The sequence below is a fragment of the Pecten maximus genome, chromosome 5 (genome assembly GCF_902652985.1).
Source record: "Pecten maximus chromosome 5, xPecMax1.1, whole genome shotgun sequence".
Classification (NCBI taxonomy): domain Eukaryota; kingdom Metazoa; phylum Mollusca; class Bivalvia; order Pectinida; family Pectinidae; genus Pecten; species Pecten maximus.
The window spans coordinates 30,683,598-30,755,686 of NC_047019.1; the positions used below are offsets into that span (position 1 = coordinate 30,683,598).

General features: G+C 37.5%; 1 protein-coding gene across 6 annotated transcripts; it reads right to left on the bottom strand.

Annotated features, from left to right (window-relative positions):
- Positions 1–31,056: 31,056 nt before the first annotated feature.
- On the bottom strand, positions 31,057–56,185 carry LOC117327773. 6 transcript variants are annotated; one of them, XR_004532725.1, is made up of 20 exons: positions 55,877–55,925; positions 54,282–54,600; positions 52,161–52,351; positions 50,744–50,886; positions 50,312–50,506; positions 47,668–47,889; positions 47,438–47,553; positions 46,726–46,854; positions 46,028–46,287; positions 44,787–44,991; positions 44,021–44,527; positions 42,975–43,155; positions 41,115–41,200; positions 39,518–39,753; positions 38,779–39,002; positions 38,235–38,331; positions 35,979–36,140; positions 34,086–34,156; positions 33,365–33,558; positions 31,057–33,159 (listed from the first exon to the last, which is right to left on the bottom strand). XR_004532725.1 is itself a non-coding variant. In XM_033884941.1 (20 exons), exons 2-20 carry the CDS (start codon positions 54,506–54,508, stop codon positions 33,443–33,445), a joined length of 3,327 nt encoding a protein of 1,108 aa, XP_033740832.1. In that variant the 5' UTR covers positions 54,509–54,600; positions 55,877–55,925; the 3' UTR covers positions 31,057–33,442. The 6 variants fall into 6 exon arrangements, 3 of the variants coding, with proteins under 3 accessions (XP_033740832.1, XP_033740831.1, XP_033740830.1); XR_004532724.1 differs by having other exon boundaries at positions 31,057–33,200; positions 33,283–33,558; XR_004532723.1 differs by having other exon boundaries at positions 33,242–33,558.
- Between the last annotated feature and the right edge of the window lie 15,904 nt (positions 56,186–72,089).

A 72,089-nucleotide genomic window follows, 5' to 3' on the forward strand; every position in this document is an offset into this window, starting at 1 on the left:
AAGGGGGTTAGGGGTGTGGTAGTGGGGACAATAACAACATCTAATGGTAAGGGGGTTAGGGGTGTGGTAGTGGGGACAATAACAACATCTAATGGTAAGGGGGTTAGGGTGTGGTAGTGGGGACAATAACAACATCTAATGGTAAGGGGGTTAGGGGTGTGGTAGTGGGGACAATAACAACATCTAATGGTAAGGGGGTTAGGGTGTGGTAGTGGGGACAATAACAACATCTAATGGTAAGGGGGTTAGGGGTGTGGTAGTGGGGACAATAACAACATCTAATGGTAAGGGGGTTAGGGGTGTGGTAGTGGGGACAATAACAACATCTAATGGTAAGGGGTTAGGGGTGTGGTAGTGGGGACAATAACAACATCTAATGGTAAGGGGGTTAGGGGTGTGGTAGTGGGGACAATAACAACATCTAATGGTAAGGGGGTTAGGGGTGTGGTAGTGGGGACAATAACAACATCTAATGGTAAGGGGTTAGGGGTGTGGTAGTGGGGACAATAACAACATCTAATGGTAAGGGGGTTAGGGGTGTGGTAGTGGGGACAATAACAACATCTAATGGTAAGGGGGTTAGGGGTGTGGTAGTGGGGACAATAACAACATCTAATGGTAAGGGGGTTAGGGGTGTGGTAGTGGGGACAATAACAACATCTAATGGTAAGGGGGTTAGGGGTGTGGTAGTGGGGACAATAACAACATCTAATGGTAAGGGGGTTAGGGGTGTGGTAGTGGGGACAATAACAACATCTAATGGTAACAGGGGTTAGGGGTGTGGTAGTGGGGACAATAACAACATCTAATGGTAAGGGGGTTAGGGGTGTGGTAGTGGGGACAATAACAACATCTAATGGTAAGGGGGTTAGGGGTGTGGTAGTGGGGACAATAACAACATCTAATGGTAAGGGGGTTAGGGGTGTGGTAGTGGGGACAATAACAACATCTAATGGTACAGGGGGTTAGGGGTGTGGTAGTGGGGACAATAACAACATCTAATGGTAAGGGGGTTAGGGGTGTGGTAGTGGGGACAATAACAACATCTAATGGTAAGGGGGTTAGGGGTGTGGTAGTGGGGACAATAACAACATCTAATGGTAAGGGGTTAGGGGTGTGGTAGTGGGGACAATAACAACATCTAATGGTAACGGGGTTAGGGGTGTGGTAGTGGGGACAATAACAACATCTAATGGTAAGGGGGGTTAGGGGTGTGGTAGTGGGGACAATAACAACATCTAATGGTAACAGGGTTAGGGGTGTGGTAGTGGGGACAATAACAACATCTAATGGTAACAGGGGTTAGGGGTGTGGTAGTGGGGACAATAACAACATCTAATGGTAAGGGGGTTAGGGGTGTGGTAGTGGGGACAATAACAACATCTAATGGTAAGGGGGTTAGGGGTGTGGTAGTGGGGGACAATAACAACATCTAATGGTAAGGGGGTTAGGGGTGTGGTAGTGGGGACAATAACAACATCTAATGGTAAGGGGGTTAGGGGTGTGGTAGTGGGGACAATAACAACATCTAATGGTAAGGGGGTTAGGGGTGTGGTAGTGGGGACAATAACAACATCTAATGGTAAGGGGGTTAGGGGTGTGGTAGTGGGGACAATAACAACATATAATGGTAAGGGGGTTAGGGGTGTGGTAGTGGGGACAATAACAACATCTAATGGTAAGGGGGTTAGGGGTGTGGTAGTGGGGACAATAACAACATCTAATGGTAAGGGGTTAGGGGTGTGGTAGTGGGGACAATAACATCTAATGGTAAGGGGGTTAGGGGTGTGGTAGTGGGGACAATAACAACATATAATGGTAAGGGGGTTAGGGGTGTGGTAGTGGGGACAATAACAACATCTAATGGTAACAGGGTTAGGGGTGTGGTAGTGGGGACAATTACAACATCTAATGGTAAGGGGGTTAGGGGTGTGGTAGTGGGGATAATAACAACATCTAATGGTAAGGGGGTTAGGGGTGTGGTAGTGGGGACAATAACAACATCTAATGGTAACAGGGTTAGGGGTGTGGTAGTGATGACAATAACAACATGTAATGGTAACAGGGTTAGGGTGTGGTAGTGGGGACAATAACAACATCTAATGGTAAGGGGGTTAGGGGTGTGGTAGTGGGGACAATAACAACATCTAATGGTAACAGGGTTAGGGGTGTGGTAGTGGGGACAATAACAACATCTAATGGTAAGGGGGTTAGGGGTGTGGTAGTGGGGACAATAACAACATCTAATGGTAACAGGGTTAGGGGTGTGGTAGTGGGGACAATAACAACATCTAATGGTAACAGGGTTGGGGTGTGGTAGTGGGGACAATAACAACATCTAATGGTAAGGGGGTTAGGGGTGTCGTAGTGGGGACAATAACAACATCTAATGGTTAGGGGGTTAGGGGTGTGGTAGTGGGGACAATAACAACATCTAATGGTAACAGGGTTAGGGGTGTGGTAGTGGGGACAATAACAACATCTAATGGTTAGGGGGTTAGGGGTGTGGTAGTGGGGATAATAACAACATCTAATGGTAACAGGGTTAGGGGTGTGGTAGTGGGGACAATAACAACATCTAATGGTAACAGGGTTAGGGGTGTGGTAGTGGGGACAATAACAACATCTAATGGTAACAGGGTTAGGGGTGTGGTAGTGGGGACAATAACAACATCTAATGGTAACAGGGTTAGGGGTGTGGTAGTGGGGACAATAACAACATCTAATGGTAACAGGGTTAGGGGTGTGGTAGTGGGGACAATAACAACATCTAATGGTAACAGGGTTAGGGGTGTGGTAGTGGGGACAATAACAACATCTAATGGTAAGGGGGTTAGGGGTGTGGTAGTGGGGACAATAACAACATCTAATGGTAACAGGGTTAGGGGTGTGGTAGTGGGGACAATAACAACATCTAATGGTAACAGGCCTAGGGTTAGGGGTGTGGTAGTGGGGACAATAACAACATCTAATGGTAAGTGGGTTAGGGGTGTGGTAGTGGGGACAATAACAACATCTAATGGTAACAGGGTTAGGGTGTGGTAGTGGGGACAATAATGACTAAATGTTAGTCCATTCACGTCAGATTTTTAAGTACACGATAAAACAACAGAAATCTGTTCAATCTGAACAGCTTGCTACTTCCAGGTTTAAATTTCCTAAAACATATTAACACTGACAATACAATTTTTTTCTACTCACTTAATTATCCTTGACAACATCCATTTACAGAGCTCTCTTTTGGGTTTCGTTTTCTTCAATGTCATCCCAAGGTTAACGAAGAGGATCATCCTCGCTCCCAAGTGTGCTCATCAATGGCCACGTTTTTGTTTATTGCGGTCCAAACGGTTTGACTGGTTAGTGTTTGTTTGTGAAATAATTGCCAACCTAATGATTATATAATGATTTGGGCGAGCCATGGCAAAGACTTTCAAGACCTACATTAGTATTTGCATGTCCGTCAAAATATATGCCTGAACGATTATATTTCCAACAGACGAATCGGTTTGTTCGCGTTAACGAATTGCAGTACCACAGCCAAGGAGAGTGCATTTAACCCGAAACAAGTCACACTCCAACCAGGGTTTTAATGGGTCAGCGGGAACTTTTTATGCAATAAGCTGTCCTGAAGTCCCGTGCTTTACGACCAGTCGAGATTTATTGACAAAAATGAAATACATTTCCAACAGCAATAACATATCAGAACCCAACTTTAAAATGTTTGAGATTTCTGACAAATAGAATTCTGTTCTTACTAGATCTATAAAGGGTTATAAAAAAAGATGAGCTATATCAATAAGATCTAGTCCGTGCTTGGTATAATGGATTTCAGAACCTTTCTTGGATAAAATTACTTTTCAGTTTTTATCATCTTCCATCATTAGATGACACACGTTTTATCCGCCGATTTCGTTTTGCGTTGATTTGAAAGTTACGTTACAACCATGTACAAATGTAGCTTTTGTGGTTGTATTTTTTGCAGTTTTTTAATATTATCGTAAAACTTTTCTTTCTTATGAGCCAAGAACGAACAACATTAATAGAAATCGTATGGCTTTGGTGTGACTACCGACATGTATATATATAGTCCATCTAGTTCGTGACCGGGTTCCGGTCTGGTCTCTCGTGATGATCACTGACCACGGGTCCCGGTCTGGTCTCTCGTGATGACCACTGACCACGGGTCCCGGTCTGGTCTCTCGTGATGATCACTGACCACGGGTCCCGGTCTGGTCTCTCGTGATGATCACTGACCACGGGTCCCGGTCTGGTCTCTCGTGATGATCACTGACCACGGGTCCCGTTCTGGTCTCTCGTGATCACTGACCACGGGTCCCGGTCTGGTCTCTCGTGATCACTGACCACTGCTCCCGGTCTGGTCTCTCGTGATCACTGACCACGGGACCCGGTCTGGTCTCTCCTGGTCACTGACCACGGGTCCCGGTCTGGTCTCTCGTGATGATCACTGACCACGGGTCCCGGTCTGGTCTCTCGTGATGATCACTGACCACGGGTCCGGTCTGGTCTCTCGTGATGAACACTGACCACGGGTCCCGGTCTGGTCTCTGGTGATCACTGTCCATGGGTCCCGGTCTGGTCTCTCGTGATGAACACTGACCACGGGTCCCAGTCTGGTCTCTCGTGATGAACACTGACCACGGGTTCCGGTCTGGTCTCTCGTGATCACTGACCACGGGTCGCTGTCTGGTCTCTCGTGATCACTGACCACGGGTCCGGTCTGGTCTCTCGTGATGATCACTGATCACAGGTCCGGTCTGGTCTCTCGTGATCACTGACCACGTGTCCGGTCTGGTCTCTCGTGATGAAAACTGACCACTTCAATTTGGAGCGAATCTTCAGCCAACGATTGGGAACTTGCGCGAAATCATTCAAAAACTTTTCTCAATTTACTCTCTCTTGTCTTCTGAATCTTCTATTCACATTCGTCGCCAGCTATTTGACAACTGTCTGTTGATCTGGACATCTTATAATAGTATGGGGTATAATTTTAGTATTTAGCTACAAGTAATTTAAATTATTGATATCATTAATTTATTTATTGATATCATTAATTAATTTATTGATATTATTAATTCATTTATTGATATCATAATTCGATTTATCAATACCAATCAGTAAGAGTATTTATTGATATACATGTAATTCGAATTAATGATGATATTAATTCATCAATTTTGGGGGAAATGATTGTTCCCTCTCAGAATGATGAGATCTTATTGTTTTGAGAACAATGGTGATTTGGACGAAGGTATACACATGTTGTTGTTTGGTGTTAGAGAATCTGTACAGAAATCTCTTGGTTTCAGTCCTTCTGAACTTGTGTTCCGAACACATTTTTTCGTGGTCCTATGAAAATCCTTAGGGATAAAATTTTAGATGATGAATCGAAAGTGAATCGTTAAGAGGATGTGTCTAGCCTTAAGCAAAGGTTGACAAGGGCATGTGCAATCGCAATAGAAAATTTGCAACCACTCAAACAAAAGTTTGATCCAGATGACAAAGTTTTGGCTTTATTGCAAATACCTGGTCAGCCCTTGCAAGCCAGATACTTTGGACCTTATGTGGTTAAGATGATTTAAACTATGTTTTATAAACCCCAAGGAGGCGAAAGAAAACTCAAATGTGTCATATCAATATGCTTAAAAGGTATGTAGATAGAGATAGAGAAGAGGGCAACACTCATCAACTTGTTACTACTTTGGCCTCTGTATCATGTGAAGGTGCAACCAATATTCGTCAAGTAGAGTTAAATGGTGGTGTACAGGATGTAGGTGTAAATTGTGGCATTAAGCCAGACAGTCCTACCGATCCTGTTCGGGCTTCAGAAAAGTGAACTCTGTCAGTAAAACAGACTCATATCTAATTCCGAGGACTGACTCTTGTTTTGTCAAAGTCGGCAAAGCCAAGTACATGTATGTCAGTAATCTGATCTATTGAAAGGGCATTGGCAGGTTCTCCTCACAGAAAGAGCAAAGGAAGTGTGGGCATTCGTCACACCACAAGGCCTGTACCAGTATAAAGTTCTGTCGTTTAGTATGAATAAGGCTGCGGCAACTTTCTCTTTGTCTTCTGAAAAGCGTGATATCAGATCTGGACGTCTGTGATGGATACCATTGGTGATGTCATAATCTACCACGACACACGGGAAGAACATCTACGCAGGATTCCTTCGAAAGACTCACCATCATGAAACTGTCTGTAAATTTCCTTAAATGTGAGTTTCGTAATGTAACTGTAGAATTCTTCCTTAGGTCATGTTGTAGGATAGGGCCGGGTAAAACCTGTCGAGGCCAAAGTAGTAGCAATCTTAGATTTTCCAACTCCTGAAATGAGAAAGAGCTGATGAGATTTCTTTGTATGTGGGGATATCATCTAATATTCTGTCAGAATTTTTCTGTTATAGCAGCTCCACTTGTTGAAGAAAAACGTAAAATTCATCTGGTCAGACGATCGTAAGTCTGCATTTGAAAAACTGAAAGCCATACTATCAAGCTATAGGTAGGCAGTTCAAACTTTTTGTTGATGCCAGCGATGTTGGTGTTGGTGTTGTTTTGATGCAAGAAGATCAAGAAGATGGTGGGCAAATTGACCACCCAATTTGTTATTTCTTGACAAAATTTGACAAAAACCAAAGAAATTATCCCATCATTTAGAAGGAATGTTTGGCATTGGTTTTGGCTCTGAATCAGTTTAATGTCTATATCTATATTACTATCATGCCTCTGGTAGCCTATACAGACCACAATCCTTTGACATTCAACGGAAAAATGAAGAACAAACATCAGAGAATTCTAAGGTGGAGTTTGGCTTTACAAGAGTACGTTTTTGACATTCAGCACATCAAAGATAAAGTTATTATTTTGGCTGATGCTTTATCCAGAATTTAGATGTAATTTGATAGTAAAAGAAAGTTTCCTTTTCAAGAAAACTTTCTTTTCTTTTAAGAGGGGTGCGTTATATATACTATTGATTAAAGGGAGACAAACTTACAGCAAATACCGTATAGCGGGAAATTTTAGAGGTCATAAAATTTTGCGATTTGGTCATGAAAAGTGACAGTTAAATTTTGGCGGGTTGAAATTTAGCGATTTCCCCTAAATCTAAGGTTTTAATTTGTCGTTGAGAATATATGTTACCTACCAGTATATATAGATAATAATGTCATGTCCATACATCCAATCCATGTTGATTAAATGTGCTGTGTATTATCGATCGTCTGTCTCGAAACTGGAAACTATTACCAACAATATTTAAGACGAACACATACATGTAGATTTGTCAAATTAGTGTTTATATGAGTATGTGTACAAGCGAGTATAACTCTTGCAACCTTATATGAACAATGTAAATAGACTTTTCTGGAATGTTCTGGAAGAGAAACGTGTCATAATATTTTGTTTACAAGTATTTATGGACAAGTGGTTGTTTACAAGAAGTGTGTTAGAGAATTCTAGGAAAGAGATGCTTTGCAAAATATGCTTGAAAGATTTGGCAATATAGTATAAATACCACGAGAGACAAATTGTTATTCAGAACTGGTTTACAATTGTCAAGGAGAGCGTTATGAATTTTGTTGGATTATTAATTGCCAGGAACTTTGAACTGTAGGATTTATAAACATTCTTAATTCTGGAGAAACGGAAAGGAAAGGTTCATTCAAGGACATCTGTTATCAGATAAGTAATTAACACTATTTTAATTGTAATTGTGAATTATCTCTATAACTTGCTTAGTTTTGTAAATGTCATTAAATTGTGTTTTGAGCTTAGTTGCTGGGTTTCATATTTCTGTTATAATCATATAACACTGGCAAAAAGACCAGTCATTGATGGTCACTCCGTGGTCTGATCCTGACTGACGTATTGTCAGACCAGTCATTGATGGTCACTCCGTGGTCTGATCCTGTCTGACGTATTGTCAGACCAGTCATTGATGGTCACTCCGTGGTCTGATCCTGACTGACGTATTGTCAGACCAGGCAATGATGGTCACTCCGTGGTCTGATCCTGTCTGACGTAATGTCAAACGGTCATTGATGGTCACTCCGTGGTCTGATCCTGTCTGACGTATTATCAGACCGGTCATTGATGGTCACTCCGTGGTCTGATCCTGACTGACGTATTGTCAGACCAGTCATTGATGGTCACTCCGTGGTCTGATTCTGCCTGACGTATTGTCAGACCAGTCATTGATGGTCACTCCGTGGTCTGATCCTGACTGACGTATTGTCAGACCAGTCATTGATGGTCACTCCGTGGTCTGGTCCTGACTGACGTATAGTCAGACCAGTCAATGATGGTCACTCCGTGGTCTGATCCTGACTGACGTATTGTCAGACCAGTCAATGATGGTCACTCCGTGGTCTGGTCCTGACTGACGTATAGTCAGACCAGTCATTGATGGTCACTCCGTGGTCTGATCCTGACTGACGTATTGTCAGACCAGTCATTGATGGTCACTCCGTGGTCTGATCCTGACTGACGTATTGTCAGACCAGTCATTGATGGTCACTCCGTGGTCACTCCATGGTCTGATCAGTATTAAATATTGGTTGAAATTAATTAAATCTGATATTTGTGTTCAATTGATGATGAAATGTGTCTGGCCTTTCTGAGGTATGGTTTACACGTTGTAGGTAATGAAATGTTGTTTATATTGTTTTAGCCAGCGTCTGATAGATAATTTCATTCAAGCAAGAAATCAAGTTGTTGAAATGTCGTCGAAATGCTTTATATAAACTTGTCCAGCACTGTACGTAACAGGACAAAGCTTTGTAGTTTAGGGGAGTACTTAAACTTACAACACGTTCTAGATCTCAGCTTTAGCTTAATGTGTTTTCACTCATATCAGTTTGTAGGTTTACCGATATTATAGCCATCTATCTCCCGACTACACCATTGTATACTCCACTCATTTATCAATTTATTCTTAAGTTGAGTATTTATTCGATATTGCCGCTCAGAAATGTTGTCATAACATCTGTAACCTTATTCCAGTAGTTATTTTTAACATGGTTTAGATCTACTGTAGATGTAATTATTTATATGCTGTCCATCTTCCGTTAATTTGTATTATATAATGATATTAAGGATTGTTACTGGTGTGATGTAGTCTTTAGTATGAGTTGTAAGGCTAAAAGTTGATTAAACATTGACACAACTGTAAAATGTTCTCCAACACCGCAGCGCTCCCAGCACAGTAGTCGTTTCACAGATTGTAAAAAGTTGTCGCAGAGAAATCTTACTCAAGAGGTTTCTAAAGTCACTACAAAAATGTATCCCTACAAGTTTGTAAACAAAAGAAAAGCTTAAAACAAGTCAATACCTCTTAATTCCTTCTCCTTGTCTAAACCATTTTATCGTAACTGTGGGTGAACGAGTGCTGTTTTGAAACAGAGTAGGGCAATTAGCACTGATGACAAGTTAGCAAATCAAGACGAATGTCATTCAAAACCTGTTTCAAAAACACGCAAGGGTAGAATTAATTTCACAAGATACTGTGGTAGGTTTTTATAATGATGCAAAGATTTCAAACTGAGTCGGATGTACCTTACAGTTATACGTCAGACACTATGTTGATGTCTAAGAAGAACACGGATAGCGATGACGTGTTTTGTACAGAAATAATAGTCCGCTCAGAATGAAATGTCGTCTTGAACGTTGAGACGAAAATAGGTAAACTGTTTACTTAAGTATGTACACAGACTGGGCCGGTCACCAAGGTCATCACCGAGGTCATACACACTGTACATTAGACCTGTACATTAATTAGCCCGTTTCAGGAGAGATAGCCGTAGTTTACATTATACACATATTGTTCTATGGCATTACATGCATTTATCTCTTTATCTCGGGAAATCCGTGGTGAAAGTAAACAACAACCATTTTCAAGAATTTGTAAACCTAAAGAACAATTATTGTTATTGTATTTATTATATTTTTTTTATAGTTTTTGAAAAGAAATACGTCATGAATTATATATCTATATCAGAAAGATAAAGACATGAATTTTATTTGTACCCCACTTAAAATCAATACACCTTCCCCTTTATATCTCATTACTGGATACTCGTGTTAACACAGGACCAGGACCTCTGTACTGATTATACAATAGTATCACTACCAGTATATCAAACGGAGGGGACATCTCTGGCCAATCACTCCCAGTATTACAAACGGAGGAGACATCTCTGGCCAATCACTCCCAGTGTTCCATACGGTGGGGACCACTCTGGCCAATCACTCCAAGTGTTCCATACGGTGGGGAATACCCTGGCCAATCACTCCAAGTGTTCCATACGAAGGGGACCACTCTGGCCAATCACTCCCAGTGTTCCATACGGAGGGGACCACTCTGACCAATCACTCCCAGTGTTCCATACGGAGGGGACCACTCTGGCCAATCACTCCCAGTATTTCAAACGGAGGGGACATCTCTGGCCAATCACTCCCAGTATTTCAAACGGAGGGGACATCTCTGGCCAATCACTCCCAATATTTCAAACGGAGGGGACATCTCTGGCCAATCACTCCCAGTATTTCAAACGGAGGGGACATCTCTGGCCAATCACTCCCAATATTTCAAACGGAGGGGACAGCTCTGGCCAATCACTCCCAGTATTCAAACGGAGGGAATCATCTCTAGCCAATCACTCCCAGTGTTCCATACGGCGGGGACCACTCTGGCCAATCACTCCCAGTGTTCCATACGGCGGGGACCACTCTGGCCAATCACTCCCAGTGTTCCATACGGTGGGGACCACTCTGGCCAATCACTCCCAGTGTTCCATACGGCGGGGACCACTCTGGCCAATCACTCCCAGTGTTCCATACGGTGGGGACCACTCTGGCCAATCACTCCCAGTGTTCCATACGGAGGGGACATCTCTGGTGGCCAATCACTCCCAGTGTTCCATACGGAGGGGACATCTCTGGCCAATCACTCCCAGTGTTCCATAAGGAGGGGACCACTCTGGCCAATCACTCCCAGTGTTCCATACGGTGGGGACATCTCTGGTGGCCAATCACTCCCAGTGTTCCATACGGAGGGGACCACTCTGGCCAATCACTCCCAGTGTTCCATACGGTGGGGACATCTCTGGTGGCCAATCACTCCCAGTGTTCCATACGGAGGGGACCACTCTGACCAATCACTCCCAGTGTTCCATACGGAGGGGACCACTCTGGCCAATCACTCCCAGTATTTCAAACGGAGGGGACATCTCTGGCCAATCACTCCCAGTATTTCAAACGGAGGGGACATCTCTGGCCAATCACTCCCAATATTTCAAACGGAGGGGACATCTCTGGCCAATCACTCCCAGTATTTCAAACGGAGGGGACATCTCTGGCCAATCACTCCCAATATTTCAAACGGAGGGGACAGCTCTGGCCAATCACTCCCAGTATTCAAACGGAGGGAACATCTCTAGCCAATCACTCCCAGTGTTCCATACGGCGGGGACCACTCTGGCCAATCACTCCCAGTGTTCCATACGGCGGGGACCACTCTGGCCAATCACTCCCAGTGTTCCATACGGTGGGGACCACTCTGGCCAATCACTCCCAGTGTTCCATACGGCGGGGACCACTCTGGCCAATCACTCCCAGTGTTCCATACGGTGGGGACCACTCTGGCCAATCACTCCCAGTGTTCCATACGGAGGGGACATCTCTGGTGGCCAATCACTCCCAGTGTTCCATACGGAGGGGACCACTCTGGCCAATCACTCCCAGTGTTCCATACGGTGGGGACATCTCTGGTGGCCAATCACTCCCAGCGTTCCATACGGTGGGGACCACTCTGGCCAATCACTCCCAGTATTCAAACGGAGGGGACATCTCTGGCCAATCACTCCCAGTGTTCCATACGGTGGGGACCACTCTGGCCAATCACTCCAAGTGTTCCATACGGAGCGGACCACTCTGGTGGCCAATCACTCCCAGTGTTCCATACGGAGGGGACCACTCTGGCCAATCACTCCCAGTGTTCCATACGGAGGGGACATCTCTGGCCAATCACTCCCAGTGTTCCATACGGTGGGGACCACTCTGGCCAATCACTCCCAGTGTTCCATACGGTGGGGACCACTCTGGCCAATCACTCCCAGTGTTCCATACGGTGGGGACCACTCTGGCCAATCACTCCCAGTGTTCCATACGGTGGGGACCACTCTGGCTAATCACTCCCAGTGTTCCATACGGTGGGGACCACTCTGGCTAATCACTCCCAGTGTTCCATACGGAGGGGACATCTCATGCTAATCACTCCCAGTATTCCATACGGAGGGGACATCTCTGGTGGCCAATTATTCCCAGTGTTCCATACGGAGGGGACCACTCTGGCCAATCACTCCCAGTGTTCCATACAGAGGTAAATCATCATGCACTCTGAGAGAGATTGACCTGAACTGGCGCCAACACGAGACAGGTGTACAAACTGGCGCCAACACGAGACGGGTGTACAAACTGGCGCCAACACGAGACAGGTGTACAAACTGGCGCCAACACGAGACAGGTGTACAAGCTAGCGCCAACATAAGACAAGCTGGCGCCAACATAAGACAGGTGTACAAACTGGCGCCAACACGAGACATGTGTACAAACTGGCGCTAACATAAGACAAGCTGGTGCCAACACGAGACATGTGTACAAACTGGCGCCAACATAAGACAAGCTGGTGCCAACACGAGACATGTGTTCAAACTGGCGGCAACACGATACAGGTGTACAAACTGGTTTATTGTATGTTTGAATTGCTTCACCATTACTAATGGAAGATCTTCATTTGATATTGTTAATTCCGAAAATATGTCGCACAGAAACAAAACAGAAAATCAAGATATTTCCGGCGGTTTTGACCTGAAATCTTTTGTATCTCGGCGATAATAGTGGGGAAAACACTGTACGAAGACAAGGTACCCATGTCTCGATAACAAACACAGTAACGGTACTACAACCCTACAAAGGACTGTCAATATGGTACCCATGGGTTACTACAACCCTACAAAGGACTGTCAATATGGTACCCATGGGTTACTACAACCCTACAAAGGACTGTCAATATGGTACCCATAGGTTACTACAACCCTACGAATGACTGTCAATATGGTACCCATACGTTACTACAACCCTACAAAGGACTGTCAATATGGTACCCATGGGTTACTACAACCCTACAAAGGACTGTCAATATGGTACCCATGGGTTACTACAACCCTACAAAGGACTGTCAATATGGTACCCATGGGTTACTACAACCCTACAAAGGACTGTCAATATGGTACACATACGTTACTACAACCCTACAAAGGACTGTCAATATGATACCCATGGGTTACTACAACCCTACAAAGGACTGTCAATATGGTACACATACGTTACTACAACCCTACAATGGACTGTCAATATGGTACCCATGGTTACTACAACCCTACACAGGACCGTCAATGTGGTACCCATGGGTTACTACAACCCTACAAAGGACTGTCAATATGGTTCCCATAGGTTACTACAACCCTATAAAGGACTGTCAATATGGTTCCCATAGGTTACTACAACCCTATAAAGGACTGTCAATGTGGTATCCATAGGTTACTACAACCCTACAAATGACTGTCAATATGGTACCCATAGGTTACTAGAACCCTACAAAGGACTGTCAATATCGTACCCATAGGTTACTACAACCCTACAAAGGACTGTCAATATGGCACGGATACGCTTGCTATAATAGTCTTTATCATAAGTCAGAACTGAATGTCCTAATGCAAGTTACAGACAATTATGTCGATGCTGAAAGCACGCAGATTGGACCACACGGTTTAGTATGGCCTTGCGTTGTAAATCCCTTGTCCATAAAACTGGTCCTAATTTGAGAGTGAAAACGGTGTTTATAGCCACGTACCGATTACATGACAACAACACTACTGGTTATAGACAGTTTATTTCCCAGCGGATTACAAACACAGACTGTTTGAAAAAATATAGTTTTACTGTAAATCCTGTAATTGGATCTCAGCCTAATCCATGCTTTTACAGATCTGTGGATATTGCCATGTTATTGACGACGGAGAAATAAGGTTTATCAACCACGGCAGGAGGGTGGTAGTAGACTGTTAGTCGGCCAATTTTATTTTTTTTAGTTCTTGGCAGCAACGAGGGGTTGGGTTGATCTTCTGGGCTCGGATATCATCAAAATGACAGTGATATTATAGTCGTCCTTGCAGTCTATCCCCCCACCCCCATCCCCACCCCCACCCCCACCCCCGGTTTTCATATTGTAAGTAAACACGGTGTTGTCTCCACGTCTTAGTTCACATACATTTTTATGTAGGTGTCAGAGGTCATGTGATGCAGTGCTTTCTGTCCGTGTCGGTTTTCCTTGGTCTTCCATCGTATGTCGTCCGTTACTAACGTAAACATTCTTTGTGGGATACCCACTCTTATATAATAATAGTAATATATTACTCCACTTCTTAGAAATTACTCCAAGTTCGGTTTGAGCGCACCGACCAAATCTCTTCTTGAAAACGGCTGAAAACGACTGTAACGAACCCCCATCCCCCAAGAAAAAAACAACAACAACAAACAAACAAGCAAACAAATAAATAACAAAGCAATCGTATCAGATGTCCCACATATCGTGTATAGAAACCTAACGTTCTAATTGGCCGAACTTTCCAAAATGTCACAGAGGTCTGTGAATGGCTGAGGAGGATTCAATCCAAACTCATTATCAATTTGTATTGTTCGTTATGTAGTTGGGACACCAGTATAATCTTTGTGAACTACGTCATACCCCTGTGAACTACGTCAACATGGGGTATGTCCAAGGTCTTCTCCAGAACGACAGCAGCTAGTCCACTGTTAGGTTCCAACCAAATTTTACAATGACTGCTCTTGAGGATATTCATCTCCGTGATGTAAAGAAAATGTTGTATTAAACTTTTTTTCTCGTATACATTTTAGGAATGGGAGTTAATGCCATAGTAGAAAATACAAGAATAATCTTATGTCCGTGTGCAAGGATACAACATAATTTGTGATTTAAGCGAATGTTGCTGTCTTGGCCTTTTACAGGACAAATCAATATAATATCTTATATACGTTCTATATGAAAAGTTCCGCCATTAAACTTTTTAAATTTACATGCATTATTATTTTTTTATTTAGCAGATCAAAAGAAAACAAGTTAATTTTTCTTCAACAGCCGTAGAAATGCCAAACTTTTTAAATTTACATGTATTATTATTTTTTTTATTTAGCAGATCAAAAGAAAACAAGTTAATTTTTCTTCAACAGCCGTAGAAATGGGAGGTCCGCGTGCTTTTTTAAAAATGATTTCTTGTTAATTTTGTTGTTTTTACCCCAATATCATTTTTTATCAGCTTGGAGTCCTAACTTAAATGTCCTTAAGTTAAACCAGTAAAACAAATGTATATTTTCCCACATTGTTGTATATCATTTTCCTTTTACTGAACGTTACAAACTTGTACAACAGAAACTTGCTATGATAAAAGATGACAACACACTGATGATTTTAGCGATCAATCAGTCAAAAAAGGCTTTTCATGAAGGGCAAGAAATACACATTTTCAAAATGGCCGCTGAATTGGTATTTTATTAAAATTCTCGTAAAAAAGTTATATAAACAACAGATGTCTAGATTTTGACATCTTTTTTTCAGATTCGTGTTTGCTAATAATATTTGTCATATTTCATTAAACATTACAAAAAACAAACAAACAAACAAAAACAAACTTTTACACAAGATCAGAACGAGGCTTGAACGTGATTGAGAAGAGTGGATGCTTAACTCCGATTGGTTGAGACGGCATTCAATCCTGGTCAATAACAAGAGCAGTAAGTGACTCCAAACTCGGTATGCACTTTAAGTAGAAACCCTATGAGTGAGAAGGCATTTTGCCCGTAATTCAAAGTTTCAACACTAACAATTAGCCTTTACAGACAGGATACACTTACCAAAACGAAGTTAACGTTTTGTACATACATATTTTAAGAGAATTTATCGAAATCCTAGATGACAATACGTTATTCATTGTTGGGTTGAACTAATGAAATCAGGTATGGATTACCTGTACAGACAAATTTCTGACAGGTAATTTGATGGTGATGATTTGCGAGTTCACTATTTTATTTGCTACTTCTCATTTTCCCTTTCTTAATAAACCGCTGACTTTATCCATTTTTATATTCATGTTATGACGGCAGTGCCTTAATGAATTTCATACAGTACATCGTCAACAGACTTATCAGTAAACTTAACATGGAGAATTTGGCCGGACTATAAAGGGGGATCTTTTTGGTTTTTTAACAGAAGTAGTATTTATTATATAAATATCATATGCACGTTGAAGAAGAAGTGACGGGTGACGGTAATAGCAATGAATTATCGAAATCCAAGATAACAATACGTTAATCATTATGGAATTTGAGAAAGATAATTTCTGAAAATATGAGAAAAAATCCAGGATGGCCGCCTGTCGTCCATTTCGTTTTTTCTTGAACAAGCATAACATCGTGTACCGACCGGTCTCCGCTGATTGCGCTCAGAACACGGTGTAAATTACGCACGGGAAACGATATTTTTGGTAGAACATGGAGGCTGCAATAGCAGATACGGTAATTATGTGTTTATTGTCAAGACCACGTACTAATATCCAAATTGCAAAGTTGTTCCTGGAACAATAGAATGTTTCCCCAATATGCAGAATTAAAAAAACACTTCTGATTACATAACAGATTTCAGCGTATTTCCCTCACAGCACAGATCATCATCATCATCATCATCATCATCATCATCATCATTCTTTATTCCTCAAAATTTGAGAGTACAAAAGGAAGAAAAGAAAAAGAAGTTAAATTGAAATGGAACATAATTACATTGAATTATAACGTTAACTACACATCGTGATTAAGAATCACATCTGATCTGTTCCATTTGACTCATTCTGAGTAACATATCTTATCTCACATCACTTAGGCGCGGAAGTAAATTTCAGCTGATTTCTTTATTAGGTACGCACAGTCGTTGGTAAACTCTTCAGTTAAAATATCACTGTCAAATTCAAAGTCTGAGATTTTCCCTTTGAATATTGTCTGAAGCAGGAGCTCTTCTGACAGATTAGAGATTATCAGATAAGGCTGTACTCCATAATAATCAACCACTTTTGTTAAAAATGTATCCCTTAGCGTAAAGGTATTGGTACAGTCTGTAACAAAATGTCTTATAGTGTCATAAAACGGTTTTCTACACAGCTTACATATAGCATATTTTTCCACAGGAACACACGTGAGCATTTTGCATATATATAACACTGTTCTTTTGACGATAACAGATATTTAAGCATGTCATCAGTTTGCTATAAGTACAATGGACAGACCGAAATCGAATGAAATAATTGTCTCTGTTCAATCTCTCGGACAATAGTCGATCCTCATATATAGCAATAGCTCCGTTTACAAACAGTTTCCATTGAATCTTTATAAAAAATCCGCGTTTCGAATATAACACTGAATAAAGTCTAATAATCCATACTTTATTAAGATTGACAAGATGTCTGGGATAAATCCCATTTGATTTGTTTCTTGGCCATCTATATATTTGAAAAGTCTACGGATGAATATTCCTTTCGGAACACTGCCAGGTGTGCATTTAACAATACGGCGTAAACAGTACAATTTCCGCTTTTCAATTTCACATTGAATCCTGCGTATTCCAACCATACTTTCGCACATGTCGGATCGAGTAGATGGTCTCAGGTTTAGAATAAATTTAACTGCATAATGCTGAAATGTTTCTAGCTTCTTGGTTATCCCTAAAACCGATCACAGGTGTTTCTGTCATACACCTACCTACCTTAACACAATAAAGATCTGGAAATGGATGCTGTTCATAAAATCACATAACAAAGCGATTAAGTCATTGTTTTTCATTGAATATGCCTGCTATGACTTTCGTTTCGTAATTACACCGGTAGTGCTGACCTCCATTGCACATTGGTCCGATGAATACAAGTGAAAAATCTCTTTTAAAAAACCCCAACAAAACTCAAGGCATGTGAAACTCCAAATGAGTGTAATTCTAAATCACCTTGTCATATTAACATATCTTATACTGCGATAAGTATGAATGGGTCCAAAATCTAAACGAAACAACTTTTCATTTATCTACACATCCATACTTTTCCAACCTCAGACAGATAATTGTTTAACCAGGTCCACATCAGGCCTATAGAAAATTTCATGAGGGCTATATTGTAGAAATAACACAATAAGGAAACCATACCTTGATCCCTCGCCGGGTATCAGTATTCGATAAGTTCATCTTGAAACAGGCCTGGTTGTTAATCTGCTTATAAAACAGGGACAAGAGGGTCCACAGACTCCCGCACATCTATCAAAAAGTGTTAAACGAAGCGTAGCCGATTCGACTACATCATACCAGTTTTGAACCGAGGAAAGTAGGCTTACAATTTGCTTAAAGTATATGTTCAGTTTATAAAAATGTTGTACATATTCAATGATGTCTAATATACATCCCTGGTTACATTATTTTTTCAGTCTGATCCATGGTGTGTTCTATTTGGATGTAAAATGCAATAAAGTTGAATTGAATTGAATTCATTTTTGCCATCTCGTCACACAGTTTTCGAACTTGGAGTCAAAAAAAACATCATAGGGACGAAACACCCTAAAATAATCGGAGTCTATTACAATCTCGGACACTACACAAGACAGTACTACTACGCTTCACATTGGCCTTTAGTCTGATGAAGGTGACAGTGTAGTCATCGAAACGTAACACTCTTAAATATCATATTGGTTGTGTTATATAATTTCTATTATATATGAATTACCAACCAGAAGAAAATGTTCCAGAATACATGATATATTGTGCTTCCCAGAAGAGTATCTTGATTCGACTATTTTTGCAAAAGTGTTTGCCGTTTGTTGTGTTGTCCTGAAAAAAATTACATTCGACTATTTTTGCAAAATGCATTGCCTTTTTCGACTGAATCTTGCAATGCATTAAACCCTTTTAAAATTGGTTGAAGATTTCAGTTTTCTCAAGCTGTTAGAAAGTTGAACATTGACTTTGGAGTAAAAGGTGATATCTATATCATGCTATACCTTGTCACATTTAAGGTCATATCTTACTTTCATGCAATATAGTAGCAAAGAGAAATAGCAAAAGACAAATAAAGAATAGTAGATACATTTGTAGCAAAGGACAAGTATAGAATAGTAAATAGCAAAGGGAAATAACAAAGGACAAACAACCGACAAATGGGAGGTAGCAGAGGGCAGATCGAAAGTAGCAACACCCAAAAATAGAAGACAAGTAAATATTGACAAATATCAAATATGTAAAATAATGAAAATGGTAAGTAACAAATCAAAGTACGACACTGAAAATAGCAAATGGCAACTGGTAAGTGGTATATAAAGTTATGTATCAATTTATAAAGTAACATCATGACACATGTGACAGCTATGACGTGCCATATATATACATAGGTAATGTATTTTTTGCAGTAGAATTTCTGAAGACAATCATAACGTTAATTTGGAACATTTCGTCATGTCGATGGTGACACTACTGATTGTCAGCTGGACATGTTGTCGATGAAGACACCATTGATTGTCAGCTGGACGTGCTGTCGATAAAGACACCACTGATTGTCAGCTGGACGTGTTGTCGATGGAGACACCACTGATTGTCAGTTAGACGTGTTGTCGATAGAGACACCACTGATAGTCAGCTGGACGTGTTGTCGATGGAGACACCACTGATTGTCAGCTGGACGTGTCGTCGATGGAGACACCACTGATTATCAGCTGGACGTGTTGTCGATGGAGACACCACTGATTGTCAGCTGGACGTGTTGTCTCCATCGACAGCACTGATTGTCAGCTGGACGTGTTGTCTCCATCGACAGCACTGATTGTCAGCTGGACGTGTTGTCGATGGAGACACCACTGATTGTCAGCTGGACGTGTTGTCGATGGAGACACCACTGATTGTCAGCTTGACGTGTCGTCGATGGAGACACCACTGATTGTCAGCTGGACGTGTTGTCGATGGAGACACCACTGATTGTCAGCTGGACGTGTTGTCGATGGTGACACCACTGATTGTCAGCTGGACGTGTCGTCGATGGAGACACCACTGATTGTCAGCTGGACGTGTTGTCGATGGAGACACCACTGATTGTCAGCTGGACGTGTTGTCGATAGAGACACCACTGATTGTCAGCTGGACGTGTTGTCGATGGAGACACCACTGATTGTCAGCTAGACGTGTTGTCGATGGAGACACCACTGATTGTCAGCTGGACGTGTTGTCGATGGAGACACCACTGATTGTCAGCTGGACGTGTTGTCGATGGAGACACCACTGATTGTCAGCTGGACGTGTTGTCGATGGAGACACCACTGATTGTCAGCTGGACGTGTTGTCGATGGTGACACCACTGATTGTCAGCTGGACGTGTTGTCGATGGTGACACCACTGATTGTCAGCTGGACGTGTTGTCGATGGTGACACCACTGATTGTCAGCTGGACGTGTTGTCGATGGTGACACCACTGATTGTCAGCTGGACGTGTTGTCGATGGTGACACCACTGATTGTCAGCTGGACGTGTTGTCGATGGTGACATCACTGATTGTCAGCTGGACGTGTTGTCGATGGAGACACCACGTATTGTCAGCTGGACGTGTACGCCCAGACACTAGAACGTGTCATGTACTATTTGTATTACCAAGTATGATGATTTATTAAATTCCCCCTGTATGATTTAGGGCTGTATGGGTTGTATAAAACTATTATCAGTGTCAGACCGGTCCAGTTTCTATCCATAGTATCCGTCGTATTTCACGCTTTCTATGGCAGGCTTGTCGAGCCGGTAATGCACGCACACGGTCAACATGTAGTTTACGGGCTGTAGGGGTTCCCGTAACGACTCGTCCACATGCAACAGACCAGTGTTTCACGACATTGTTCTATAACTATCCACATAGGGGAGCAGTTCTGGGCCTCCTAAACAATCACGAACCAAGACACCTTAATGCTCACGATGAACTCATAAATGGTCTGAACATTCTAATGATAGAACTAATACAGATTTCTGCCACGGGCTTATGACATCTCTGCTTGTTGAAAACTACATGTTCTCACAGCGGGTAAAATGCAAAATGGGGCATGGACTCTTAGTTTTATCGTCTCAAAATGACAGTGCCAACATCCGCAATTAAATTTCCAATTACTTGTAGATTTGAAATATGATAAAGCAATGCTCAAAATTTAATTCCCTACTTTCCAAATGTATTTTATAACAAACATAAACAATTGGATGATACCCTCGACAACACAACATTAACATTCCGAAGAAAATACAGATGTAGTTTACATTGTAAATACACATTGGAAGTCAAAACATTTGCAACACGACACCACACGTAATGATCTGTATCATAACACGACACGTAATGATAACATAACACGTAATGATAACATAACACGTAATGATTTGTATCATAACACAACACGTAATGATCTGTATCATAACATAACACGTAATGATAACATAACACGTAATGATCTGTATAACACAACACGTAATGATAACATAACACGTAATGATCTGTATCATAACACAACACGTAATGATCTGTATAACACAACACGTAATGATCTGTATAACACAACACGTAATGATCTGTATCATAACACAACACGTAATGATCTGTATAACATAACACGTAATGATCTGTATAACATAACACGTAATGATTTGTATAACACAACACGTAATGATAACATAACACGTAATGATCTGTATCATAACACAACACGTAATGATCTGTATCATAACACAAAACGTAATGATCTGTATCATAGTACAACACGTAATGATCTGTATCATAACACAAAACGTAATGATCTGTATCATAGTACAACACGTAATGATCTGTATAACACCACACGTAATGATCTGTATAACACAACACGTAATGATCTGTATCATAACACAACACGTAATTATCTGTATAACACAACACGTAATGATCTGTATAACACAACACGTAATGATCTGTATCATAACATAACACGTAATGATTTGTATCATAACACAACACGTAATGATCTGTATAACACAACACGTAATGATCTGTATCATAACACAACACGTAATGATCTGTATAACACAACACGTAATGATCTGTATAACACAACACGTAATGATCTGTATAACACAACACGTAATGATCTGTATAACACAACACGTAATGATCTGTATAACACAACACGTAAAGATTTGTATCATAACATAACACGTAATGATTTGTATCATAACACAACACGTAATGATCTGTATAACACAACACGTAATGATCTGTATCATAACACAACACGTAATGATCTGTATAACACAAACACGTAATAATCTGTATAACACAACACGTAATGATCTGTATAACACAACACGTAATGATCTGTATAAACAACACGAATAATCTGTATAACACAAACACGTAATGATCTGTATCACACAACAAGTAATGATCTGTATAACCACAACACGTAATGATCTGTATAACACAACACGTAATGATCTGTATAACAAAACACGTAATGATTTGTATCATAAACATAACAGTACTGATTTGTATAACACAACACGTAATGATCTGTATAACACAACACGTAATGATCTGTATCATAACACAACACGTAATGATCTGTATAACACAACACGTAATGATCTGTATAACACAACACGTAATGATCTGTATAACACAACACGTAATGATCTGTATAACACAACACGTAATGATCTGTATAACACCACACGTAATGATCTGTATCATAACACAACACGTAATGATCTGTATAACACAACACGTAATGATCTGTATCATAACACAACACGTAATGATCTGTATAACACAACACGTAATGATCTGTATAACACAACACGTAATGATCTGTATAACACAACACGTAATGATCTGTATAACACAACACGTAATGATCTGTATAACACAAACACGTAATGATCTGTATAACACAACACGTAATGATCTGTATCATAACACAACACGTAATGATCTGTATAACACAACACGTAATGATCTGTATAACACAACACGTAATGATCTGTATCATAACACAACACGTAATGATCTGTATCATAACACAACACGTAATGATCTGTATCATAACACAACACGTAATGATCTGTATAACACAACACGTAATGATCTGTATAACACAACACGTAATGATCTGTATCATAACACAACACGTAATGATCGTGTATAACACAAACACGTAATGATCTGTATAACACAACACGTAAATTTGATCCTGTATATAACACAAACACGTCAATGATCTGTATAAACACCAACACGTAATGATCTGTATAAACACACACAGTAATGATCTGATAACACCACAACGTAATAAAAATGATCTGTATCATAACACAACACGTAATGTATCTGTATCATACACAACCACGTAATGATCTGTATCATAACACACACGTAATGATCTGTATAACCACAAACACGTAATGCTCTTTTGTTAAATCCCATAACACAACACGTAATGATCTGTATAACACAAAACGTAATGATCTGTATCATAACACAACACGTAATGATTGTATCATAACACATACACGTAATGATCTGTATCATAACACAAACACGTAATGATCTGTATAACCATAAACAATGTAAATGAGTCTGTATCAACACAACACGTAATGATCGGTATCATACACAACACGTAATGATCTGTATAACACAACACGTAATGATCTGTATCATAACATAACACGTAATGATCTGTATAACACAACACGTAATGATCTGTATCATAGTACAACACGTAATGATCTGTATCATAGTTACGTTGTTTTGCCTGCATATACATGTAAGTATCTTTAACAAGATCATTGCCTGTAAAAAGATCTGATCTAAGGTCGGACTAAAGACAATACATTAGTTAATAATGAGGGCATGTGGATCTACCTCGACTTTATTGTATTACTAAACTTCACATAAATCCTAATTAGCATTGCTTTATTGTAGACTCGTTGGTTTATTAAACGTCCTGACTAGATTACCATTCTTCGTGCTATATTTAGTCCAGGTTACAGCCCTATATGCTGATATTACGGGGGATTAATGACATGCAGGTTCTGAAGAATTCCAATAGAATTAGACCAAATTTGAACCTCTGCCCCCAAAAGTCTTTTCTGATTGATTTGATCGATCCATGTCCTAATCGTGCCTTTTCTCCACGCCTTGCTTGTCATGGGTAATCTCTCTGATGCCTTCTTTTCAGCAAGGAACATTGGGGAATCCAAAACCGACAATTCAGCATGTTACCCCTTTACAGAGTCATGGGTGTTCTTTTATGGTCATTTTTAAAGGAACAACATCGAGGAAACCAAAATTGTTCTGATGCCGAAACCCCCCCCCCCCCCCCCCCCGATTCAAATTTTAATGTTTTCTTGTGATGATAGCTTTCTTTTCTAAGAAAGGTGAACAACAAAAGTAGTACGTACTATACTGGAGTGTGAAACTACTATTTTATTATACAATTTCTGGTTGACAAAATTTTGGTTTGTGAGTTTGGTGGCAAGACTATAAGCATATCCATGGGAACAAACTGTTCCCCACTCCTGGCTGACTTGTTTTTTGTTTTCATAAGAGGCTGATTATATTGAAGAGCTAATCAGAACAGGTAACAAGAGGCACATGGGCCTTAACGGTCACCTGAGTTTTGATATATTTTAGTATATTTGACCCATGGGACCTTGAATTAAGGTCAAGGTCATCCGTTTGATCAAACTTGATAGCCCTTCATCACAGTATGCTACACACCAAATATCAGGTCTCTGGGCCTCTTGGTTATCAAGAAGTTGTTTAAAATTTTTAGTATATTTGACCCCTGTGACCTTGAATGTGAATGAAGGTCAGGGTTATCCATTTGAACAATCTTGATAGCCCTTTACCCCAGAATTCTACAAACACAATATCAGGTCTCTGGGTCTCTTAGTTATCAAGATGTTGTTTAAAATGTTGGCCTATTCAACCCCTGTGACCTTGAACGATGGTCAAGATCATCCATTTGAGCATAATTGTAACTCTTCATCCCAGCATGCTACAGACATAATATTTGGTCTGCAGGCCTTTTGGTTACCAAGAAGTCATTTAAAGATTTTTGCATATTTGACCACTGTGACCTTGAATGAAGGTCAAGGTCATTTATTTAAACAAACTTGGTAGCCCTTCATACCAGCATGCTACAGACCTACCTGGTAATATTGGGTCTAAGGGCCATTTGGTTATCAAGAAGTCTTTTAAAGATTTTAGCATATTTGACCCCTGTGACCTTGAATGAAGGTCATGGTCATCTATTTGAAGAAAATTGGTAGCTCTTCATCCAAGCATGCTCAAGACTTAATATTGGGTCTCTGGGCATTTTGATTATCAAGAAGTTGTTGAAAGATTTTAGCATATTTGACACCTGTGACCTTGAATGAAGGTCAAGGTCATTCATTTATACAAACTAGGTAGCCCTTTATCCCAGTAACTACAGGTCCAATATCAGTACCCTGGGCTCTCCGGTTATTCGAGAAGTTGTTTGAATGAAATGTTTACACATGGCGGAGGACAGACGGAAAGTGATTGAGCAAAGCTCAGGTGACCTAAAAACATATACAAATTCACGTCTTTTCCTTAAATTACAAGGACGTTATTGACCATGTCTATCGGATATGTGTATATGTAAGGATCTTGAAACCAAGGACACTACACACATCTGCACATCTCTGGCTTTCCCCAATCTTGACAATGTTTCCAACAGGTAACCACTGAGCTGTATGATAAGCATGATTTCAATATTCCCATTGTGCATTTAAACTTAGCACAAGTGCTATAATATATACATTTGGTTTGTTAATTTTGAAAATCTGGGTCACACTGAATGTTTGTGACCTTTTGTTTACTTTGAAAATCTGGGTCGCACTGAATGAATGTTACCATTTGTTTACTTTGATAATCTGGGTCACACTGAATGCTTGTGACCTTTTGTTTACTTTGATAATCAGGGTTATACCGAATGTATGCGATCTTTTGTTTACTTGATATTCTGGGTTATACTGAATGTATGTGACCTTTTGTTTACTTGATAATCGGGGTTATACTGAATGTATGTGACCTTTTGTTTACTTGATAATCGGGGTTATACCGAATGTATGCGATACTGAATGTTTGACCTTTTGTTTATTTGATAATCTGGGTTATACCGAATGTATGTGACCTTTTGTTTACTTGATAATCTGGGTTATACTGAATGTATGCGATCTTTTGTTTACTTGATAATCTGGGTTATACTGAATGTATGCGATCTTTTGTTTACTTTGATAATCTGGGTTATACTGAGTGTTTGTGACCTTTTGTTTACTTGATAATCTGGGTTATACTGAAATGTATGCGATCTTTTCCTAACTTTGCAAAGCTCCTGTCCGTTTCTTTCGTTTGAACAGCGAGGGTCATTTTGAGACGGAATCTCCTGTTGCATGCCATCCAGAGCAATTCAGGACTCAACCACAACAGTAATGACTGGTCTATTTCTCAGCCAGCTGAGAAACAAACTGCCAAAGGTAGGGAAGATCGAACGGTGAACATGTGATCTTCACCTAGGAAGGGAACATCAAAACGATTTACCTGTGATCTTCACCCAGGTAGGGAACATCAAACGATGTACCTGTGATCTTCACCTAGGTAGGGAATACGAAGGATTTACCTGTGATCTTCACCTAGGTAGGGAACATCTAACGATGTACCTGTGATCTTCACCCAGGTAGGGAATACGAAGGATTTACCTGTGATCTTCACCTAGGTAGGGAACATTGAACGATGTACCTGTGTTCTTCACCTCAGGTTGCATATGCCAATGCTCTAACCGACTGAGCTATGGGTATCCAGCCCCTAGACTCTAACCGACTGAGCTATGGGTATCTAGCCCCTAGACTCTAACCGACTGAGCTACGGGTATCCAGCCCCTGGACTCTAACCGACTGAGCTACGGGTATCCAGCCCCTGGACTCCTGTTAGAAATCAACACCAAACAAATTTGTTAAGAATGACTAACCAGTTTATTATTATTTCTGTTATGTAAAATGCTTTAAACAAAACACTTTGCAAAAAATGCAATCATTTGACACAAGTTTTATCACAGCAGATCTATCAAAACATGGCTGACCACTAAACTACAATGTAGTTTATAGATAAACATGGCTGACCTCTAAACTACAATGTAGTATGTATAAAACATGGCTGACCTCTAAACTACAATGTAGTATGTATAAAACATGGCTGACCTTTACACTACAATGTAGTATATAAAACATGGCTGACCTTTACACTACAATGTAGTATGTATAAAACATGGCTGACCTTTACACTACAATGTAGTATGTATAAAACATTCAACCGGACGGATTACTGACATAATAAATGAGAAGTGGAATGCCTAAAACAAGAATTTTGTGCATCAAAAACAAGGCATGGTCTCAGAGCAAAATTTCCTGTTAGCTTTGTAGTATAGGTGTACTGGGAGAGAAATAGAAAACAACAATCAAGCAAGGGAAACAATTCTTTTGAAATGTACATATGAAATGTAAAACTTGCCCTTCTTCAAAAATAGTCATAACAAACTTAAACTCAAAATCAAAAATGGTCATCTGGATTCTGTAAAGCTTTTGTTCAGTTTTAAAGGTAATCATAACCAAAGAGCAATATAAAAGTGAAATATCCCCCAGTACTTTCTTAGAAGCAGTGACAATGATGTATAGATCCGGACTTTGGATTGAAATGTTGTATACATGTATATAGGTCTATTGTCTACGACTAATGACGGACCCCCCTGCCTTACAGACTTGAAATTGTGTTCTTTATCAATATCTAGTCGGGGTAATAATTAATGATAGTAAGATTGTCAAGATGACTGCTGTGGTAGCACTCTTTAATAACATGGTGGTTTGCATTAAAGGTAACACATATACCAGGTATACACCTGATCACATATACCAGGTATACAACTGATCACATACACCAGGTATACATCACATATACCAGGTATACATCTCATCACATACACCAGGTATACATCTCATCACATATACCAGGTATACACCTGATCACATACACCAGGTATACATCTGATCACATACACCAGGTATACATCTCATCACATATACCAGGTATACATCTCATCACATATACCAGGTATACATCTCATCACATATACCAGGTATACATCTCATCACATACACCAGGTATACATCTCATCACATACACCAGGTATAAATCATCACATATACCAGGTATAATACATCTCATCACATACACCAGGTATACATCACATCACATATACCAGGTATACATCATCACATATACCAGGTATACATCTCATCACATACACCAGGTATACATCTCATCACATATACCAGGTATATATCTCATCACATATACCAGGTATACATCTCATCACATATACCAGGTATACATCTCATCACATATACCAGGTATACATCTGATTACATATACCAGGTATACATCTCATCACATATACCAGGTATACATCTCATCACATATACCAGGTATACATCTCATCACATATACCAGGTATACATCTCATCACATATACCAGGTATACATCATCACATATACCAGGTATACATCTGATTACATACACCTGGTATACATCTGATCACATATACCAGGTATACATCTCATCACATATACCAGGTATACATCTCATCACATATACCAGGTATACATCTCATCACATATACCAGGTATACATCTCATCACATACACCAGGTATACATCTCATCACATACACCAGGTATACATCTCATCACATATACCAGGTATACATCTCATCACATATACCAGGTATACATCTCATCACATATACCAGGTATACATCACATATACCAGGTATACATCTCATCACATATACCAGGTATACATCTCATCACATATACCAGGTATACATCTCATCACATATACCAGGTATACATCACATATACCAGGTATACATCTCATCACATATACCAGGTATACATCTCATCACATACACCAGGTATACATCTCATCACATATACCAGGTATACATCTCATCACATATACCAGGTATACATCTCATCACATATACCAGGTACACATCTCATCACATATACCAGGTACACATCTCATCACATATACCAGGTATACATCTCATCACATATACCAGGTATACATCTCATCACATATACCAGGTATACATCACATATACCAGGTATACATCTCATCACATATACCAGGTATACATCTCATCACATATACCAGGTATACATCTCATCACATATACCAGGTATACATCTCATCACATATACCAGGTATACATCTCATCACATATACCAGGTATACATCTCATCACATACACCAGGTATACATCTCATCACATATACCAGGTATACATCTCATCACATATACCAGGTATACATCTCATCACATATACCAGGTATACATCATATATACCAGGTATACATCTCATCACATATACCAGGTATACATCATCACATATACCAGGTATACATCATCACATATACCAGGTATACATCTCATCACATATACCAGGTACATTGTATACAAAAGTTAGAAATTAAGTAGTAATTAACTAAAATGAAATCATGGCAATGGAATCTTTTGGCATTAATGTAAAAAATATTAAGATTTAATGTTATCATATTGCAGTCACATCTGTTTCTAGACAAAACTATCTGGTCAGTATTAGTAAGATGAAAACATGGTAGAGATTATGATAGACAAGCCTGTTAATTGTTGGCCCGACAATAAGGACCTTTAAAACAATAAGTGACTGGGCTAATGTTTAAATTGTCATTTCTTCATTGACTAGTACATTTAATGAACATTTCAAACCCTATAAGTGTTCAGACTATATTAAACAGATACAAGAACTCTTGTACTTTCAAACTCTATATGAATAAAATTGTTAAGATTCAATTATTGACTCGTGTTAAATATATATAATACACAAGAATAAATTAAGAACAGTTAAAAGGCTGTTCATGTACTCCGACAAAGTTTATGTGGGCTTCTGTTTGTTAATATCACAGTAGGTTATATACACCAATAAATCTTCAACATCACATTAATAAATATACTATAATTTATTTACATTAACAAATATTACTATAATTTTATATTTAAAAAATCTTGTCATAAATGACCTCGGCTCAATACAAGTTGTAAACTATACATAAATACAGGTATTATGCGTAATTATATGTCTCGCCCTTCGTCCTTTGCCAATAATATAAGCATTTCACATGGGTTCTCAAAGATACATTTGAGGACACTGAAGATAAAATCCCAAAGTGTAAACATTTGAGGTTTTTATACCAAAAACACCAAACTTGTTTAAAACTGCAGACGTTCATCAAATGTTTTACCGCCTCTACTACCCATGGTACATACATGATCAAGGTTTGGTTGGTATAGCTCTTATACTTTATCAGAAACTTAAACGCATGACCTTAACATTGATTCTGTTATAATTCCAGTGAGGTTTTTATCCTGAAAACTGCATAAATCCATAAAAAGCTTTTAGTGCAGTAGGCTTTACTACCTATGATACATCTATGACCGCAATTTGGTTGGCCTAGCTCTTATTCTTTGTCAGAAACAGACTTAAACTCAAAACCTTAACATTGATTTTCTTTGAAGTCCAGAAATTGGAGGTATTTCCCCAAAAATTCAAAAATCATAGAAATGCTAATAATGAGTGCAATGCTTTCAGCTATACATCCCACAATACACCTATAACTCAAGTTTAGTTACTCCAGCTTTTATAGTTTGTCAGAAACAGCCTAATATGCAACAGCTAAACGCAAAACGTTATGTTTTTTTTTTTCCAAAAATGCAGAAATCTTGTCATATTTTTAGTATAGTAGGCTCTTACTGCCGATGCTACATCTTAATGGAGGTTTTGTTGGTCTATCTTTGTCAGAAACAGAGCTTAACGCAAAACCTTAACATTGTGGACGCCAGAGCTGTCGGAAAAGCAACACCTATGTGTTGCCTTTCCAACATCTGTCGTAGGTGAAACAACCTATCAAAAGTATATCTACAGAGAAATTTGTGTACATGTGTTCATACCTAAAGATAGACTGGTGTATCAGTTATTATGTGTATCTGTGCTGGACTGTCCTGTTTACTAAGGAAAGGAACATGTTAAATATGACACTATTTGTTATGTGACCATTCTTGTAATGTACAGATCTTATTGACGATATTGGTTTAAACTTCTGAAAGTAACACATGCATATGTTGAATATACAGTACTACTGTTTTAACCATTATGAGAAATAAATGTCTATCAATTGTATGTTTAAAATATAAAGGAATGTCCCAAGCGATGTGATTTCTGCGTATAAATATATTCAATTGGAATGTTTATATTAAATGTTAACACCTTAATCAAACATCCAAGGAAATGGCAAAAGATGTAATATTTTAAATTAATTTCATGACAGGATATTAACTTTTGTACATTTTGAAAAAGAATAACTGTCCATTTCAAAATTATAAATAAATTATCAAGTTTTGGCTAATGCAAATACTTGTCTAAAAATATTTTAAAATTCATACATGTATATGTCAAATTTGAGATAATGTTCTTAAATTTTCAAAACTCATACCTGTGTCTGCCAAATTTAATAACTTATTAAAATGAAGCTGGAATATTTCAAATTACTATCATTTTTTTAAAATAAATATTTTCATACTACCTAAATGTTGCTATATGAGTTATCTCCCTTCCATTGAATTAGCTCCAATTCTCACCTTATCGTTTTCTAAATACAGATAGATCCAAATCTGGCAAAAAATGTTGAGTGTGAAGTTGGCAAGATACAGCTTGTGTTAATATCAAGATGTTCTCAAAGGTTTGACTAGAAGTGTGATATCCATACTATGAACTGCTTCACATGGCTTCTGACTTTCAAAACAAATTAAAAATGACTGATGGCATTAATCATACATTTATGGCTCCAAACTCAGTCTAAGACAATTAATATGTGACACATCAAAAATTTGTCATCAATATTGAAAAAAAAACACCTGGAAATTTCTGATTTTATAGAAAGAATTGTTAGAAAGATTAATAGTGGACTTATGTAAAAGAGAGGAAAATTAACTTCCTACACACTGATAACTGTAACAAATTTATCTCAGCTGACATATTAAACATAATTGTGTTGTTACAGTATATTATCCCAAGATAAATCCATGATGATCAGCAACATTAAATGCTTAAATAAAATATTTTTCAAAAACCAGTTACATGTTTATGTGATATAAAAATGATCAATCACATATTTTTTGTGAAAGAAACAAAACTACACAATGTACCTTACCAGGTTAAAAATGCTACATACATAAAAACGATATAAAATGCTTTCTTTCGACAACTTAAATGCAATCAACTGAAATAAAATAAATAAATGGAATGTTATATTTTCAATAATGAAATTGAACATCAATAAATAAATATTCTTTGTCATGTAAACTTTATCTGCCTGTAAAATGGGGTATGATAAATTACATGATATGTATCTGAATTAATACGATAAATAAAATGAAAGCAATCTTTGATGAAACAATAAATTATAACAGGTTTTTGATGTGATATAAATACTAACATATAATAGGTTTTGATTTACATGGTAATCTTTTATATCATTAAATACATCATAGAAAATTTAACCATCAAAATGAACCACACATCTTATTGCCAAAAATATTGCATTTTTATCGATATAATAAATTAAATCTAACAAAGACATACCAATCAACTATTAGGGTATCACAAAAAAACGTATTCATGGACGGAAATATCAAACAATTGATTGGCAATATTTTAAACTGGGTCTCTTTGATAAAACTTTAATAATCTTTAATGCTTTTCGTGTAGCTGTTGTACACCAGCGTTCCAGCTCCCTCTAAGGTTTTGTCACCTCTTCCCATCACTCCTCCAGTTTTTGACCGTTTTCATCACCTCTTCGAATCACTCCTCCAGTTTTTGACCGTTTTCATCACCTCTTCCCATCACTCCTCCAGTTTTTGACTGTTTTCATCACCTCTTCCCATCACTCCTCCAGTTTTTGACCGTTTTCATCACCTCTTCCAATCACTCCTCCAGTTTTTGACCATTTTCATCACCTCTTCCAATCACTCCTCCAGTTTTTGACCGTTTTCATCACCTCTTCCAATCACTCCTCCAGTTTTTGACTGTTTTCATCACCTCTTCCCATCACTCCTCCAGTTTTTGACTGTTTTCATCACCTCTTCCCATCACTCCTCCAGTTGCGTAGCACTGTCTTAACTTTATCTTCATCTTTCCACCTTGATTGTATCTGACAAAGCCAAGCACAAGGTTGATTATCATTCCAATAATATGCCTACTTGGCATCACAATTTCAATAATGTCTAGGTTTCTTCGACAAAACATCAATATAAACAAGCTGGTTTAAACCTAAAACAACAAGAGAATACTGTCTCCTACGGGTAAAAAAGAATTTTAGTGCACTCCTTTCATACATACCGTACTCTGTGAGAGACTACATGTGTAGGCTATATTGAGCGTTTTTTGGTGTTATACAACTAACAGTATTGTATTTTTGTGTATTTATCTATGATATAAAATCTATATATTAACAATAAATTATCAAGGGACAGATGCTATATCTATGGAAACAGCCCATTTTACCTGGGCTATACAGTAGTGGAACTCTTTTGCTATCCTGATGAACATAGATTTAAACATCAAATGGCACTCCTGTAATCATGCCATGAACGTAACCAACCACGTGAGGCAAAGCACAAATCCTTTGTTATTGATATAGACTAGTCCAGCAAACTGTATATGTTATTTATAGCCTACCTGGTCCCACACATCTGGAGGTAGTCTACCCTTGTCTACTGGCTTGGCTCGGGCCGGCTGGGCAGTGATACCTGTAAAAGCCCAAACTTGTATGAGACTGCACTTAAGCCAGTAAAGAAAAATCCTGTGAACTTGAATATATATTGTTCATCAATTTTAAGTTTTATCTTCACATATTTTATTTGTCTAGCTAACTCCAAGACAAAAATATGAACTGTATCACTACTTTAGGGAAGTGAAAGCCTTTAGAAGTTTATGTTGGCCACATTTTACACACAACACCTCAAAGACGGATTAACTTAACAAGACACAAGTCACTTGTCACCTGAAAGTCTGAAGATTATTATAACTAGAACACTGACAGGTCAGCAAGGGTCCTGTATTGTGGCAATATATTGCCTATAATTAGCAAAAAGACATCTGCCCCATAGCTGAAGTTGATGTTTGACGTTTGGACAAAAGTAATTGTAAGAAAGCAAAAAATACATTTCACATTTACTATGACGCGACTCTTGTTACCGTTCACCTCCATAATTGCCAGGCTAACAGAAAATGTAAATATTGGTGCAATCTCCATCTGTTTATTTTGATTTGTTTTATTTCAAAATCTCCCCCCATTAAGAGTCAGGGTCTTACAGAGATCCACTTTGTCTTTAAACTTTGGAGCTAATGACCTTGACCTTTAATCCAGTGAAGGGCTGCAATAACTCATTCCAGTTGGTTAGAGAGTGAGTCACACAACCTCAAGTGAAAATCCAAGTTGAATGGTTTGAAACTCCCTACCCATGGCAGTTTCAGTTTCTTGAGAAGCTAAATACACTTCAGAAAGACACTTCATTCTAATTGCTCTGGATGACCTGCAATAGGCCTCCCCAGTATGTTGTACAGTGAAGTAGCCACTAACTACTACAAGGAGTCCCTGCTTCAATATAACACAAGCTATTCAAGGGATGATAACCAAAACAAACAAACTATATTCTACTAACCTTGATCTTTTGTCAGTATCTTTTAATTCAAACCAATTTTGCTTCTTTATGTTAGAACAAAAATTTCACTAAAAAACTGCCATGACATTGACCCAGTGACCTTGACTTTAAATCAGTTAATTTCTTAACAAATTCCAACTTATTTTACATTATGTCATCCCAAAAAGTTCATCAGTGAAAGGAAACGAAAGTTGACCTTAACATGTGACCCATTGAACTTGACCTTTGTTTACTTGACTCCTTATTTAAATCAAACCACCACTGCTTCATATTGTCATAACAATGTTCACAAGTGAAAAGCTACAAAATTTCACCCTGACATTTAATTATGAACAGTATTGCTACATCATGTCATAACAAAATGTTTATCAGAGAAGAGATAATAGACCTGATAACCTTGAGTTTTGTCAGTAGACTCTTTGTTTATTTCTGAACAACTTTGCATCATTATGTCATAACAAAATCACTGAAGAGATACACAATTTGACCTTGACATTGACCTTTAACTTTGACTTGCAACCTGATGACCTTGACTTTTGGTCAGTAGACTAAACATTTAATTCTGAACAATTTTGCTTCATCATATAATAACAAATGTCAGCCCAATCATTTGTATATTGTATAGATATGAATCCCAGCCACCAAGGGATGCAGTTCAGAAGAAGTCAATTGTTGACAGACGGATGCCGGACGCCACAGTATGGCATAATAAATACTAAAGTTATAGCCAGTAGTAAAATTTGTAGACGGACGGAGGGACTGATAGATGGACAGACAAAGTGATTACTATAGTGCACCTGCATCTTTAATACGAGGCCCTAATAAAGTTAACAACAGATGTATAATGAAAGGATGCCTCATCAGGTAATCTCATAGAGACCACATGTCACCTCTGACTTTTACTGACCAGTACTGGACACTGTCCTCATAGTGTTCTTTATTTCGTCCCTCAGTGGTCCACTACCATACTTAGACATCATGGTCATCATCAGTCTGGTGCCACCATGGCGTTCAAATATTTGTCTCAAGCGTGGGTCACTCTTTATCAACAGCTGGATTATGATCAGTCCTGGACACAAAAATATCACATAACTGTCAGTATATCGTATAACTGTCTGTATTATATCGTATAACTGTCAGTATTATATTGTATAACTGTCTGTATTATATCGTATAACTGTCTGTATTATATCGTATAACTGTCAGTATTTTATCGTATTACTTTCTGTATTATATCGTATAACTGTCAGTATTATATCGTATAACTGTCTGTATTATATCGTATAACTGTCAGTATTTTATCGTATTACTTTCTGTATTATATCGTATAACTGTCAGTATTATATCGTATAACTGTCAGTATTATATCGTATAACTGTCAGTATTATATTGTATAACTGTCTGTATTATATCGTATACATTTGTAACTGTCTGTATTATATCGTATAACTGTCTATTATATCGTATAACTGTCAGTATTATATCGTATAACTGTCAGTATTATATCGTATAACTGTCAGTATTATATTGTATAACTGTCAGTATTATATCGTATAACTGTCTATTATATTGTATAACTGTCTGTATTATATGGTATAACTGTCTGTATTATATCGTATAACTGTCAGTATTATATCATATAACTCAGCATTACATCGTATAACTGTCTGTATTATATCGTATAACTGTCTGTATTATATCGTATAACTCTGTATTATATCGTATAACTGTCAGTATTATATCGTATAACTGTCAGTATTATATCGTATAACTGTCAGTATTATATCGTATAACTGTCTATTATATCGTATAACTGTTTGTATTATATCGTATAACTGTCTGTATTATATCGTATAACTGTCTATTATATCGTATAACTCAGTATTATATCGTATAACTGTCAGTATTATATCGTATTACTGTAAGTATTATATCGTATAACTGTCTATTATATCGTATAACTGTTTGTATTATATCGTATAACTGTCTGTATTATATCGTATAACTGTCTATTATATCGTATAACTGTCTATTATATCGTATAACTGTTTGTATTATATTGTATAACTGTCAGTATTATATCGTATTACTGTCAGTATTATATCGTATAACTGTCTATTATATCGTATAACTGTCTGTATTATATCGTATAACTGTCTATTATATCGTATAACTGTTTGTATTATATCGTATAACTGTCTGTATTATATCGTATAACTGTCTATTATATCGTATAACTGTCTATTATATCGTATAACTGTCTATTATATCGTATAACTGTCTATTATATCGTATAACTGTTTGTATTATATTGTATAACTGTCTGTATTATATCGTATAATTGTCCATTATATCGTATAACTGTCTATTATATCGTATAACTGTCTATTATATCGTATAACTGTCTGTATTATATCGTATAACTGTCTGTATTATATCGTATTACTGTCAGTATTATATCGTATAACTGTCTATTATATCGTATAACTGTTTGTATTATATCGTATAACTGTCTGTATTATATCGTATAACTGTCTATTATATCGTATAACTGTCTGTATTATATCGTATAACTGTCTGTATTATATCGTATAACTGTCTGTATTATATCGTATAACTGTCTGTATTATATCGTATAACTGTCAGTATTATACCGTAAAACTGTCTGTATTATATCGTATAACTGTCTGTATTATATCGTATAACTGTCTGTATTATATCGTATTACTGTCAGTATTATATCGTATAACTGTCTATTATATCGTATAACTGTTTGTATTATATCGTATAACTGTCTGTATTATATCGTATAACTGTCTGTATTATATCGTATAACTGTCTATTATATCGTATAACTGTCTGTATTATATCGTATAACTGTCTGTATTATATTGTATAACTGTCTGTATTATATCGTATAACTGTCTGTATTATATCGTATAACTGTCTGTATTATATCGTATAACTGTCAGTATTATACCGTAAAACTGTCTGTATTATATTGTATAACTGTCTGTATTATATCGTATAACTGTCTGTATTATGTTGTATAACTGTCAGTATAATATTGTATAAATGTCTGTATTTTATCGTATAACTGTCTGTAATTTATCACATAACTGCCAATAATCTCCAAAAGTTCACTCAGTGGGAATATACTTACCAATAATCTCCAAAAGTTCACTCTCTGTGTTGACTCTGATGAAGTCCAGTAATTTCTGCATACAGCCAAACTCGGCCAACTTCATGTGTAGTTCATGCTGTTAAGTATGACGTAAATAATTCACATCAATCTAACTTTTGTATATTTTTTTTTTGTAATTATAGATCTGAAAAGCTTAATGTCTTATGATCAAGACTCTCTCTTTACACCTCCACAATTATACCTGACCTTTGTGTAAACTGTAATCTATATAATAGTTATCTTTATGTAGAAAATCCTCTGCCAATTTACCCTTTACTTTCCAATATAACAAAGTACATAGCTGAAAATGTCTAATGTACATTGGAAATGGAATAGCACGCTCCTAAGGAACAACATTCAATGCATGAATAAAAAATTATGGCCACTAATTCTGACAGTGAAACATATATGTAGACTAAGTACTAATTGATTAGCATTAAGTATGGACAAAGTTATACCCAAAATCAGGAAATGTTATGAAGTCTTAGCTTAAAAGCTATGTCATACTGAAGGGATAACTTACATCCCCTAAATGTACAATATCAAAGATGAGGGAGATAAGGTGACGTCGGTTTGCCTTGGGAGCCGTGAACACACCAGAAATGACCCTATGGCCGGCTTCCTTGACTAGGAGCTGGCGACACTGTTGGCCCATTGGTTGTCGTGGATCAAGAGTAGGACCTGTTACTGGTATACCAAAGTCGACAGATTTCTTTATCTTCTCAGTTTTCTTACTTTGTTCTACATCTGTAACAAAATAGTATTTCTGTAACCATATAACATCTTGGAAAACGATTGCATATCAATTATTATTTAAGAATTTAACAAATAATGCAAAGTACCTGATATTAGGAGTTATATTTACTGTAGGTTTAAAAATATTCCTTATCGATTACTAAATATTTAGATGTATGATGAAAATTTGAGCTACCAGACTAATATCTAATTCGGATTGTCGGGTGACACAGTGGCAACACATTTGCTTTTGAGATTCACCTAGATGACCGAGTGTGATTCTCCGAGCTGACATGAAAAGGTATGGGGTCACCTGTCTGACCACATGTGTTCCCCCCAGTAAGACCCCTTGCATGCTTCAATCAGGGCCAACAAGCGTGATTAATATATGTTGACATAACTTGTTTCGCAAAAGTTGTTAAATAAATAAAGTTAAGATTTTAATGTAACTTGGTGTGCCTCTGAATAAATCATCAACCGCAAATAAAAACGATAAACTATACAGTAATACAAAGTTATCATCTCACACTCAGCTAATCGAGCTGCAGTCTCAGGGTCATCAATACCATCCCCTGAGGTGGAACTGACGGTCATAGTATCATCAGTCTCCCCTGATCCTGAGGACACACTGAAAGCGGGATGAGCTGACCCAGGGCGGGGCGCAATTGCCTCCTTAATTATGACAGCAAAGTCTGGTGACATCTGGTGTAAAGCCACATTTATCTTCTTCTCCATATCCTTCCTATTTACAGCCGAGTGTGGCCTGTAATAGTTCATATCAAGATAATTCTTCATTTTTGTCTAAATCACTGAAACTCCACACATGTACTTTTGAATTAAGAGGATATTTTGAAAATATTTATCCAAATACAAAAACAGTTACATACTCTTTATTCAAACATTTGCTAGCTGTACCAGTAGTAGAAATTATTCTTCCTTTCATTATATAAACATCGATTCCCACTGTTGGAAAGTCATTTGTTGTTATATATCCTTGGAATCCCACTGTTAGAAAGTCGTTTGTCATTATATATCCTTGGGTTCCCAGTGTTAGAAAGTCATTTGTCATTATATATCCTTGGGTTCCCAGTGTTAGAAAGTCATTTGTCATTATATATCCTTGGGTTCCCAGTGTTAGAAAGTCATTTGTCATTATATACCCTTGGGTTCCCAGTGTTAGAAAGTCATTTGTCATTATATATCCTTGGGTTCCCAGTGTTAGAAAGTCATTTGTCATTATATATCCTTGGGTTCCCAGTGTTAGAAAGTCATTTGTCATTATATATCCTTGGGTTCCCAGTGTTAGAAAGTCATTTGTCATTATATATCCTTGGGTTCCCAGTGTTAGAAAGTCATTTGTCATTATATATCCTTGGATTCCTAAGTTAGCTACTGTTGGAAAGTCATTTGTTGTTATTTATCAATGGATTCCCACTGTTGGAAAGTCATTTGTCGTTACAGTATAAAGACATGGATTCCCACTATGGAAAAGTCATTTGTCCTTAGAAATAATTATTCATTCTCATTTTAAAACCATTTATTTATAAGTGCATTAGGGAGTCTGAGCTATAGACTACACCAATGTCTAGAAAGGCCTGAAAGATGATCAAACTAGCAGAATTGACAGTATACCATGTAGGCTACAATTTTATCAATAGGAAAGCATTACAGGATTTCAGGGAAGCTTCCTTATTTTTTCCTTTATTTTTGTAACAAGGAAATTCCTTAATATATGGCACATAGGCAGGGCAAGCCCTTCTTTGTTGAATACTGATCAACACTGTCTTTGTTGAATACTGATCAACACCTTCTTTGTTGAATACTGATCAACACCTTCTTTGTTGAATACTGATCAACACCTTCTTTGTTGAATACTGATCAATACCTTTGTTGAATAATGATCACCTAACACCTTTCTAATCAACTCCCCTACATAGAGTTAGGTTAAGTGAGGCCACAGATCACAGCACCATACCAATGGAGAAACCACAATACCTCATGTATAACTTTAATATTCTGAGACTTTGACAAAACGGTCAAGGATATACTTTTTCAAACCTGAAGTATGAATACATTACACGCATTTAGTATTTGACACATTAATAGATACTTGAATAAGTTTACCTTCTGCGTGCTGCCTTAGATGAAGGAAAGAGAATTTTCTCCTCCACAGGTTGTATGTTACATCTCAAGATCTGGCACGCAAGAATCTGTCAAAACAATTTTAAGTATTAAGAACCAATGACTGTGATAATACTTACAGTCATACACAAGTTCCAATAGTTTATAGCAAATTCTTTGGTTTAATGTAAGTTTTCACTTGGATAAAGAGACAAGTCTAGTTATATTACCGGGTAAGTGATGTAGGATATACCTGAGCTTTGAACTTTAATTATAATCACCTGTAAAATCATTTATCTTAATCAATAAAAATGATAAGATGAAATTGACAGCTTTACAATGGGGCAACACAAACCATTACATTGTACGAAACATATACCTTTATACATGTTCAATGTATATAATGTTACACCCAAGATATCCTCTTTCCTATCCATAATATTTTTGGTAACAGAGGAAATTATAGCGACAAAACCTGGGGCCTTGTGATTATGTCTGTATATTATCACCTGTTCCACCATCCGTACAGTTGTAGATATGCTTCCTTTCTATCTACCATTCCAGTGTATTTCAGATAAATCATGATCAATGGACCTTTCTTTATGTTACACAGCAGTGACTTAATGGGCGCTCCAGAATAATGTTTCAAAGTTTGGTAATTTGTATAACTACATAAAAGCATCAAATTTAACAAGCCTTCTGAGTATTGCTAAGGCAATACATGTTCCCGACCCCATCTAAGATTAGAAAGTGACCTTAACCTTGACCCAAAACCCTGAAACTCAGACTTGATCTGTAGCTACTCATACTGAAGGTACATACCAACTTTCATCAACATACCTGGAAGCATGGCTGAGAAAAGTGTGGAAAACTTATTATACAGACAGACAGACGGGGAGGAAACCTATAGCCCCTTAGTTTCACTGGTAGGGGACCAACAGTAAATTGTTTTGTAAGCAGAAAGGCTACGCAGTAGCAAATGGAGTGTTAAATGTATAATAACCTCTAGTGAATAAAATAGAAACAGGTTTTATAATACATGCATACACACAGTACAGTTTTGTACATTCATCCATGGTGCCTCGGGGAAAGGGATGATGTGGTAAAAAGGTAGGAACCTCAAGGTGACATAAATATAAAAATCAATAGTAAAAAGAAAATTTAGAAATGCATCTAGGTGGCGTAATATTGAAAAATAAGCCCATGTGATGTATAATTTAATCTCTATTGTCAGAAATTCGTGAACCAGATTACGTGGTATTCTTTTGAAATTTCACTTATCCAGATATGAACAATTCCGTTTAATTCATAATTTGGAAAAAAATACACACTTTTTTTTTATATACCATGAATCTATCAGTATATCTTTATACATTTCAAATACAATTGTAAGTAAACTTTGTTGTGATTTTGACATTAAAATAAAAGATTGTGATGTTACTCACTAATTGATCTTGTGTTTCACATTACACAGACTACTTCAAGAAAGGGTGTTAAAGAAAGGTGCAGGTGTTACTATATAATGGTGTATACATGTGACCTTTGTCTTATTTCAAGGTCATTCATACCCTACAGTTATGGTATCCAACACTGCAAACAGGAAATAGAAACTTAAAATCATGCAACTACTTATACATAAAACTTGTAATGAGTTCAATTTTGTAGATGAATACTGAAATGTCATCCCATGTTTTTATTTTGCATATCGGAGGTACATTAAGATTGTATGTGTCTAGACAAACAAATATTACTGTAGCCATTATTTTACCCTGTGATCCTGAATAACTTTATACTGTGTCAATATGCTGTCAAAACAATTCACATCAAATCACACATTCTGATGGTGATATAGGAGGTACTTACCTGACACAGGTGATCAGAAGCACTAAGTAGTGGGGTCACACAGTGAAACACACCAGCTTCATACAGATATCTGCGGAGATTCCTACGCTCACTGGCCAGGCCTTGCTCCTTCTGCTCCGTGTTCTGTTTAGACTTAGACTTATTGTCACACTCATTGCCATTATCGGTGTTGGGATCCTTCCTAAAAAATCATATAGGGTCAAATTATTTCTCTTTTGAGACATTCCTGATTTTGTAACACAAATTTTCAGTATACAATTGAGTGGGCCTTATATATAAAATATACAAATTTTGGAGTTCAGAGTTATACATGTATTTGATTTATTTTTGCATCTTGTTTACTGTAAAATTGATGATTTTGGACACTATAAAGTCGGTGAAAACTATCAAAACAAAAGCTGTTTAAAACTAGAACTGCAAGCCAATGGCTGACTAATACGTGTCATGGCAACAAAACCTATAGTGCTATTTGGTATATACCCCTATATACCAAATTTGATCAAAATCAGACAAGATCTAAATGTTGACCAATCAGAGGCAAGGATTGTGTTGCCATGGTGATCATTTTGGAAATATCTAATGTGTCAAATTACATGCTTTGTTTAATGTGTAAAATTGGGCAAATGACTGAGGAGTTTTAGTTCTTTATCAGAAAACCTGTTTATTGTTACTGGTTACCATAGCAACCATACGGTTGAGAAAAAATAGCTGCATGCACATTATTGGTATAATGTTTCATTAAAATTGGCCCAGCGGTTTAGGTAAGGAGGAGTTGTCCAGACAAATTTTTTCTACGGAAAACCTGTTTATAGTGACCGCTTACCAAAGCAACCATAATTATGAAAGAAAAATGCACATCTACACATGGTCCTTTGTATTTGTGTGAATTTTTTTTCATTGATGTGAAGATATTTTGTTTATTCATTCACAAAACATGTAAGAACAAATTGTTTTGGTAGAGTCTGAATAAAGGAGACATTTTACGGTAACCAGACTCTGTGATGTGATGAACACTGATAGTACTACTTTGTACACTGTTGCCATACCCTGTTTTATCCATGTTATTTCTAACCCAGCCGTTTTCTTTTTTGGCTGTACAGGAGGGAGGACGTCCGTTGGTTGATGCACCACTGGGTGGTTGGCCATTTGTTGTGCCTTTATGAGAATTGTTTCTGTTATTGTCACTGCCCGGTGGAGTTACATGCTTTTGCAGATTTGGAAATTCTTTACATGTACACAGAGACATGCATAACAGGAAATCCAGGCAAACCTTGATCAGCTGAATTTCTGCATCCACGAACATCCTTGACAAATCCACAGTCCCATTCCTTAAGATGGCACGTTCCACAAGAAGCCTCTGACTGGTGCCCTTCTTAACCACAGTACCAGATATATCCTGCTTCATCCTCATCTTTGGGTCATACAGAAGATCAGCCAAAACGAGCAAACGGCGCAGCTGGGTGGAGAACTGAGCTATTACCACGGAGACAAGGCGTCCAGCGATGTCCCATACAAAATGGGTGAGAACTCTGTTCAGTTTGGACAGCTTCAACCTAAAACATATATTTTGTTAATTAACATGCATGACCAAAAGGACTTAATCCATAAATCCAGAGAATAAATTACACAAATATTCAAACACTATAGTGTCAAGAGTCAGTAGCATATACACTTTTCTTCTGTGATTTAAAAAATAAACCTTAGAAATATTTACTTTGACAATTCATAATTGTTATTGCTGTTATAATGTTGGATAGATCAACAAGACAAAAGATTTGTAGATTTTTGAAGAGGGACCTGATTGGAACACACCTCTGTGATTCTATATGTGCGAACTCATGAAGGTCTATCTTGTAGAAGTCATTGCGGGATTTGCTTGCGGCCCAGAGGCAAACATTAGTTAGTACCCTCACACAATGACTGATCACTAACACTCCTGGAGATGGTATACCAGATGTGGTGGAGGCAGTCAGGCCAATCTTCTGTGGACAGCCATCCTCATCTACTTCTACCTTGGCTGTCAAATACAGATGTCATCAAACTTTATATATTATATGTACTGTATGATATACCGGGGTAGAAAGCCCTTCGACCAGGGGCCATTTAGATCTGTAAGGGCCAGTAGACCTTACACTGGACTGCATCAGATGCGTTTTGCACTGGAAAACAGTCTCTACATGACTTGATGTGTTTTGGTTCAAAACTATTTCATATTGCTGAAATTTGTAATGGGTTTATCATATTTTTTAAAAGCCATAGTTCTTGTGTGTCGAAATTCAGGATCACTGCTGTGTTTATTCAGTTCTAAGCTCAAAATATAGTTCAAAGCTTTTCCTGGGGACATTCTGGCTGTCTGTTGCTGCTTTACTGGTATCAGGGCTATAACCACCCAGAATCACACACCACTCCATCTATGTAAGGGTCAGTTGATTTTATATTCTACTGGTCCAGTTGGGGCCATTTCTTATTTCTACCACTAAAATATTGCACATGACATAACTGCACATATATATATTGACTGTTATGACTGCTATGACGTCACACGACAGGAGAGTATGTATGGTCATTCTGTTATACTGCTATGACGTCACATGACAGGAGTATGCATGGTCATTCTGTTATACCACAATGACGTCACCCGACCCATTCTGTTATACTGCTATGACATCACACATGAAAGGAGAATATATATGGCCATTCTGTTATACTACAATGACGTCACACATGACAGGAGAGTATGTAGGGTCATTCTGTTATACCACAATGACGTCACACGACCCATTCTGTTATACTACAATGACGTCACACATGACAGGAGAGTATGTAGGGTCATTCTGTTACACTGCTATGACGTCACATGACAGGAGTGTATGTATGGCTATTCTGTTATATTAGCTGTAGTAATATTTTGTATTGTTACCTTCTCTACGTATGATGTCACACATTACAGGAGTATATTTGGTCATTCTATTATACTGCTATGCCGTCACACGACAGGAGAGTATGTATGGCTATTCTGTTATATTAGCTGTAGTAATATTTTGTATTGTTACCTTCTCTACGTATGATGTCACACATCACATGACACAGAGTGTGTAGGCCATTCCACAGCTGTGTTTCACGTTCATGTCGGTTCCTGATAAGGGGCAGCTTTTGTGAGTCTCCAGCCAGACTGAAAGCCTGTAACATTTCTATTTCCATGGTGGCTGGCACTAGGTAGTCGGCAATATGGACCATTAGGTCACGGCAGCGACCACGACTTCTTGTCATGAAAGTGTTGGCCAGAACACAAGCAGCTTCGGCACAGACATGTCTAGAACAAACAGTTACTGGTTAGATACTTACACAAGACATACACACTTGGGGCCAAAACAAATTCATTTATCACTCATTTTCGTCTGAGAAGCTCACTTTTATTTTTTCAGTGTCCCTGTCTTGCTAAACTTATTTTTCTAAAATATAACACAAACAATTTTTTATAATCATTAAAAAATGATTTTCCTGTTTCTAGGATGATTTCTTTTGATTGTCTAGGTATAACTGCATGCTGAATATCAACAAACCACATTATTGTCATTTTTGCATTATCAATACAGTCAATTATTAAGCATCAGTATGTCATATATTAGGAAAAACAAGTAAGGAAAAGTTTAAATGATAACTTTAGTTGTCAACAGTAATAATAACAGCTACATCAGGACTGTTGAAAAGCTATTATATATAATAGTAAATGTCTTTAGAATTATGGTACCGGCACTTTGATTCCTTGATACACCGCAGCACCAGTGTCATGAGATCCTCGTCATCAATAGTAGAGGCAATCCCTAAATCCTTCATGGTCAGTGCCGACAGTAAGGCTAAGGCATGCTTCTGGGGACCACTGTAAGGCAATATGGTGATACAGCTACAACATGTACTGTGTATGGTAAGATGGAAAACCAGGAGAACCTTATAGAGCAAACAATAGGCATTCCTCACCTGGATATTGGGGAAATATTTCAAACATAAAAGCTATATAACAAATACAATGGTCCTTCCTGAAATACTGTAGTAGAGGTGGATATAGAGCCATCAGCTCTATATAGAGGAACATCGATGGCCATAGTATATATTCTGTAAGAGTCCTATAGACACTATATACAGAAGAACTTTGTTAACTCGAACTCGGAACACTCGAATAACCCGCTTCACTCAAATCACTTTGTCAGTCCTAACCAAATTCACTCTTTATCAAAGTAAAAAAAAAATATCGGAAAACGTGGATAATACAAAGTTTGGTCCCAACAATGAAATACCATGGCCCGTCCTGTAGTAATTTGGTAGCTGTAGGTAGGGCCCCATTCTGTATCAGCCCTATAGATACTATATAGATAATTTACCATGGCCCGTCCTGTAGTATTTTGGTAGCTGTAGGTAGGGCCCCATTCTGTATCAGACCTATAGATACTATATAGATAATTTACCATGGCCCGTCCTGTAGTATTTTGGTAGCTGTAGGTAGGGCCCCATTCTGTATCAGCCCTATAGACACCTCGTCTGAATGTTGTACAGCCTCCATCATCACCTGTGTGTACACCTCCTACAGAAACAAAGTAAATTATAAATCCCTTGGATTCATGTTTGTAATATAAAATACAAACTCATCAGACAAAAGTAACCTGACATTTACAACAAAAATTACTTTATAACATACACTCATTTTTACACTGTTTCCCCTGGTCACGTCAATGACTGGTATAGCCTCATTCTGAATATTCCATGAAAGTTGTGGGTACCGGGCAAGGCGACGGAAAAGACAACAGATGGCGTACTTGGCATCCATAGTCTCCTCAATTTGTAGGTGCCGCATCAGTCCAGGGAATACACGCATCACTGGCTCAAACCATACAGGGAGGAACTCTTCATGGCTGACGATCTACAACAAAACAATTTGGTCATATTGCCAGTCAGTAAAATCATATATAAGTAACTAACAATAATACATAATATATTATACATAATTTAATTTTGTATGAAACACACATTTTCATTGGCTGAAATAATTTTGTTATACCTCCATAACAAAATTTTTGACGTTACGAAATGTAATGTGAAATATCTTGGTGTGTATAAGCATACATGCCATACCTCCCGGCGTGAGACAAAATCTCCCTTATTTTCAAGTCATTTATTTCCTCCCGGCAGGAGAGCCAAAATTCCCGTATTTTGTAATTCCCTCCGGTATTTTTGCCGACGCCATTTTTGTTTACAATTCAGTGTTTTTCTCGCGAGATTTGGCTAAATTTAGTGATCACGTGATCACTCAATCAAAATGGCGCCTGTTGGACACGGCTTTCACACGAAGCTCTGGCTAGTGTAATGTTTGCGCTAGAATATCTATCACCATGAAATAAAGGCAAGTCGCTTGCAAACAACTTTAACCCCCTTAGCTAACAGACTTGAATTATGGTTTGTTTTCTTTTAGGACCATACTTTGATGATGGTAATTGATACAGAGTCTGGTCAGTCGCAAAACCACACGTGTTTTTCATTTACCATGTGTATCGTTGATCAGTGATAGCAAGATGAAATCCGATATTTTCTTTTAGAAAACTATCAAAATTAGCACATCTGTTGGTCGTTACAAAGTGGTCAATCATGGTGTTTACAATATACAAAATCTAGAATGATAGTGATAAGATTTACTGCAGTCTCCTAACATTAACATCTTCCGTTCTCATAATTTCATGTATACACTTGCACACTTGGAATATTTTTATATCTAAATGGTCCAACATAAGGTATCCCACAGGACATTTCATGGTGATTTTTACAACTGATGTGTTCCCTCGAAGTGGATCAAGCTTTCTAATTTTAAGAAAATCCAAACTGATAAATGAATAACTTGCTTGTCTTAATCTTTAGCTACATGTAATTATAATATACCCTTTTCAAATGCTGTTATGCAATATGCATAATGCTGTATAACTTTTTGTGTTGCATAAAAAAAATCGGAAAAAAAATTCATATCATCAGAATCTGAATGTATACTTATTGCATTTTTTACCTTATACAACTTTTTTGTTGTTTGCATATACAATATGATTAATATCTAAAATAAATACAAATATTCTTTATCACTTTCAAAATTAGTTAATTGCTAAAAAATTGAGTAAAAATGTCGATATTTATGTCGCGCACAAATCTCCCTTATTTTAGGCAAAATTCCCTTAAAATAATCATCAATCTCCCTTATTGGTCTCCCAAAAATATGGCATATATGTATAAGACGAAATTAAATTATAAGAATTAACATTAATTATTTTTTCTTTTAAACAGTCATAACATAAAAAACTGGAGTGTACTCTCTTCATAAACCGCTTCGCGGTTTATTTAGAGTACACTCCAGTTTTTTCTGTTATGACTGTATAACAGAAAAAAATAATTGATGTTAATCCTTAAATATTGTATATAGTGTGCTGTATTCAGATCCTAACAGTTCACCATCTTACCAAAATAAAGATTGTTTTCTTAAAACAAGAGGTCCAGAGGGCCTGCATCCCTCACCTGAATATTTCAGTAATTATGCCAAAATACACTAATTTAATTTACATTTCAAATATTTTCTTTCTTTTGAACTGCCTCTCTTAACAATGGTCCAAACTGCAGGTGGACCAAATCCTATCATTCTTGAAGAAGAAAAAGGTTTCTATTTTGTATGTGTGTTACATTTCCCCTCTTAGCCCGCCTTTCCCATCCCCAAGAGTGCTACGTCCTTAATTTATACAACATTATATTTCATTTGGCAAACATCGTTCCAGAACAAATTTCAGCAAAATCCATCCAAGAGTTCAGGACTAGTTACTATAGTAGGGATTGAAAAGATTTACCTCAATTTCCCCTATAGGGCCCCACCCCTCCCCTCCAACCCCAGGGGAGTCACACCTTCTGTTTATACATCGTTTGACATCCTTTGCCCAATAATGCTCCAGACCAAATTTCATCAAAATGTATTCATGCATTCAGGACTAGCAGGGATTTAAAGTATTGACTCTAATCTCCCCTATTGAGCCCTGCCCCTCCCTCCCTCCCTAGGGAGCCACACCCATCTCTGTTGCCTAATTATGCTCCAGACCAAAGTTTCATCCAAATCCAGTAAGACATTCAGGACCAGTAGGGATTTTAAGGAATTTACCCCAATTTTCCCTTTTGGACTCCAGCCCAAGATCCTGGACGGACAGATGACAGACGAACACTGCCCCATGGCATTAGCTCAAGTGAGCTAAAAATCAGGAGACAAAAAGTACTAGCTATACAAAATGTAAGGGGTAATAGTAGATAAATAATGTTAAACATACTGCCTCTAAAACACCAACGGCAGCCACGTATGGTTGGAGAGGCCGCATGGACAACAAGATCTTCTCCAAAATGTTTAGGAGTTCAGCAACCATGAGCCTGGCCATGTTACTCTGCTTAAAACATAGCTGTTTTATTAGGCCTAGAGCTAGCTCCTGGACCTCTACTATCACTTCATCTGTCAGGAAACCAAGGATCTACAAACAAATCATTAGTTCTTTATGTAATACATGTTTCTAATGTTAAATAATGCTCAGTTCTATAAAGTACAGCTGCTGCGGTAAATGTATTAATATGGATAATGATAATGTTTATAGGAATCAATGTATTGATATACTGAAAACAGATTTACACACTTTCTTTGGTCTTGGTAAGTATCTAATTAATATTATAGTAATATCATGTTACTGATTTGTAAACAGATCAACTCTAACCTGTTGCACCTGTTCCTTGTCTAACTCCAACTCAGTCTCCAGGCTGGAAACTAACGTGAGAAAGGCTTTATTGGAGGTACGTCTGAGAGGAGTGTCTTTCAGCTTCTGTAGCATTCCAAGAAGGGCAGAAAGTTCTACTTCACCTGGAGACATTGTTACAAATAACAGGTACATGTAAAACAAAACATGTTGATATCAGATCACATATATGTCTACAACACTATGTGTACAAACACACAAGTTTATAGTCAAATTTCTAGACAATTATGAATGTGTTATTATCAAATGATATGATTTATAAAACTGATTACCAAATTCACTCTTAACACCTTGGAATTGTCACAATAAAATAAATCTTCTATTTTCATTATAATTTACCAATGAGTCAATTTGGGTTTAAAACCTATTTAAATATATACATACAAAACTCTGTTATAAGATGTTAATTGCAAGTCATTGTTACTTATATAACACATGTTTCAATAATATCTATACACAGAATCATCTCCATAACTCTTACCTTCGTCATCAGAGTCTGAATCATCTCCATAACTCTTACCTTCGTCATCCGAGTCTGAATCATCACCATAACTCTTACCTTCGTCATCCAAGTCTGAATCATCTCCATAACTCTTACCTTCGTCATCCGAGTCTGAATCATCTCCATAACTCTTACCTTCGTCATCCGAGTCTGAATCATCTCCATAACTCTTACCTTCATCATTCGAGTCTGAATCATCTCGATAACTCTTACCTTCGTCATCCGAGTCTGAATCATCTCCATAACTCTTATCTTCGCCATCCGAGTCTGAATCATCTCCATAACTCTTACCTTCGTCATCAGAGTCTGAATCATCTCCATAACTCTTACCTTCGTCATCAGAGTCTGAATCATCTCCATAACTCTTACCTTCGTCATCAGAGTCTGAATCATCTCCATAACTCTTACCTTCATCATCAGAGTCTGAATCATCTCCACAACTCTTACCTTCGTCATCCGAGTCTGAATCATCTCCACAACTCTTACCTTCGTCATCCGAGTCTGAATCATCTCCATAACTCTTACCTTCGTCATCCGAGTCTGAATCATCTCCATAACTCTTACCTTCGTCATCCGAGTCTGAATCATCTCCATAACTCTTACCTTCGTCATCCGAGTCTTAATCATCTCCATAACTCTTACCTTCGTCATCCGAGTATGAATCATCTCCATAACTCTTACCTTCGTCATCAGAGTCTAAATCATCTCCATAACTCTTACCTTCGTCATCCGAGTCTGAATCATCTCCATAACTCTTACCTTCGTCATCCGAGTCTGAATCATCTCCATAACTCTTACCTTCGTCATCCGAGTCTGAATCATCTCCATAACTCTTACCTTCGCCATCCGAGTCTGAATCATCTCCATAACTCTTACCTTCGTCATCCGAGTCTGAATCATCTCCATAACTCTCCACAGTAGGTCGGGGAGAGTGCTTGGTGTCTTGCTTGGCTTTCCGTGGTTGTGTGACACAATCACATCCAGTGTACATCTGTAGGTCCCGTGGAGCCTGGTTAACCTGCTCCATCTGTGCAAGAATCGCTTCTGTGTTATCCCCATCAGGATCCCTTTGGAAAGAACCAGTATTAACCATCACAAATACAGTCGTAAGACTTAACTATTCCCAGGCTTAAGCTCTTGCCTGGTAATAAGACTACATGTATCTATATTCATTGCAGTGGATTTAAAATTTTAACAAATTCTATTTCATTGTCCTCCAACAGTGTTAAAGGATATGGTAGTTGGAAAACTTTTGGCTAGCCCATTCTTTTCTCCTATCAGCTACATGTACGTTAGCGGGGAAACTTTTGGCTAGCCCATTCTTTCCCCCCTATTAGCTATTGCCAATTTTTTTCGGAGGTGCGCGACAAATTTAAAAAAAAAAAAAATTCTGGACATGGATATTTTAGAAACAGTATTCTCAACGAACAACTGATTCATTTGGTACGGCCTTATATTTGTTCTGCTTGTACATACATTTTGTATTTTTAAAGACCAATGCCTCCATGTTCGAAATAGCTTATGTGAAGTGGTGGAATGATGTAGCAAGGTGCTTTGTATCAAAGGTTTTGGTGTGAATTAGTGATTGGACTGTTTAAATGCGATATATATAACCTAAACTGCAGGTACACACCGTTGTCACCAAGTTTAGACTTATGGATACTGATATCATTGTCTCTTTCTTACTGCCCTGAAATCAAGGCAGAACGGCATGTGCAGTGTCAAATAGTCAGTTGCTAAAGGTCAGTTGGCATCAGAGCCAAAAAAATAAACAGAGACTTTTAGCTAGCTGATGTAGCCCACCTCCTAGTTGATGTGTTGGCCTTCTAGGCTTATTATGAAAGGATAAAATGTAATGATTGTTTAGTTGGGATCAATTAAAAAAATCTAAATGCGCAAGGAACTGCTAGATTTCAATACTGTTGCATAGGTATGCACTGGAAAACATGAATGCCTTAATTTTGTCATAATTATATAAAACCCAAGTGTCGAATTTGGCATTATTTTTGACAGACAGACAGAATGATTACTATAGGGCATTCATATCTTTCATATGGGGCCCTAACAAGGGTGAAAGGATAAAAAAAAAACAAGAGGCCCATGCAGGCCTTAAAGGTCACCTGAGTTTTGAAATATTTTGACCCCACCCATCAGCCCCTGGAGTTTATATAATTAGAGGAGCCAACATGTGCATCCCAACCTGCTAATTCAAACCAATTTAGAATTAATTCCATTAGAAATCCAACAAATGATAAAGTGTGTATCTTATATAAACTAGAGTAAAGTTTATCTCCTCTCCAGGGGCAAACATCAGACTCTAGGATCATGAAATTCACTATTTTGGTAAAACACCTAACGAGTTAGTCCTTTCCATCTATAAAAAGTATTTTATTCTACCTTATTTGGGTTTCAAGAAGAAAATGAATGATTGAAGTTTGGGGGGTGGAGACCATATGATTCACAAGTTTGGTTTACTTTTTTCCATGAAAGGCATCTGGAAAGTTTTATTAAGATTGGTTAAAGGGATTCTGAGAAGAAGTCGAAAATGTAAATTGTTTACAGACACAAGACAATGAACAAACCTGGTAATTAAACAAGGTCAATTATTTGAACAAACTTGGTAGCCCTTCACCCCAGTATGCTACAGGCCCAATATGAAGTTCCTGGGTCTCTTGGTTATTGAGAAGAAGTTGTTTAAATGAAAAAGTTGACGCCGGAGGGCCGACGAACGCCGCACCATGGCATAAGCTCACTTGCCCTTCGGGCAGGTGAGCTAATAAGCTAGGTCACTTGATACTTTGTCTCAGGTGAACTATAATGTATAATCATGAAGGTACATTTCTTTATAGGAATTACTACTAGTTATCTAGCAATAAGCTAGCATTATAGAATAAATAATCTTGTAATTTGTTTTCTGATCTAGGATTTGTAATGTGGAAAATGTATGGTTCTTACAATCAATTGGATTTGATGAATGGTATCACAAACATGACTTACTCTGCAGCTCTGAACAGGTCAACACGACGCTTGCCACTCCTGACTCTGGACGGTGGTCTATTTGTTGGGCAGTTGAGCGGGACTGAGCAGGACTGAGGAGGATGAGGAGGATGTTGAGTGACCTTTTGAATGACCTCACCGTGACCTGACCCCAGTACCTCAAGGTTCTTTGTCTTGCCACTTTCTGTCTGGGACTCATCCTGGTTCCATGATGTCATATACTCCATGGTGATTGAGGCCTGGGTGATGTTTTACTCTCTCTCCATCCTTAACCTTGGGGTGGCAACCTTCTACACTAGACCCTATATGTCACAAATAACTTTAAAAGAAAAAGAAGAGTTCCAGAGGATCTGTATTGCTCACCTGGTTGTATTTGACCAAATGTCAAAATAATGTTTACGTTAAATTCTCCAATTTGAACAATGTTATATATGGTTATGGGTGGAGATCTCAACTGCTTTAAGGGTATGACCAAACAAGAGGCCCAATTGGCCTGTATTGCACCTCTGATTCTACAGCAACTTTAAAGTTGATCTATATAGCAGGGTCATTTCTGCAAATACTAACTTAAAGCTGTTTACCACTTTATTCAAATTCAGGGTAGGCTAGATCTATCAATGTCAAGCCCTTCATTCCAGAATACCATTTACATAATATTAGGTCAAGGAGTCTATTGGCTATCGAGAAATCATATAAAAACAAAAACAACAACATTCACTACATAGCATGCGCTGCCGATCATCACACCGATTCAACTGGTGATGTTATTTTGTTAAAACTTTTAGTTATATTATTTATTTATTTACTTACTTTTACCATCTGTACACCACTTAAGATGTTTTCTAATTAATTCTAATAGACCCTCGGCGAATTAATTATCGGCCGAGGAGGTCGTTTTCACAACATAACAATTTTTATTATTGTTTATACCCACTATATTTGTGTAACTATTCCATGTTCTATGTCTATATGTGATCGTTTGATGAAGTGACAGATTGCCTTGAAAATGCAAAAATTTACTTGTCTGTACTGTCGTTATTACTACCCGACAATTATGTATTTCTAAAATACGCATCCAACGAACATTTGTTTGTTAGGATCCAGTACCTTTATTGGATTATACCATCGTTATTACTTACTATACCTTATATATATAAATATATTATGAACCTACCACGTAGAAAAACAAAATCAGAAACATTCACTACAGTACATAGCACACGCTGCCATCACATCGATTCAACTTGATATTTTGTTAAACCTTTTAGTTATATTATTTATTTATTTACTTTTACCATCTGTACACCACCTAAGATGTTTTCTAATTAATTATAATAGGCCCTCGGCAAATTAATTATCAGCTGAGGGGATCGTTTTCACAACATAACAATTAATATTTATTATTGTTTATACCCACTATATTTGTGTACTGTTCCATGTTCTATGTACCCTTACTGGGCCCTCGGCTTATTGCTCCCGTCACGTACCGTAATGTCCGTAATAGCCGAAAGGGGCTTGAAAAGTGTCCAAAATAAGCATTTGTTGTTGTGAAGTAGGTGTATATGGATGTGTAGATATGAGCACAAAACACTTACCTTTGCTACACAGGTGTAGCGTAGGGCTACAATGCAGGTTCCATGAGAGTTGCAAGCGCGCATGTGCAATGAAAATTGTCATTTCCGGTGCGAGAGTTACAAGTTTTCAGTTCGTAATCAATAACAAGTATTTCACTGTTAATGATTATAATCAAATGTGTCAACATTCGAAAACACCATAATGAAGATCTAGGAATCATATAATTATGTTAAGTGCGTCATGAAACACGCTTATATCACGCTAATATCGGTAAAACGTTGTCAGTTGTAACCGTCGTAACTGACCTTATTTGCATGTGTTTCACCAGAATTATTTAGTATTATCGGTCTCTGGTATTATTGAAGATTTTGACGTTAAAGACTTTGATCCAATGTTATCTGATGTACATTGAATTTACAGTTGAGTGTACGCTAACCTTTACACCTAGTGCACTACGTTTAAACTAGTTGTGCACCACATTGAAACAACAGTTATACTAGTTGTGCACTACATTTAAACTACAGGTAAACTAGCAGTGCACTAGACCCTAAAAGGTGATGAACAGCAAAACCCCAATACAGGTAATGGGCAGTACCCAAGGCTACCTGTGATTTTTACCTGTACTGTATGTATATATAAAGCTTTTATAGCAGTTATATTCAAAGAGTTATTAAAAAAGGTTTTGGAAGTTTAGTTTGATGTTATATTTCAACCTTTATATTCTATTCTTGTTTATACACTTACTAAGTTAAGACAGATTTACTTAATAAATCCTTTAACAAAGTTAAATTGTTCAAGCCTTTCATTTATTTTTTGTATTGATTAATCATGCAGTTATAAATTTCACATGTTTAATTCTGGTAATTTTGTTTTCATCACATAAAGGTATATGATAAAACATTTGAAAACAATTATCGTTACTGGAACATCTTCAATTTGATACATTTAATTTATATTGTAGTTTAATTTCAGATGAAATTAAGCAGTATATTCATAATTTCATTTTTGATGTGGTATTATGCTTATTAAGACCTAATTCAGCCCACAGGGGCTTGGCACGATTTTCCAAATGATAGTCCATATATATATGTATATAGATACTATATACATATATATATATACTATCATTTGAAAAATCGTGCCAAGCCCCTGTGATTCAGCCCATAATGTACATGTTGTACATTCTATGTGTATACATCCAATGCTTATAAAGTCAGAAACCTTAACACATCAAGAAATTACTTAAACATTGATTTCGTCCTAGGAGCTTATGTCCGGGTTTTTGTCCTATACTGGATTCCAGGTACATGTATCAGTTACAGGTAAGAATGAGATAATGGCCCGAGGGAACAAGTAATGTCATCTTTGTTATGAAATACATATATACTGGAAAACTAATGGGAGGGGGAGGGCAACAGTTTTGAGCTTATATAACACAATACATGTTCATGTATCTGGAGCTGTACTTGTCATACAACACTTGCATTACAACACTTGTATTTGTAATTTCATAATTTTCTTCTATAAAGTTACCTGCTAACAAATATATTATATACACATGTGGACCTTAAGCCAAATATTTTTTTTTAGTTCATGCTAACATGTTTTTTGCAAGTGTTTAAAAACAAAATTTTGGGATACATTTTAATCAGTATTTAAGTGTTCCCTATTGCATTAAGAAAATGATTATTTTTCTTTACCTAAAATGTATAACTAATGGGGATTTTACCTCTTCTTGTAACTAAAGAAAATCAGCATATACAGTAAAGTATAGTTATTGAATATCTTTATTGTGAAGAAAAATGAATATAAAAATTAATTATTTTTTTATGATTCGCCAAAAAAAACCCCATAAATTTTTGAAACACATCCACAGGTAGATATTATATATGGGTAGTGTTAGATGCTAATTACAAGTAGGTAAGGCAGAGGAGCCTGGCACAACATGCTATAAATGGACCCCTGGGGGTAATTGTGGCTTGACAAAAATAGAGCCAGGTGTTAAAACAGGCACACCTCAAGTGGAACCTTAACAAAAGATACAAATTCTCTAATTATATCGAAAACAACGAAACTGATAGAGTGACATATTATATATATACAAAAGACAAGAGTTTAAGTTGCAAAACATAACTATAAAATGATCAAAAATAATCTTAATAAAAAAAGGTTAAAGAGAAAAGGCAGAGAATATCATGCTACGATGAAATCTTTTTTTTCATAAAAACTTTCAAAACAAAATGGACGGACAAATAATAAAAAATTGTCAAAAATTGACCTCAAACAGTTTTGGGATATTTTGAATAGGATAGATTGTACCAGGAAAACACTAAAGTGAATAAACCTATAAATGAAACATAAAATTACTTTCAAAATCTTCATACTGCTTAGTGACGCAGAAGACTTTCAGTAGGTCTAATATCAGATATCTAGGCATCTTGGTTAATGAGAAGTTCTTTAAAAGATTTTAGCATATTTGACCCTTGTGACCTTGAATGTACATTTGTAGGTCAAGGTTATTCATTTGAACAATCTTGATACCCTTTTACTCCAACATGCTACAGGCCCTATATCAGGTCTCTGGGCTCTTTGTTATTGAGAAAGTCATTTAAATTTTTTAGCATATTTGACCCCTGTGACCTTGAAGGTCAAGGTCATTCTGACTTCGTCTCAGGTGACCTAAAACGAAAATCTTAGTAATAATAAAGCATCTTGAAATGATGAAATCCTGAATGAATATATAAAATATTCAATAGACTTTTATTAATGTATATGTAAGATTATTTGATAATGTATTAAACACTTGTTGGCATTATACATACCACAATCTTGGACTATGGGCCTAATTAAACCAATATACAAGAGGCCCATGGGCCTTAATGGTCACCTAAAACATATTTTATATAACTATCTTCCATGTAATTTACAATGTATTTCTGAACAGTTCATTAATAAATACAAGTAGTAGTATAGTTTCACCCTCATAATTCTAAATAATTTGAATAATAAAGAAACATGAAACCTACGGGCCATGGAATTTACAATTTTGATAAATCACCTTAAGACCATTCCGTCCATGAAGAGTATTTGATCCAAAACATTGGATTTACATCCAGGAAATGATCGAAGATAAGATAAGATCTGATAGTCATATTCATATTCTATACCCATGTTTTTCTGTGTTTTCTCTTCACTTTTGTTCTTTAAGTGGTCATTTGATTAAGGTGACCTTGAAATTTGTTGGTCAAGGTCAACTATTTGCATTACTTTTGCAGCACAAACTCATGCTGTAGATGTACTAATTATCAAGTTATGTGTTTCACAGTAATTGAATAAAAAAAATGAAATGCAATTTCTGGATAATTTTGAATTTTGGCAGGAAAACATTCTTCAAAGTGGCATATCTGCATCAGTTTTGATGATTTGATCTAGAAACCTTGCACACACCTTCATAAGAGCATGTTCTTTAAAATGTGACCCCAAACAAATCATTTTGAAAGAATTTCAAATTTTTTCATCATTTGACTCCTGGGACCTGGAATGAAGCTCAAGGATAAACATAACAGTTGCAGCCTGTGACACATGCTATCCGTGTGCCAAACCTCAAGCCTTCATGTGTATAGATAAAAGAGTAGAAACCTTTTCAGTGCAGTTTTCGATGATTTTTGAATTTTGGCGGGAATTGTCTTTTCAAAGTGCCATATCAGCATAATTTTTTATGATTTGACCGAGAAACTTTGCACACACCGTCATAAGAGCAGGTTCTTTAAAATGTGATCCAAATAAATCATTTTGAAAGAATTTAGAATTTTTTTTCATCATTTGACCCCTGTGACCCTGAATGAAGGTCAAGGATAAGCATAACATTTGAAGCCACCCAAACATGCAATCGATGTGCCTTCAAGTGTATAGATAAAAGAGCAGAAACCTTTTATGTGCAATCTTGGATGATTTTTGAGTTTTGGCAGGAAAAAATTGCTTTATTTTTTTTCTAAGTGCCATGCTCATTCTGTTTCAGTGGATCATGTTCATACAAGATGAAAAATATTACTCAATTCGAGATTTTTATTTTTGACCTACTTTTGTCCCCCACAACAAGGCCTTGACCTTGATATTCTCTGATAACATGTCAGCCCTGACCAAATGCTAACCAATTTACAATGAATATCAAACAAATCATGCTAAAATATGCGAGATACCTATATAAACTAAAGCAAAATTCAAATTTTAAAATGTGACACCCAGGGGCAAAGAAATATACAATTTAGATAAAGCACTTTAGGAACCTTCCATCCACAAAGAGTATACCATTCTGCCATATCTGGATCTTGAGAAGAAGATTTTTGAAATATCATAACTGGTTATGAGGTGGAGATCTGTACAGCCTCAAAGACAAAATAAAGTCTTCAGGGGTGGGGAAAGACCCCAGAACCTATTTTTACAACATGAATGTGTTTACCTTCTGATTCGCAGCAATGCTATGTATGGTTAGGGCTTGGGGTTTCAACAAGAGATCCCAGAGGGATCTTGGCGCCCACCATTGAATGATCTTTATAGGTTCCATGTCAGATTGATCTTCTCTCTATTTTTCCTTCCTCTTACTAATCTGTGTAAATTGAGAAACATCCCTTCAGTACTTTTCAAACAAGAGGCCCAGAGGGCCTGTATCGCTCAGCTTGTTGATTTAATCAAACTTCAAAACAATGTTGTTAACAGCTCTATTTGATGATGTCTAACAATGCTATATATGGTTATGGGGTGGGGATCTCAAAGGTTTCAAAGATATAACAAAGAATCCAAGTGCCTTGAGGTGGGAAAAGACCCCAGGACCTTTTTTAGCCCACCATCATCAGATAGTGGGCTATTCAAATCGCCCTGCGTCCGTGGTCCGTAAACAATTCTTGTTATCACTATTTCTCAGAAAGTGCTAAAGCGATCTTTCTCAAATTTCATATATAGGTTCCCCTTGGTTCCTAGTTATGCATATTGCATTTTGAAATCGATCGGAAAACAACATGGCCAACAGGCAGCCATCTTGGATTTTGACAAGTGAAGTTCGTTACCGCTATTTCTCAGAAAGCACTGAAGGGATCTTTCTCAAATTTCACATGTAGGTTCCTCTTGGTGCCTAGTTATGCATATTGCATTTTGAGACCAATTAGAAAACAACATGGCCGACAGGCAGCCATTTTTTATTTTGACAATTGAAGTTTGTTATCGCCATTTCTCAGAAAGTACTGAAGGGATCTTTCTCAAATTTCATATGTAGGTTCCCCTCGGTGCCTAGTTATGCATATTGAATTTTGAGACTAATGGGAAAACAACATGGCCGACAGGCAGCCATCTTGGATTTTGACAATTGAAGATTGTTATCGCTATTTCTCAGAAAGTGCTGAAGGGATCTTTCTCAAATTTCATATGTATAGGTTCCTCTTGGTGCAAAGTTATGCATATTGCATTTTGAAAGATCCTTTCAGCAATTTCTGATAAATAGTGATAACAAACTTCAATTGTCAAAATCCAAGATGGCTGCCTGTCGGCCATGTTGTTTTCCGATTGGTCTCAAAATGCAATATGCATAACTAGGCACCAAGGGGAACCTATATATGTTATTTGATAAAGATCCCTTCATTACCTTCTGAAAAATAGCGATAAACTTCAATTGTCAAAATCCAAGATGGCTGCCTGTCGGCCATATTGCTTTCCGATTAGTTATGCATATTGCATTTTGAGACCAGACACCAAGGGGAACCTATATATGTAATTTGAGAAAGATCCCTTCAGTACTTTCTGAGAAATAGCGATAAGAATTGTTTACGGACGGAGGGACGGACCACGGACGCAGGGCGATTTGAATAGCCCCCCATCTGATGGTGGTGGGCTTAAAATCTAAATTGACTTGGTACAACTAGAGGCCAAGGAGAGCTTACATATGAGGTTTGAGGAATATCCCTCCAGTGCTTTTCCAAGATATTGAGATAACAAGGATTGTTTATACATACAGACCATGGATGTGGGTCGATTTGAATAGCCCACCATCTGATTAGGCAAATAAGAGGAAGAATTTGATACCTGCAAGGGATTTTCCTACAATAGAAACAGGGTCATTAAAAGCACTTGTTCCCTAAAATTCCCAATTTTGAAGTCACTTGAATGATTAAGTATGTTTTATATATAAAGACCTATATTACCGGGTAAGGCAATTATGAAAAATAAAAATAAGTAAAGATAACAAAATGAAACGAGATCCCAGAGGGATCTTGGCGCCCACCATTGAATGATCTTCATAGGTTCCATGTCAGATTGATCTTTTCTCTACTTTTCCCTTCCTCTAAGTCTTACTAATCTGTGTAAATTCAGAAACAGCCCTCTATAGCTAGTACTTTTTCAACAAGGGGAACCTATATACAAAATTTAAGATTTAGCAATAATGGCTGTCTGTCGGCCATGTTGTTTTCCGATTGGTCCCAATATGCAAAACTATATATAGCTAGGCACTGAGGGGAACCTACATATGAAATTTGAGAAAGATCCCTTCATTACGTTCTGAAAAATCGCGATAACAAACTTCAATTGTCAAAATCCAAGATGGCTGCCTGTTGGCCATGTTGTTTTCCGATTGGTTTCAAAATGCAATATGCATAACTAGGCACCAAGGAGAACCTACATATGAAATTTGAGAAAGATCCCTTCAGTACTATCTCCGTAATACCTATACAAACTTCAATTGTCAAAATCTAAGATGGCTGCCTTTCGGCCATGTTGTTTTCCGATTGTTCTCAAAATGCAATATGCATAACAAGGCACCAAAGGGAACCTACATATGAAATTTGAGAAAGATCCCTTCAGTACTTTCTGAAAAATAGCGATAACAAACTTCAATAGTCAAAATCTAAGATGGCTGCCTGTCGGCCATGTTGCTTTCCGATTGGTCTCAAAATGCAATATGCATAACTAGGCACCAAAGGAACCTACATATGAAATTTGAGAAAGATCCCTTCAGTCCTTTATGAGAAATAGCGATAACAAACTTCAATTGTCAAAATCCAAGATGGCTGCCTGTCGGCCATGTTGTTTTCCGATTGGTCTCAAAATGCAATATGAAAACTAAACACCGATGGAAACCTACATATGAAATTTGAGAAAGATCCCTTAATGACTTTCTGAAAAATAGCGATAACAATCTTCAATTGTCAAAATCCAAGATGGCTGCCTGTCGGCCATGTTGTTTTCCGATTAGTCTCAAAATGCAATATGCATAACTAGGCACCGAGGGGAACCTGCGTATGAAATTTCAGAAAGATCCCTTCATTACTTTCTGAAAAATAGTGATAACAAACTTCAATTGTCAAAATCTAAGATGGCTGCCTGTCGGCCATGTTGTTTTCTGATTAGTCTCAAAATGCAATATGCATAACTAGGCACCGAGGGGAACCTGCGTATGAAATTTCAGAAAGATCCCTTCATTACTTTCTGAAAAATAGCGATAACAAACTTCAATTGTCAAAATCTAAGATGGCTGCCTGTCGGCCATGTTGTTTTCTGATTAGTCTCAAAATGCAATATGCATAACTACGCACCGAGGGGAACCTACATATGAAATTTGAGAAAGATCCCTTCAGCACTTTCTGAGAAATAGCGATAACAAACTTCAATTGTCAAAATCCAAAATGGCTGCCTGTCGGCCATGTTGTTTTCCGATTGGTCTCAAAATGCAATATGCATAACTAGGCACCAAGGGAAACCTACATATGAAATTTGAGAAAGATCCCTTCAGTACTTTCTGAGAAATAGCGATAACAAGAATTGTTTACGGACGGACGGAGGGACGACGGACCACGGACGCAGGGCGATTTGAATAGCCCACCATCTGATGATGGTGGGCTAAAAAAATATTAAGGCAATATTCATCAAAGAAAAACTAAAATTTATATAAATTCCATTATTTTTTGTTTTTCCCAATGTCACATTTTGTTGCATAGTAATTCTCAATTCTGGACCCAGTTGAAAAATTGTAGGAAAATCCCTTCCTTTACCAAAGTAAATGTTTATTTTTTTTAATAATAATAAATCTTTTGTAACTTTTCTTTTTTTATTCAATACAATGATACATGTACATTTTAAACAGAGCACTTTGTAACATCTTCACAACATATATGTACTTACACAAATCTACATAACATCACTCGTATATCTGCTCATAAATTGGTATAACATACGCACACACATAATATAAGAGATTATGTATACAGTAATGATTATTACACAACTATATAACACCACTTGTATATCTGCTCATACATTGGTACAACATACGCATACACAAAGAAATTCTATAATGATTATTACACAACTATATAACACCACTCATACATCTGCTCATATTGGTACAACACACGCATACACAGTACACCTGCTCATACATTTGCACAATTAACACACGCACACACAAAGAAATTCTATAATGATTATTACACAACTATATAACACCACTTGTATATCTGCTCATACATTGTAACAACATACACACACATGAGAAATTCTGTATAATGATTATTACACAAATACATAACACCACTCGTACATGTTCTATTGGTATGCAAGAATATGTACTTACCGGTATGTATGTTCTATTGTATGGTGCCTAATCATAATGTACATATTGGTGTTTGCGTACAATGATCTCTTAATTTGCATGCCTGAATATTGTTATATCATATTTACTGGTAATAATCACTGCATATACAGAATTTCCTATGTAAGTGTGTGGGTATGTACTGATAAAAATAATTTGTTTTTAACAAGGGTTACAATTGTTTGGAATTGATCTTTATTTGGCAAGGGTTATATCTTTAACAAGAGGCCCATAGGCCTTGACAGGCACCCGAGTTTCGAAATAATTCAATTGACCCTTCTTGACCCCATTCATCAGTCCAAGGGGTCAATTAGAGCCAACATGTGCATACCATCAAACTGTCATTCCATACTGATGTTAACAAAGTTAGAATGAATTCCAAAAGATATCAAACAAATTTTAGTCAAAAATGAATTACAACTGATATCAAACAAATTTTAGTCAAAAATGTGATTTCCCTATCTAAACTATAGTAAAGTTTACCCCCTCCCCAAGGGCAAACATGAGACCCCAGGTTCATGAAATTCACTATTTTGGTAAAGCACCTTAAGAACCTTCCACCAATGAAGAGTATTTGATTCTACCTTAATAAGGTCTCGAGAAGAAGATTTTTGAAACGTCAGTTAATTTGACAGTCAAACATAACCCATCATAGCCCCACCCATTAGCCCCTGGGGGTCACATCAGGGCCAATGTGTGCATACCATAATGGTAATGGTGAAGAATTATTCAAACTTTAAATGAAATGAAAACAAAAAACAAAAAAAATCGTCTCTATACACAAAATGAAGAAACCAACAAGAGGCCCAGGGGCCTTAACGGTCATCTGACTCTAAATTAAAAACCTTATATAATTGTAGTATGTATTCTCTGTAGCAAGTATATATATAGTGGCACCGTTTGCCATGGTGGCCATCTTGGATTTCTGATAGACCCAATAAATAACAACACTTGGTAAAGACCATCTCAGGATCATTTCTGGTAAGTTACAGCTGAATCCCATTGGGGGAATTTGAGAAGAAGTTTAAAATAAGCATTGTTCAGGAAAACCATGATTGCACAATCATGTTACAAATGGCCGCCATGGCTGCCAAGTCAATGATTTTACGTGGCAGAAAAATATTAACACTTTGTTGGCCCTCCTTCCTTAAAATCCTCACCAATTTCCAACTCAATGGCACCAGTGGAACTGGAGAAGAAGTTTAAAATGTTTTTTCAAGATGGTTGCCATGGTGGCCATCTTGGATTTTGACAATTGAAGTTTATCGCTATTTTTCAGAAGGTAATGAAGGGATCTTTATCAAATAACATATATAGGTTCCCCTTGGTGCCTAGTTATGCATATTGCATTTTGAGACCAATCGGAAAACAACATGGCCGACAGGCAGCCATCTTGGATTTTGACAATTGAAGTTTGTTATCACTATTTATCAGAAATTGCTGAAAGGATCTTTCAAAATGCAATATGCATAACTTTGCACCAAGAGGAACCTATACATATGAAATTTGAGAAAGATCCCTTCAGTCCTTTATGAGAAATAGCGATAACAAACTTCTATTGTCAAAATCCAAGATGGCTGCCTGTCGGCCATGTTGTTTTCCGATAGGTCTCAAAATGCAATATGAAAACTAAACACCGATGGAAACCTACATATGAAATTTGAGAAAGATCCCTTAATGACTTTCTGAAAAATAGCGATAACAATCTTCAATTGTCAAAATCCAAGATGGCTTCCTGTCGGCCATGTTGTTTTCCGATTAGTTTCAAAATGCAAAAGATATCAAACAAATTTTAGTCAAAAATGAATTACAACTGATATCAAACAAATTTTAGTCAAAAATGTGATTTCCCTATCTAAACTACAGTAAAGTTTACCCCCTCCCCAAGGGCAAACATGAGACCCCAGGTTCATGAAATTCACTATTTTGGTAAAGCACCTTAAGAACCTTCCACCAATGAAGAGTATTTGATTCTACCTTAATAAGGTCTCGAGAAGAAGATTTTTGAAACGTCAGTTAATTTGACAGTCAAACATAACCCATCATAGCTCCACCCATTAGCCCCTAACCATGATTGCACAATCATGTTACAAATGGCCGCCATGGCTGCCAAGTCAATGATTTTACGTGGCAGAAAAATATTAACACTTTGTTGGCCCTCCTTCCTTAAAATCCTCACCAATTTCCAACTCAATGGCACCAGTGGAACTGGAGAAGAAGTTTAAAATGTTTTTTCAAGATGGTTGCCATGGTGGCCATCTTGGATTTCTGGCCGACCCGATAAATAACAACACTTGGTAAGGGCCATCTCAGGATAATTTCTGGTAAGTTAGGGCTGAATCCTACTGATGGAATTTGAGAAGAAGTTTGAAATAGGTGTTGTTCAGGAAAACCATGATTGCGCAATCATGTTACAAAATGGCCACCATTGCTGCCATTTCAAAGTTTTTACGAGGCTGAAAAAATAACAACACTATGTTGGCTCGCCTTCCTTGACATTGTCACCCATTTCCAGCTCAATGGCACCAATGGAACTGGAGAAGAAGTTTAAAATGTGATTTTCAAGATGGCTGCTATGGCAATGGCGGCCATCTTGGATTTCAGACCAACCCGAAAAATAACACTTGGTCGGCATCATATCAGGATCATTTCAGGCAAGTTTCAGCTCAATAGCACTGGTGGAACTTGAGAAGAAGTTTAAAATGTGTTTTTCAAGATGGTGGCTATAGCGTTCATCTTGGATTTCAGACCCACCCAAAAAATAACAACACTTGGTCGGGATCATATCAGGATCATTTCAGGCAAGTTTCAGCCCAATAGCACTGGTGGAACTGGAGAAGTTTAAAATGTGTTTTTCAAGATGGCGGCCATCTTGGATTTTGGACCGACCTGAAAAATAACAACACTTGGTCAGGACCATCTCAGGATCATTGCTGGCAAGTTTCAGCTCAATAGCACTGGTGGAACATGAGAAGAAGTTTGAAATGTGAAAAGTTTACGCACGGCGCACGACGATGGACAAAGCATGATGACTATAGGTCATCCTGACCCTTCGGGTCAGATGACCTAAAAAGGTAAAATGAGATTATTGTTCAATGTACCAATACAGCAGTGTTAAACTCGCCCAATTTCCCTGATTGACCCATTTTTAAATTTTTTTTTAGACCACTTAAAGTATATATAATCTAAAGCAAAGAGGGAACAAAGAGGGTTAAAGTTATTTGTAAGCAACTTGCTTTTAATTGGTGGTGATAAGATATTCCAGCGAAAACATTACACTAGCCAGTCAGAGCTCCCTGTGAAGGCCAATTTGACTTAGTGATCATGTGAACAGATGGATCATGTGATTGCTAAATTTAGTTAAATCTCAAACACTTATGGAAACAAGAGGCCCAACAGTCATCTGCTAGGTTTATTCATGTCAATAAATTTTCTAGTATTTCATTCCAGCATACTACGTATTGGCCTAATATCACATAACAGAGTCTTTTGCTATCAAAAAATCATTATTTAAAGATTTCAGCCTATTGGGCCCCTGTGATCTTTAATGTAGGTCAAGGTCATTCATTTGAACAAATGTGGTAGCCCTTCATCCCAGCATGCTACAGACCCAACATCAAGTCACTAGGACTCATGGTTATTGAGAAGTTGTTTGAAGATTTTTACCTATTTGACCCCAGTGACCTTAAAGGGTCAGGTCATTCACCCAAGCATGCTACAGGCCTAATATCAAGTCCCTGGGCCTATTGGTTATTAAGAAGAAGTCATTTAAACATTTCAGCCTATTGGAGGGAATTTCAAAATACAGGAATTCAGGATCTCCTCCAGGGAGGAAATACACGACTTGAAAATAAGGCGGGATTTTGTCTCGCGCCCGAAGGTACAAAAAAAGTATGGCATGTATGCGTCATTATAAATTACCATTAACTATATATATATCTAGGTGCGAAAAAACAACAGCTTCTGTTTGTGTAACATTTAAAGATATATTTGCAGTTGTTGCCCATATCTGTATGTCCAGCACTGGAATGATGACATGTGAGATGAAGTTGTTTAAACCCTATTTGACCCCTGTGGCCTTGAATGTGAATAAAGGTCATTAATTTGAACAAGAGGCCCATGGGCCTGAAAAGAGACCAACCAACCAATTGTTTTCCCTTAGACTTTAGTGTTAACATTTTGGAGTATTTCATTCAAATTCTTGAATTCAATATGACAATTATGGTTTATAACAAAATTTTAGGGTCTGATATAACACCTAATCAAAAAAAGTTGGGTTCTTCAGCTCAAATTTTCTCCAAGGTAGCCATTTTGAAAACAGGTGAATTTCGCAGTAAAAATTCTCAAAAATCTTAAATGTTTACCTGTTTATTATTATTACGTGAACTTTTGGGAAAAAAATCAATCGGACTTACGAAAGTTATATCAACATTTCTTATTGATAGTAATACCTATCAGACTATATATCTATTTTCTCACTTCATAACATACTGGCCAATCAGTGGCTGCCAGACAATTTATCCTTGGCTCAACTTTCTATACACAGGGGCGGTTTCAAAAATATATTTTTTCAATTGTTTGGTTGTTCCCTAAAGGTCACTATGTATTTCTAAACAGTTCATAAATAAATACAAGAAGTAGTTTAGCTTCACCCTCATAATTCTAAACAAGAGGTCCATGGGGCCTGTATCGCTCACCTGGTTGGATAAGATCAAATGTCATAATAATGTTCATGTTCATTTTGTTTTATTTGTCAATCTCAAACAATGCTATATATGGTTATGGTGTGGGGATCCCAACTGCTTTAAAGAAATAATGAAGTCAAGACTCTCTAAGGTTCTGAAAGACCTCAAGAATTGTCACCATTTATGCAAAATCTGTTCCCCTTCCCCAAAGGATGTTTCTCACCAAATTGGGTTCAAATCCATTCATAACTTATGACTAGTAGCAATTTAAAGGTATTGCCTCAATTTCCCCTATTGAGCCCTGCCCCTCAGGCCCCTTGGGGGTCAGAATCACCATTTATGCAAAATCTAATCCCCTTCTGCCCTTTGGTCAAAATCCAATGATAACTTTTTGACTAGTTGCGATTTGAAGTAAATGTTGGAATGTTGACGGACGACTGATGGACGCCGCATCATGACAAGCTCACCAGACCTTCTGTCCAGGTGAGCTAAAAAAACAGATTTAATCAAAATTATGGAGGCCTTATTTATTAATAACCTATTTTGATGTACATAATATTGTTCTTGTGGAAGATTATTGATACACTCCTAAAACAGTAAAGCTGCTTGTAAACTTTGAAAAAACTGAACGACAAATCAGTATATTAATATAACATGTACAACCAAAGATAAAATCCAAGATGTACAGTTTTTTAAAATATTTTATTTACACTATAAGATGTTGATTAGGCCTAGCAAACATCTATTTTATGACCCCTTGTAACAAATTTAAACTCTGATAGAAAATTGCGGTCACATTGTCCGATGAGACATATCTAGTTGACAAGATGCCAGTTCATCAGTCACGGATCATAATCGTTAATCGTTAGATTCTTTTCAAATAAACAAATAATAACCTTATTTAATACAAGAGGCCCATGGGCCTTAACGGTCACCTGGATTTGAATATTTCAGTTAATTGACCCTTTTTGAACCCACCCATCAGACCCTATGGGTCAGTCAGGGCCAACAGGTGTATACCATAAAGCTGTCATCCAATGCTGATAATGTTAACAAAATTAGAATGAATTCCGATAGAAATCAAATAAATGATAGTCAAAAATGTGATTTCCCTATATAAACTATAGTAAAATCTACCCCCTCCCCAGGGGCAAACTTGTGACCCCAGGGTCATGAAGTTCATTACATTAGTAAAGCACTATAAGACCCTTCCACCTATGAAGAGTATTTGATTCTGTCTTAATTGGGTCTTGAGAAGAAGATCTTAGACCCTTTTTAGCCCCACCCATCAGTCCCTGGGGGTCAGTCAGGGCCAACATGTGCATACCATCAAACTGCCATCCAAAGCTGATAATGTTAACCAAATTAGAATGAATTCCAATAGAAATCCAACAAATAATAGTCAAAAATGTTATTTCCCTATATAAACTATAGTAAAGTATCCCCTCCCCAGGGGCAAACCTGAGACCCCAGGGTCAGGAAATTCACAATTTTGGTAAAGCACCTTAAGACCCTTCCATCTATGAAGAGTGTTTGATTCCACTATGTCTGAGATTAGAGAAGTAGATTTTTGAAGTTTTAGTCAATTTAACCCTTTTTAGCCCCGCCCATCAGCCCCTGGGGTCAGTCAGGACCAACATGTGTATACCATCAAACTGCCATCACAAGTTGATAATGTTAACCAAATTAGAATGAATTCCAATAAAAATCCAACAAATAATAGTCAAAACAAGAGGCCCATGGGGCCTGTATCGCTCACCTGATTGGATTAGACCAAATGTCGAAATAATGTTCATATTCAATTTGTTTTATTTGTAAAACTCTAACAATGCTATATATGGTTATAGTGTGGGAATCCGAACTGCTTTAAAGATTAATGAAGTCCAGACTCTCTAAGGTCTGAAAGACCTCAAGAATTGTTTATAGAACATGCATTCATCACTTTATGACTAGTAGCGATTTAAAGGAATTACCTCTATTTCACCTATTGGGCCCTGCCCCTTTGGCCATTCGGGGGTCAGAGTCACCATTTATGCAAAATCTGTTCCCCTGTTTCTGACCAAATTGGGTTCAAATCCATTCATAACTTCAAAGGAATTACCTCTATTTCCCCCACTGGGCCCCACCTTTTTGGCCCCTTTAGGGTCAGAGTCACCGTTTATGCAAAATCTGTTCCCCTTCCCCCAAGGATGTTTCTGATCAAATTGGGTTCAAATCCATTCATAACTTTATGACTAGTAGCAATTTAAAGGAATTACCTCTATTTCCCCTATTGGGCCCCACCCCTTTGGCCCCTCCGGGGTCAGAGCCACCATTTATGCAAAATCTCTTCCCCTTCCCCAAGGATGTTTCTGACCAAATTTGGTTCAAATCCATTCATATCTTTATGACTAGTAGCGATTCAAAGGAATTACCTCTATTTCCCCCACTGGGCCACGCCCTTTTGGCCCCTTCAGGGTCAGTCACCATTTATGCACAATCTGTTCCCCTTCCCCCCAAGGATGTTTCGGACCAAATTTGGTTAAAATCCATTCATAACTTTATGACAAGTAGCGATTTAAAGGAATTACCTCTATTTCCCCTATTGGGCCCCACCCCTTTGGTCCCTTTGGGGTCAGAGCCACCATTTATGCAAAATCTGTTCCCCTTCCCCCAAGGATGTTTCTGACCAAATTGGGTTTAAATCCATTTATAACTTTATGACTAGTAGAGATTTAGGGAATTACCTCTATTTCCCCTATTGGGCCCCGCCCCTTTGGCCAATCGGGGGTCAGAATCACCATTTATGCAAAATCTGTTCCCCTTTCCCCAAGGATGTTTCTGACCAAATTGGGTTCAAATCCATTCATAACTTTATGACTAGTAGTGATTTAAAGGAATTACCTCTATTTCCCCTATTGGGCCCCGCCCCTT

What these genes read in the sequence shown, in the direction of transcription:
- LOC117327773 (XM_033884940.1), bottom strand. Translation starts at nt 54,508, where the DNA reads ATGGAGTATATGACATCATGGAACCAGGATGAGTCCCAGACAGAAAGT. An exon ending in TCTAAGGCAGCACGCAGAAG is followed by an intron (nt 39,754 to 41,114) that starts GTAAACTTATTC and finishes GAACTATTACAG; the next exon opens with GCCACACTCGGCTGTAAATA. An exon ending in TGCAGCTCGATTAGCTGAGT is followed by an intron (nt 39,003 to 39,517) that starts GTGAGATGATAA and finishes ATTTTGTTACAG; the next exon opens with ATGTAGAACAAAGTAAGAAA.